The sequence below is a fragment of the Lactuca saligna genome, chromosome 8 (genome assembly GCF_052625555.1).
Source record: "Lactuca saligna cultivar CGN05327 chromosome 8, ASM5262555v1, whole genome shotgun sequence".
NCBI lineage: Eukaryota > Viridiplantae > Streptophyta > Magnoliopsida > Asterales > Asteraceae > Lactuca > Lactuca saligna.
The window spans coordinates 94,153,666-94,225,754 of record NC_136424.1 but is presented as its reverse complement, the minus strand read 5'-3'; the positions used below and the strand labels follow the sequence as shown (position 1 = coordinate 94,225,754).

The window sequence follows — 72,089 nt, the reverse complement described above, 5'->3', positions numbered from 1 at the left end:
GCTAAAGGCTTAAACCGAGCATAAAATATTGACGTCGAATATGTTTATTTATAAAGGAAATACAATCACCGAGGTCAAGAGTTCAAAGAAATAATAGTTAGTAATTCTAACTATTTAGGTGAGTACTTGGCGATTTTTTTCCCGTTTAGGATATATGACAATTGTATTTGAATAAAAATAAAATTTCAAGGTTATCTGAGTATTTGGTATATAATACATGATTTAATAGATTTTTTATTATAATTATTATAAAAATGAAATGCGGAAAAACAATTATAACTTTTATATAAAAATTTATATAAAAGTGCATCATGGCATTTGTGTGTTTGAGAGGTAAAAAGAAAAGTGGTTCCCATCCATATATTTAATGTGAGTGCATAAAAGTTGACTAAAGGTTTGGATAGAAATCTCATAAAATGGATTAAGACTCTACTAGGGTGGTACCTCCCTTCGCGAAGTAGATATATTTTTCTATTATAGGCTGATTTGCTCTTCCTATCTTAGGCAAATACCACGCTAAAATGGTATGTCACGCTAGGGTGACAAAACAGATAAACAAAGTAAATTCTCAATATATTGTTTGTTGTATTCATTTCATGCATAACATTGCATGTATATAAATTAAAGAAAAAAAATTACAAATGAGAACATGGATGTTATTGTGTCAAAACCCCAATTAACTCATTAGACATATCTGTCTTACATTTTTTTTTACATATGTCATGTATCTTAGGTGGAGGAGCTTGAGGGGAAAAATAAATAATATTTAAAGAATAACGTCTGAGGTTTCATGTAAGATATTTTGCTCAACTATAGTTTTGTATTTAGTTTGCAATACCTCTAAAAATTATAAAAACTATAAATACTTATAGACTTTTGTGAAATAAATTTCGTATACATGACTAATTGTTGTATTTTTATAATAAAATAAGTTTGTAAAAGTTTTATAAAGTTGGGGTGCTACAAGTCGGGGCACGATTATATCAAGGGAAAATGTTGCAACACGTAATGTACGCGTGCGTCATATTGTATAATATGATTCTTGAAGACGAAATAATAACGATATGCTCATATAACGAAAACGAAGTTTTGTCAAATGTCGAAGGAGTAGCCGTTGATACACAAGATTATAAGGCAAATAGAAGAGAAGTATATGATCACAACATTCACCACGCCCTTCGTGCATATTTGGTGGAGCACATTTACAGGGCTCCCATTCAGCTTCCGACAGAGTATTGACACAATGATTTATTTGACGAATCAGATGAGGATTCATATATGTTCGTCTAGGGCGAGAATTCGAATGACGATGATGAGAATGATGATGACAAGGATCACGATGACAAAGACGGCGATTCCGAGTGACATATTTTGGTTTTTCAAAATTAAGATATTAAGGGGGTGTTTGGGTGGGATTTTGACTTCAAAAGTCATTTTCATAAAAGTCCTTCTTAGATTATTACTTTTGCCAAAATAAGTTTTAAAAATATATTTGAAATAGCTTTTAGTTGTTTGCCTTCTAAAACCCCAAAAGTCAGCAAAAGATATCATTTAATGACTTTTGAAAAGAAGGTGTTTTCTGACGGTTTTCTAGCAATACATCATTCCTATGGTATACATGCAAACCCTAATAGCTTTGGATATAATTTGTCTAATGAACATGCAATTGATTATCCAAAACCATAAACTAAAATAGGGTTTAGATCTTACCTTTGATTGTTATATAGCAATAACAATCAATCCTTGGCTTCAGAAAGTTTAGTGCCTCAAATGTTGCACCTCTAATGCAAGAATGAAGAGGAAAGAGAGGGGAGGCACCAAAAACGATTGGAAACCCAAATCCAAGTGTTAGCCACGTTTTTGGTGCCTAAGAGTTCCTTATATACTTAGGCTATTAGGGTTATCAAACAAGGAAACCCTAATTTGACTGCTTAAGCCCTAAACAGTCCATGGACCCCTTCTAGAACATGCCTTAGACGATATCTAATGGGCTTCCCCATAGAATTCATCCAACCTATTATTCCAAGGTGATCCATAGCCCAATTGCAGTTATCTTATAATTACAACTCCAGACCCTTAAGTTTAATTAATCTCTTTTAGCCACAAAATTAATTCTTAATTAATTCTTGACTAATATTAATTAAACAATATGATTTCTCCTTTAATATATTATTCTCATAATATATTAATAAATCATAATTAAACCTTTATCTCCTTAATTCATCCTACATATTACTATGGTGAAGGCAACCCAAAAGGACCATGCTCATAATCGGGTCAAGTATATACCAAAATAGTTATGGACTTAGACACTAATCCAACAATCTCCCACTTGGATAAGTCTAATAACTATTTTGTATAACTTCAGAACCTGATCAGCAATCGTAGCTTTCAAAAGCCGATGTCAACTCTGATCTTATCAGTGTGTCCTTTATATAAGGAATCATATATTCCTCCATTCTCAAGATATCGTATAGACACAAGACATGAATTTCGATCATTCTCTCTATACTGTTTCCCGACTTCCGATTTATGACGACTAACAACAGACTACAATTGAATACATCAACTTAGTCCCCGCTTGGCCAAGCGCTTAGGTGTCATCACTAAATCATCTAGGGGCCCATAGATATCGCTTTTATTCTACTTTAGGTAAAAGGAATGGATAAACTTTGACTCAAATGCTCGCTTGTACTCACTCATCGAATCAGACACAACAATAACTTTTATAACACCAAGTTACTGGTGCGTTCACTTATCATCAGTGCAACCGACCAGCAAATAACAACTCATACGTCTCGGTTTCAAGAATATATAATATTATCGACTTACAATCACTCGTGATGAAATCCATGAAGTGATTCTTGTGAGCGTGGGTTTAATCCAATACTCTAATCTTATCAAAGCACTCATGAACGCTGCAGCAAACTTGTGCTATGTCTAAACTCTTCAGACAATCTACATACTCTTCATGACAGTCTTCCTTCATACCTACTTCCAACGTATGACCGACTGTGGAGGTTCGAATAACCCAGTTATTCTGGAAGTCAAAACATGCAAACTGAAACACAACAATAATACTTAATCCTATATGGCCCCAAACTTGTGGGAGTAAATAAAACACTTTTGTTTAAACACCATATTGATTACTCATTATTCATCGTTTACTGTTTCAGAAAATCAACTTATTACTCAAATTACAACAACAGTTGTCCCATGCACAAGGCATGCACACTATGTTTCCTATGGTCCTTACTTTGTGAAATAGATCAATTGAGAAACTTTTCCAATGATGCTATTTTCACAATTCCCAATCCTTATCATTAGTGTTAGAACACAAGGTTCTTGCCACTACTAGAATATGCTATAATCTAACATTTTATGCAACGATCCATTCGCAAAGTCATAGCACAAATGTCACCAAGACTTGGCCAATGAAATTACAAAGTACTCTATCGGAAATTGTTACAAGACAATTCCATAGACATGAAGTCTCACATTCAAAGTACATTCCTTTGAACATTCCTCTTGCATAATATTTTCTAATCTAGACATAGACTTTCAATATCCAACTCCCAATATGGAAACATTTCCATGTTTGCCATATGACAACTCATTCTTAATATAATCTTATCTATTCATAATAATGTCGATATGGTCCATCCAATATCATACTTCCAACTACTCACAAGCGACCAATCCTCAGCGAACTTTGGATCGTCCTTTGATAGTTGTTTAATTATTTTAGTCAAAACCGATTCTAGTCCTTTTCCCCTCTTGTAGGTTCCCATTTTATCGATTGGATCGATGCGGAAAATATTACCAAGAACATAATCGTGTATGAACATGATGAACAAGATATGTGAGTAAAACTGTAGTGAATAGATAGACAGATACAAAATATTACAAGAACACTCATGGTTGGGAGAGATAACTCTCCCATGGTGGGAGAGATCCCACCACACTCTCTCTAATCTACAAAGTCTACATAGTGCACTCTTACTTTTTCAAATGACCATCACCTCCACTTTATATACTAGTGGAGGGAATATGCTTTACATACAAGGGAATATTTTAACCTAATAAACACTCAACATTGTAGAGCATTTTCATGCTCCAACACCTCTTAATGCGCTAGACATTTGGAAAATTTTAGAATGGTCAAATATTATAGCATTTGCAATCGATCCTATACCCGAAGTGTATGGGACACGATGCATAATGTCTTACATAAAGATATGATACTTTATCAATCTTCTGCCATAATATTTTATGTGTCACGTTCTCACAATTCGAACTATGAAGAGGGATGTCGTAATCATAATCGAAATTTAAGAACACACTATATATCCTTTGACTAAATTTATTAAAATTTCTCAATTAAGCTTTAGATTTTGAAGCGAAGTATAGTATTCTCTCCCTTAATTATAGCAAAAACAACTTTTCAACCCATGCAACTTTGCAAAATGAATCTTTGTTTTTCTATAATTAATATTGCTATCTTGAAATACTTGCCATAATAATCATACATACATACCACTTGTTCTCCCATTATCATGATGATTGTTATCATATAAGCATAACACTTATTCTCCTACTAGCTTTGACATGTATTCAGAAAACAGCCGAACTTCCAGAAAACAATGCCTATTGAATTTTCGAAGCTCATATTTCTAATACCATATGCTTCGATAAACCTTTATCTAAGCTTCTTAAACTTATACACATTTGCCTTAGATAGCTCATATGTGTGTCTAAACAATTCAGAACTTATATCAATAAGTCCCAAATGTTAGAATAATTGCCAAATTTCACAATTCGAACTATGGAAAAGGATGTCGTAACCATAATCGAATTTGATAATACAATTTTCACAATTGCTATCTTCTTAAAATCTCTCTTAGTGAAAGCATTTCCTCATAGTCATTTTCATGAAGGAGGGAATCTTACGACACTTAGATTTTATGGTGTATGAGTTCCTATCCATGTGAATTTGTCAAAACCAAGTTTTCAACAAATCCAAACTCATATGGATTGAACTTTCTTGATTTCTAGCCTTATGGTAACACGAGTGCCCACCATGTCTTCCAAGTAGTTTAGCAACTTATCCTTACATATCAATGCACTTTCCATCGATCAAGGCGCTTTGTCTTTATGCATTCAAATGAGAACTCCTAGAACTCACATACATAATTAACTCAATTGGAATGGCACAGAAACAAAATAATGTCAACACGATAGGTTGAAAACCTGAAGTCGTGTGCTAGTGATGATTAATTAGGTTTATTCTCGAATTTGTTCTTGAAACCTTTCAAGACCATTACGGCTCCCACTTACTCCTCGACATATAAGATTCTATTGTCAAAAAGCTTTTCTTGACAAACAAATATTCAAGAGTTGGTGTAGCTTTTATCAAGACAAAACACTTCACAAAATTTGGTCCTAGTTGGTCTTTGTCTTATCCAAGACATCACAACTTACCAATTTCAAATGTGCAAGAATTAGAAAACCTTTTCCAAATTTCACATTTGATGAGTGTTATAAACCTACTTAAGACTTTTCACGCAAGTCACAATCTTGACTCTAAGACTTGAATTGGAACGAAGTATGATTGACTTCTTAATTTAACCATTTCTACAATTCTTGATTCCTCTTCTTAGACATGCAATTGCACTAAGACTCACTTAGAGGATCAATTAAGACATGGTTCTTAATCATTAAGACCTATCATAAAACACAATAAAAGTTACTCTCCCTTCTTCTTAGAATATAGAAACTTTTATCTTTCCGCCTTCTTGATTCTTCTTATTCGTTCTGCCATTCATTGAAACCTTTTCAATTAACTCAGAGTTACACTTAATCTTATAAGTATAATCATATTTACTAAACTTTAATAAATCATGACGAATATCTTCATCACTCTTGTGGTGGACTTGATCGATGCACAACATTGTGAACTCAATCTCCTAGTCCTTCACTTGACTCTTTATCAATGAATTAGTCTTGAATTTCCAATTATAAAATTTCTCATTCATCACACAACCAAGTTGTATGATTCCAAGTTTCTGTCCAATTGAAACTTAGGCGATGAGAAACTCTCCCTATTTGGCAAATTCTCGACATTTCCATAAATAACATAATTAATAATCAAATTCATTATTGTTAATAATAGAAACCTTCAAACATCAATTTTTCATACATGCCATTGCAAGGGTAAATAAATAAGATAAAATCAAAATTTATTTTATTGCGGAATTTTTTTGCTTACAATGCAATTCAATTGAAAAATTATGTTATCACATATTTATTAGCAATCCATTATAACTCCAATTAGTAGCTCAAGAATCCAATCTTCAAGCAATGCGATCGAAATCCATTTCTTCACGATTAGATTCAGCTCGCTTCTTCCCTTAAGCTTCCTCTCTTTTCTTCGATCCTACAAAACATCAAAATGTAATCTTATCACATCATGTATTAAGAATCTAGAATAGGAACTTAAAAGAGTTAGTTAATGGATTTTACCTGAAGTAGAGCCATACGTCTTGACTCTCCCATCTCTTAGATCTCTCAGGTAAACAGGGCAACTTCGTCTCCAATGCCCCTTCTTTTGACAATAAAAGCAAATGGACTCTTTTGGAATGACACAAGGAACTATCTAAAAGTTTACCTTTTCTGGATCTCCAATGTCATCATTTTCAATGTTCATTGAAGTTTGGGAGTATGATTCACCAGACAAATTTGCCTTACCAGCGTGCCAAATTATTGTTGATTCAGCATCTATAAGCAAATAGGTGAGATCAACGAGGGTCACGTCGTGATCCATCATATAGTACTCGCTAACGAACTCACTATATGATTCAAGAAGTGACTGAAGAACCTAGTCAACAGCCAACTCACCTGAAATCTCGACACCCAACATGCTTAACCTATCAATGTGTGACTTCATCTCTAAGACGTGTGCCCACACATGTTTCCCATCTTCGTGTTTACTTGCCAAAAGGGCTTGAGTGAGCTTGAACTTTTCAAGCCTTCGAACTTGTGGGTTAGAGAGAACAATTAGAGGAGGTGGAGGAAGTGAAGCATGATTTCTTGTTCCTCGATCATATCATGGAATATCATCTTCGTTTGAAAAACTTGTTCCAAGAGATTTAGGAAAACCATAGTAAGATTCAAACATCTACAAAACGGGAGAAAATTCAAGTAAGTTGATAAGAATCCTTGATGTAACACCCAAAATGAAACATCTAGGCTAGGATCCAACACAATACTCTACAACCTAGAAGAGGGATGTCGTAATCTAGTTGCAGAATATTTGAAGGTAGGTAAATGACGATTTACCAATTTCCACCATGAAAAATGAAAATGTAATTTAAGTTTTAAATGAATTGAAACTCTTAGATCTTTTGAGATTTATTGAACTTTTCAATGACATGTTTAATCTCGATTATGCCCTTCTATTTGTGACTGGGATGCTGAGGATCACAAATAAGGCATGAATAACCATACGAATCACGTGGTGCACTCAATGCTACTATCACCTAATCAATGTGCCGGTTAGCCACACACGCTCCATTGATCTATGATAAGCATCGAGCCACCCTTAGCTACTGTCACACCCCCAAACCAAGGATGGCGGAAACGTCCGGGGGTGGCGGACTTTATGTATAGTATCACAACAATGAGTATAATAGTGCTCAAAGTAATTACAACCAACCATAAATATAATCAGAACAGAATTACATGGTTTCAAGTATTACATATTTCAAGGTCTATCACGACATGATATAAAAATAGTTGTTCAACGCCGTAGTGTTCCATCCTCAAAAGCTTGTGGTTACTTGGTTTCGTTGATTTCCTAAGAATACAAGTAGTTTTGAAAAAGTGTCAACAATTAAGTTGGTGAGTTCATAAGCTTTTTAGATAAAAGTTTGGAAACCAATCTTTAAAATGAATTGTGTGTTACCAAGAAAATTCCAATATTTTCGTTAATACGTAAAATGTAGTCTTAAATATCTAAACTAGAATGTACACGTATTTTCCATGCTTAAAATAAATCATGCAAGTTCAAATTGACATAAACTCGTTTAGTTGAAAGAAAAACCCGGTACTTTGTAATGTACCCTTTTTGTGAAAACCCGGTACAATATGGTCGTACCTCGCTTAATGTATAATCTGGTATCGTATGGCTGTACCTCGCTTAACATGAAAACCTGGTACTTTGTATTCGTACCCCATTTATATGAATAACCTGGCACTTTATAGTTGTACCCCACTTAATAAATAAACCGGCACTTTATAGTTGTACCCCACTTAATGAATAAACCAACACTTTATAGTTGTACCCCACTTAATGAATAAACCTTTTGTAACGAGTTCGAAACATAAATGGATCATAAACTGTACCTATTATAGTTTATAAAAAAGTTTAAATGTAATAGTTATAACTTTGTTTATTATGGTTAGCTACTATATTTGTGAAGGTAAAAATCCTTTTTGTTTACTGATATATGTATATACCTTTTACTAAGGTGAAATAACATGTAATATAACAATTAATTAATTACCAGACTTATGAAGGTAAAAATCCATTTATTTTCTGATGTATGTTAATACACCAAGACAAAATGACATGTAATGTAAAAACATATATTCACATAATGATACACACCTTGCTCAACAAGTTACAAGGTGCAAATGAAGTTGATAGCATTTTTCTAGTGTTAACATTTCTATTGCTGGTCTTAGAAAATTTATAGAAAAATCATCAAAGGTCCAAATCCGAATCTGTAAATTCTGAGAGTTTGGGAAATGAGTCTAGTTTTTTCATAAATTTTATTATGATTTTTAATGACCTCCAACTTGTGTGAAAAGGTCCATAATCACAGACTGGTCCGAATTTGCTCTTGGAATGATAGGCAGTTTTGTAAAAATCACCTAAAATCGTATAAAAATCGTATGGAGATGTGAAAGTAGTCATATTAAAGTTCAAACCTAAAATATTTTCATGTAAAACAGTTTTGAAAACTAAAATGTTTAAGTTAACCAAAACAGTCTGTGAATGAACATTAACTTTTCTGTTGAAAGCTGTTAGAAGAACTTAGTGGTGTTCTTGGTGTTTTAACTTGTATTGCCCCCCTTAAAACTTAAGAAAACATGAAAAGTTAGGGGTATGAACTCACCTTATATGATTTCATTGGGTGAATGTTGAAGAACTGAAGTGTTCAACTCAAGAACACTTGAATGATCACTTGAAGATTTGAGAATCTAACACAATAATGATGGAGTTTGTGTAAGGAATCAATGATTTGTGTAAAAGGAAATGTAATGAACATAAGGAGGGTGATGATACTTACCAAATGAAGATAGAAAGCTTGAAAAATGACTTGGAAATCTCGAAATTGTATGAGAGAATTTGAGAGAAAAGATGTGTTTGATCTTTGGTGGAAATGAAAGAAATAAGTGAGAATGAGGAGAGATGGTGAGTTTTCAGCCTTTGACTAAGAGTATGGTTGGTCAAATGGTGGGGAAAGTACCCTTGAATTACCAGGTATGGTAGGGGGATAATAGCTGGTCATGGAGTGGGCATGGGAGGGGTTGCTTATGTTACACACTAAGGTAAAGTCAACACTCCACCACAAGATCTTATTTAATAAATTTTATTCTTAAATAAATATTTCCTTAAAAATATGTTGAATTTATGAATATATTGTTGGATAAGGTGTCTAAGTCCATAACTTATTTGGTATATACTTGACCCGACCGGCATGGTCCATTTGGGTTGCATCTCATCCAAACTATTATGGATAATTTTATGAGAGTTATATACATATGTTTATTAATATATTATGAGTTATAATATATTAATATGAAGTTACGTTATTTAATTAGTTTTAGTCTTAAATTAATTATGAATTAATTTAGAGATTAAAAGGAATACTAATTAAATTATGGGCTATTTGTTTTATATAGTGTGGGCTAATACTCATTTGTTAATGGGCTAGGCTTATGTGGAAGTCCATGGATGATCCATGGAGCTTTTAACCCATGGATCCTTGGAAAAGGAAAAGACATGGGTTATTAGGGTTTCACCCTAACCATGCACACTATATAAGCATGCTTATGGAGCATGAAATGGAGCCTAAGAGAAAACTAGTGAACTAGTGTGCGTGTGCATGTGTGTGGCCGATTTTATACAAGGTGTATACTCTCTCAAAGTTTTCCAAGAGTTTGTGGTGTTTGTGATTCCATTTGAGGCATTCACACTATTGGTGCTTGGCCCTCAAACTCCTTAGAACCAAACTCACCAAAAGGTATGTAATCTCTTCTAACTCTTTTATGTTGAAATGTTCCCCATGCCATGTTAGATAGGTTATAAACCTTGGAAAATTATTATTTTGCATGTATTTAGACAAACATAGATCCAAGGTTTATTAGGGTTGCATGCACACTTAGGAAGTGTTAGATTGCTCAAAACCCAACAGTGGTATCAGAGCCTAGGCTTGCTTGTTTGATACTTGATGCAAAATAGTGGAAAAAGTCGAAATCGTTGCTGTCAGCATGGTGGACTCGCCGAGTCCATTGGGGGGACTCGACGAGTCCAAGGCAAACTTCAACCTACTCGGCGAGTAAGTTCATGCACTCGACGAGTAGGATCGAAAGAGTGCAGATTCTCGACTTTTGCTGCTGGAAATGGACTAGAAACATTACCCTAAACTGTTTTGGTGTTATAAAACTTATTTTAGTTGGTGTAATGGTTGTTCTAATCCATTTGCAATAGCATATATCAAAATTCCATGATTTTATGTGTTCATATAATTCTTGAATTTTTGATGATCATGTTCATGTTCTTATGAATTTAGAAAATGATAGGAATTATTTGCTGAATTGTTTATGATTAATTCTTTATCATTTATGTGTTTTAATGGAGTCCATAATTTGTCCTCAAGTTATGGATTACCAAAGGTCACTTTCATTTAACACACACTTAAAACACATAAGTTACATGAAAATGAAGAGTCTTCATTTTTATGAACCTTTAATTCATAAGTTATGAAATGAAGAGTTTTGCAAAGTTACAAAACTTGCCCTCAAGTTTTGGAATTTGTAAAGTTTCACACACTTTAATAAACTTTAATTCCAAACCTTAGAGTTTTAATAGTTAAAATTCAACCCTTATACTATTTATAACATTAATGGTTAATTATTATATATATGTATAAGAATAAGTCGTTTTACCGTTAGTAGGCCTCATTCACGAAGCCGGTCTATAAGGTGGGTATAAGGTTGTTGCCTATAAAATGGCGACTTAATGGGTGTATACTCTCACCCACCGCTTGCTTGATCGGTGGAGGGTCGTTAGCCGAACGGGTAGAACAATGACTTTAAATCCTCATTAAAAGTATAATGAATATTATAAAATAACTAAACTCTTTTAATTCCCAATCTTAGTTATTTTAGGAAAAATGTGAACATGGTGCTAGTCCATGGAATTTACACTTTGTACCTTACCAAGTCGTTGGTGGAGCGTGTGTGGTTAACCGGCACACTAACTAGGACTAGTAAGGATCACGAAGGGTGACTTAATGTTTTTCATAGATCAATGGAGCGTGTGTGGTTAACCGGCACATTGATTAGGTGATAATATTAAGAGTACCAAGTGAATTAGCATGGTTATTCACACCTTGTTTTGTGATCCTCGGCATCCCAATCACAAAACTTGAAGGGCACAATCGAGATTGAAACATGCCATTGAAAAGTTCAATGAATCTCAAAAGAATCTAGGAATTTCAAATCCAATTAAACCTAATAAATCATTTCGTTTTCATGGTGGAAATTGGTGAATCGTCATTCACCTACCTTTCAAATATATTATTACTTAGATTACGGCATCCCTCTTCTAAGTGTAGTATATTGTGATTGGATCCTAGCCTTAATATTACATTTGGGTGTCTTATTAAGGATCCTAAATATCTAATCTAAACTTACTTTCTTCTTTCAGATGTCTTCCAACACTAATGCTTCAGGCTCTAACCCAACTGGTTCTTTCTCTCTCATGAATCTTTGTGGGAGGGTCATCTTTGATGGTTCCAACTTCATGGATTGGATTAGGAACATCAGGATGGTTACTCGTTAAGAGGACAAGGAATATGTCCTCGATGAGGAGTTAAAAGAACTTGATGAGTCTACTGCTACTCCTGAGGAGATCGCTGAATTCAGGACTCGTGAGAGAGATGCTACTAAGGTGGCATGTATCATGATGGCCACGATGACAGCCGAGCTCCAAAACTCATATGAAGATTTCTACCCTTTTGAGATGCACCAAGACCTGATGGAAAGGTACCATCAGAGTGCTCGTCAGGAGCGGTATGAAATAATCTCCTCCATAATAACTACCCGCATGAAGGATGGTGAATCCGTCACGGGCCACATGCAAAAGATGCAAAGGTATGTGGACAGTTTGCTGAAGCTGAATGTTAACATCCCCGAGGAGTTGGCAATTGACATCATTTTGCACTCCTTGCCTTCTTGTTATGATCATTTTCGAATGACATATCATATGAACAAGGAGGAAGTTACCCTCAGCAAGCTTCAAGGACTCTTGAAGACCGCTGAAACCGGTCTTAAGGGTAAAGCGGTTGTTACCTCTACTACTCCTACTCCAACTTCTACCCCTGTTTTAGTTATTGGGCAAGGCAAAGGGAAAAAGAGGAAGCACCCTTCGAAGGGTACCAAGGGAAAGTCTCTTGAAGGCTCCTCATCAAAGACTAAGAATGGTTCTGTCACTCCTTCTGCCATTCCCAAGGATGCTGAATGCTTTTATTGCCATGAAAAGGCACACTGGAAGCGAAACTGCCCTAAGTACTTGCAGGATCTAAAGGATGGGAAAGTGAAACCCACCTATGCAGGTATTTACACTATATTGTCTAATTACTCAACATATTCTAACTCTTGGGTGCTTGATACAGGATGTGGTATTCACATATGTTCTGATTTGCAGGGCCTAAGAAGAAGTGAGGATGTGGAGCACGGGAAGATAAACTTAATCATGGGGAATAGGAAGGCTTCACCTGTTTCCAAGATTGGAGTTTATACTTTGTTGCTTAATAATGGGTTAAAATTAGATTGAATAAATGTGTGTACTCGTCTGAAATGGCGAGGAATATTATTTCTTTTCATGCTTTGTACAAACAAGGTTTTACCTTTTCGTTTGATAATGAATGTGGTGGTATTAATGCTTTCTTTAATAATGTGTTTTATTTTAAAGCATTACCTTGTGATGGTGTGTATGAAACTGTGTCGATTGTAGACAACCTAGGAAATAATGTGTTGTATATTGATTCTTCTATTAGCCTAGATAAAGCATCATTGTGGCATTGTCGTCTTGGACATGTAAACAAGAAACGCATAGGCCAACTCCAAAAGAGTGGAGTCTTGGAATCATTTGACCTCAAATCGGATGATAGTTGTGAATCTTGTCTACTTGGAAAAATGACAAAATCACCCTTCACTGGAACTTGTGAGAGGGGTGAAGGTTTGTTGGACCTAATACATACTGATGTATGTGGGCCATTCAAAACCGCCACAAGGGATGCTAATCGGTATTATGTGACTTTTATTGATGATTTTAGTAGATATGGGTATGTCTACTTAATCAAAAATAAGTCCGAAACCTTTGAAAGGTTTAAGGAATTCAAGCAGGAAGTAGAAAATCAATTGGGCAGGAACATTAAGATGCTTCGATCCGATCGAGGTGGTGAGTATCTTAGTACCGAGTTCCTTGACTATCTTAAGGAGTGTGGGATTGTGTCACAATTGACTCCTCCTAGGACACCACAGCTGAATGGTGTAGCTGAGAGGCGTAATCGAACCTTGTTGGACATGGTTCGCTCTATGATGAGTCGAGTTTCGTTACCAATCTCTTTTTGGGGGTATGCCTTAGAGATTGTCGCCCATATCCTTAATCTAGTCCCTACAAAGAAGGTTACCAAAACACCTCATGAGATGTGGACTGAGAAGGTTCCCAATTTGGACCACATCAAAATTTGGGGTTGCGAAGTCTTCGTGAGGCGCGAAACTCATGATAATCTTGAACCCCGAAGTGAAAGGTGTATTTTCATTGGCTACCCACAGAAATCCTTCGGTTACCTCTTCTACAGACCCAGTGAGAATGTGGTCTTTGTAGCACGAAGAGGGATCTTTCGCGAGAAAGAATTTATAAGCCAAGGAGACAGTGGGAGGCAGATTGATCTTGAAGAAATTCAAGAATCAATTGGTGAAGGAACCTCAGACACTAGCAATCAACCTGAGGAGGAAACTCCTGTTGATCCAGCTGACGAGTCTGTACCTCCGAGGCGTTCCACACGGGTTAGGAACACACCTTCGTTTTATTATGGTTTTCATATTACTACGGAAGGTGATATGTTTATTAGTGATAGTACACTAGTAAATTTGGATGAACCTAGCAGTGTTAAGGAAGCCATGGCAGGCCCGGAGTCTGCTAAATGGAAGGAGGCTATGGACAGCGAGATACAATCCATGTATGACAATCAAGTTTGGAACTTGGTTGACAATGTACCAGGCCGTAAAACAGTCGAGTGCAAATGGATCTTCAAGAAGAAGACAGACATGGAAGGAAAAGTGCATACTTATAAGGCTCGACTGGTTGCGAAGGGTTTTACTCAAACTCAAGGTGTTGATTATGATGAAACCTTTTCGCCGGTAGCAAAGATTAAGTCTATTAGGGTTATGTTAGCCATTGCAGCATTTCATGATTATGAAATATGGCAAATGGATGTCAAAACCGCTTTCCTTAATGGAAAGTTGGCTGAGGATGTGTACATGAATCAGCCAGAGGGTTTTGTCAATGCAGAGTACCCTAATAGAGTATGGAAGCTTGTGAAATCCATTTATGGATTAAAACAAGCATCTCGTAGCTGGAATCTTTGTTTTGATGAAAAGGTAAAAGAGTTTGGCTTCTTGAGAAGCGAAGATGAGTCTTGCGTGTATGTCAGAGCTAGTGGGAGTATAGTTAGCGTCTTGGTACTGTATGTGGATGACATACTACTCATAGGAAATGACATCCCAACCTTGCAGGAGGTTAAGTCCTGGCTTGGGAAGTGCTTTGCTATGAAGGACCTAGGGGAGGCTACCTATATCCTAGGGATAAGGATATTAAGAGAAAGGAGTAGAAGACTAATTGGATTTAGTCAGAGTATCTACTTGGATAAGGTGTTGAAAAGGTTCAACATGGAGAATTCCAAGAAAGGAGATTTACCGATCCAAAGCAATACCAAACTGAGTAAGACTCAGAGTCCGAGTACAGAGGCAGAGATAGCTGAGATGAGCCAATTACCATATGCTTCCGCAGTTGACTCGATCATGTATGCTATGACTTGTACCCGTCCTGATGTGGCATTTGCTTTGAGCATGGTCAGCAGGTATCAGGGGAACCCTGACAAGGCTCATTGGACCGCGGTAAAGAACATTCTCAAGTACCTGCGGAGGACTAAGGATTGGATCCTTACCCTTGGTGGCAGTGATGACTTGAGAATATTAGGGTATAGTGATGCTGGTTTTCAGACTGATAGGGATAATTTCCGCTCTCAGTCGGGCTGGATCTTTACCTTAAATGGAGGGGCAATTTCTTGGAAGAGTTCCAAGCAGGAGACGGTGGCCAATTCGACTTGTGAATCAGAGTATATAGCAGCAAGTGAAGCATCGAAGGAGGCGATATGGCTAAAGAACTTCATCGGAGACCTTGGAGTTGTACCAGCTATTATGGAACCTATAGAGATTTTCTGTGACAACAATAGTGCGGTTACCTTAGCCAAGGAACCAAGAGATCATGGCAGATCCCGACACATTGATAGAAAATATCACTTCATAAGACACAAGATTGAAGAAGGACTCCTTGTGACAAGGAGGGTATCGTCGGATGAGAATCCTGCAGATCCCCTTACGAAGGGACTGACGAGGGTTAACATTTTCAGCATGCGAGACGCATCGAGCTGAGGGACGATATTAGTTTTACAGATTAGATAGTTTTCCTGAAACTTGTAAAATGTAATCGACGTTTGATGATGAATAAAATTTGTGATTTATTTATGAGTAAAGTGTTACTATCATTGTCAATTATTTACTATTATTTCAGTTTTGCATGTTTTGACTTCCAGAAAAATTAATTTATTCAAACCTCCACAATCGATCATACGTCGGAAGTAGGTATGAATCAAGATTGTCATGAATTGGGTTTGTAGATGCCTTAAAGGTGTTTAGACATGGCAATGGTTGCTGCAACATTCATGAGTACTCATAAGTTATGAGTATTGGTATAAACCCATGCTCACTTGTATCACTTCATGGAATTTATCTCGAGTGATTGTGAGACGATAACATCATATAAATCTTTAAACCTAGAGATATGAGTTGTTACCTATGAGTTGGTTGTGCATTGATTGCACGTAAACGCATCAGTAACTTGATGTTATAAAACGTGCCTTTGTGTACAATTCAATAAGTAGTAGAACAAGCATATCAGTCGAAGTTTATCTGTTCCTTCTAGAAATAGAAGCGATATCTGGGCCCCTCGATGATTTTGTGTTGACCCATGTACCAGGCCTGGTCAGAACTAAACCGATGTGTTCAGTGAAGTTCTTCGTCAAACAAATCGGAAAATCGAGAAACAACTGCTAGACAATAAGCAAGACATAGTTCCATGTGTTTGTTCGGCTGATATCATGAGAACAGAAGATTATGTGATCACTTATCTAAAATGGCGCTTCATAGTTCGACAGAGTCTTCATTGTTCGAGGGAGTTTTCGAGAGCTACGATTGTTGGTTGGTTCCTGAAGTTATAGGCAAATATAGTTATTAGACTTATCCAAGTGGGAGTCTGTTGGATAAGGTGTCTAAGTCCATAACTTATTTGGTATATACTTGACCCGACCGGCATGGTCCATTTGGGTTGCATCCCATCCAAACTATTATGGATAATTTTATGAGAGTTATACACATATGTTTATTAATATATTATGAGTTATAATATATTAATATGAAGTTACGTTATTTAATTAGTTTTAGTCTTAAATTAATTATGAATTAATTTAGAGATTAAAAGGAATACTAATTAAATTATGGGCTATTTGTTTTATATAGTGTGGGCTAATACTCATTTGTTAATGGGCTAGGCTTATGTGGAAGTCCATGGATGATCCATGGAGCTTTTAACCCATGGATCCTTGGAAAAGGAAAAGACATGGGTTATTAGGGTTTCACCCTAACCATGCACACTATATAAGCATGCTTATGGAGCATGAAATGGAGCCTAAGAGAAAACTAGTGAACTAGTGTGTGTGTGCATGTGTGTGGCCGATTTTATACAAGGTGTATACTCTCTCAAAGTTTTCCAAGAGTTTGTGGTGTTTGTGATTCCATTTGAGGCATTCACACTATTGGTGCTTGGCCCTCAAACTCCTTAGAACCAAACTCACCAAAAGGTATGTAATCTCTTCTAACTCTTTTATGTTGAAATGTTCCCCATGCCATGTTAGATAGGTTATAAACCTTGGAAAATTATTATTTTGCATGTATTTAGACAAACATAGATCCAAGGTTTATTAGGGTTGCATGCACACTTAGGAAGTGTTAGATTGCTCAAAACCCAACATATATGGGTCCTTATATGCCAAAATATGAATTTGGGTGAAAATCCCGCTTTAAAATGATGAAAAACGGGCTTAAAACGGAGTCATGGTTGAAAACCGGGTGAAAAATGAGAAAATCTGTAGTTCTGGGCGAGGGTGCGGTCATCAGCAACCTTGGAACCAGAGTGGCTTGACTGCTGATGTGGATCTGAGGAGAAGAGACTGCGGTCCGAAGGCTCGATGCGGTCAGAAGGCGAGGCTCGTTGCGGCTTGGCGGTTGGGGTCTCATTGGTTGCGGCTTCGGATGGCTGCGGTCTCCTTGGCTGCAGTCTCCTTGGTTGCGGCTTCGGATAGCTGTGGTCTCCTTGGATGCGGCTTCAGATGGATACTTCGGCCTGACCCTTTGACCTCGGTTCAAGAAGGACTTGGCCCCTATAGAGAGGCTTCGGCCCTAAGGGGCTATTTTCCTTTGTATCACTCCTCCTTGAGTGATTTTTCACCAAGATAAGTGTCGGGATGCCCCACATGATTATAAAACTCGAAAGAGGTTTTTGAGAGAGATTTAGGAGAGATTTGACATAATTGGAGAGATTTCTCATATGGAGAGAGATTTGGGAGAGATTCCACATTCTTGGAGAGATTTGGGAGAGGCTTCTTTTGTGACCTTTTTGAGTGCTTGTCTCTGCAACGCAAAGTCCGTAAGCCTCGTTAAGCCATGTTTAAGGATCTTACACAGTCCCGATGAGCATGCAATATTGTTTTATCGGTTTGGTTCGTTACTTACCATAGTTTTAGGTTAATGAAATCTAGACGTACAGACTTTTCAATTTATGATTTCTCATTAGAATAGCGAGTCGTATAGTAATTACCTAACGTAAGCCCTAGTACCCAAGGGTTAATTGAGTCGATCGGTTTGACTTGTTGACTTTATTTGATTTTGACTTAACCGAAAATTGACGGTTGTCATAGCTACTAATGTCATCCCCAAATTAATGTGTCGGTTAACCACACACGCTCCACTAACGTTTGACAAGAGTACGAAGTGTAATTCCATAGATTAGCATACAATTTCACATTTTTCCTAAAGTAACTATGATTTGGGAATTTGTAAAAGCATATAGTTACTTTGTACTTCATTATACTTATAATGGAAGGTTTCTATCCTATCCTACTGGTTCGGCTAACAACCCTCCACTAGTCAAGAGTGCGGTGGGTAAGAATGGAACCTATTCAATCGTCATTTTATAGGTAATTTCCTTAAACGCTCCTTATAGACCAGCTTCGTGAATGAGGCCTACTAACAGTAAGACTGACTGTTTACTCATACATATATATAATATTAGACTTTTAATGTTATATATAGTATAGGGTGTATTTTACACTTTTAAAATACTAGGTGGTTTAATTTAGCAAATTATACTTTTAATTTATTTAAATGCAAACCAAAACTTCATGGGTTTATTAAATCTCTTTTAATTATACACTTTAATTAGCTAATAAAACCATAAGGGTGTAAATTGAACTTTTCAAATTACTTGAGTTTTATAATTTAAAATTTCAAATTAAGACTTTTAATTAATTTTAAAATCCAAAACTTGAGGGAAAGTTTTGAAACTTTTCAAAACATTAGGGTTTAACTTATTTAAATTTCAAAAACAAAACTTTTAAGTTCAAATTTTAACTATAAAACCTAAAGGGAGTAATTTGAAACTTTATCACAAGATAATTCAAATATAAATTACAAATAATCAATATTTATCTAATAAAACAAAAGATTATCTAAAGTTGACAATTATCTTCAATTTTGGTAATGATATTCACCCAAAATCAATAAAAATCAGATTTTATGAATTAAAAAGGTTTATGGTAAGTATCCCAAGCCAAAACAGCAAGAAAATCGCCAAAAAACGCTGCCAGACTCGCTGACTCGTCGAGTCAGCACTGGACTCGTCGAATACCCAGTGGACTCGGCGAGTTCAGTTATGAACTCGGCGAGTCCAGCCTCAAAAATAAAAAAATTTCGTTTTTCAGCCAATTTTCGATCAAGAAAGCATCAAATTCACTAACAACCATCCCTAGGCTCTAATACCACTGACAGTTTTCTAGCAATACATCATTCCTATGGTGTACATGCAAACCTTAATAGCTTTGGATCTAGTTTGTCTAATGAACATGCAATTGATTATCCAAAGCCATAAACCCTAGATCTAGTATACAATTAATCATATTAACATAAAATAGGGTTTAGATCTTACCTTTGATTGTTATATAGCAATAACAATCAATCCTTGGCTTCAGAAAACTTAGTGCCTTAAATGTTGCACCTCTAATGGAGTCACAAACACCACTAAACAACAAGAATGAAGAGGAAAAAGAAGGGAGGCACCAAAAACAGCTGGAAACCCTAATCCAAGTGTTAGCCACGTTTTTGGTGCCCAAGGGTTCCTTATATACTTAGGCTATTAGGGTTATCAAACAAGGAAACCCTAATTTGACTGCTTAAGCCCTAAGCAGTCCATGGACCCCTTCTGGAACATGTCTTCGATGATTTCTAATGGGCTTTCCCATCGAATTCATCCAACCTATTATTTCAAGGTGATCCATAGCCCAATTGCAATTATCTTATAATTACAACTCCAGTCCCTTAAATTTAATTAATCTCTTTTAGCCACAAAATTAATTCTTGACTAATATTAATTAAACAATATGATTTCTCCTTTAATATATTATTCTCATAATATATTAATAAATCATAATTAAACTTTTCTCTTCTTAATTCATCCTACATATTGCTATGGTGAAGGCAACAAAAAATGACCATGATTATAATCGGATCAAGTACATACCAAAATAGTTATGGACTTAGATACTAATCCAACATTTTCTTCTTAACCAAAAGCTATTCTAAAAAAACTTTAAGAGTTCCCAAACATCTTATTAAACTTTTTGACTTTTAAAAAGAAAAAGATACAAAGTCATTTTAAAAATTAAACCCAAACACTCTCTAAATATTCTTACTTATGTTTTCTAGATTGTGTTTTTTTTTAATATTTGTTGTTTTCTATTTCTTTTTTAATATTGCTTGTTTTTATGTAATTTTTATTTGAGTTAATGAAGTATTTTTAATTTTAATTAACTTTTATGTTTATTAATTAGTTTTAAAAAATTATATTAATTTTTTAAATATAAATCTTAAAAATTAGTTATTAAAAAAAATAAAAATAAAAATGAAAGATAGTAAAAGATGACAATTTCCTACGTTGAGGAAAATTGAAAAAATGCTTATTATACACTATCTCGGATCTTCGAATTAGGATTTTATAAACCATTTTAAAAAATCATTCATAAGAAGATGTTTCAAATATACATTCGATTGCCTCGTCTTATATCATCGTCTAGTCTTTCAACACACCTAAAAATTCAAATCACATTAAATGGTCCGATGATACAAAAGCATTAACACTCACATCAACTTTTGAGGAATATTTATCCAAAATCTCACTTCTACTAAAGAAAAACTATAAAAATGTTTTATCTAAATCATATATATAATATCTCCATAAAGTATTATTCACACCCACTTTTACTTCCTTAAGATATTTCGAAATAAAATTTCAAATATTAAGGTGGCCGGTTGATTCGTTAGAATCCATTAGAATTAGATGAAATTGGAATCTAATTCTATCACTTTCCTTTATTTAGTTCAAACTTTTAAAAGAAATTAGATTCCTAAATGAGTCAAATTTTCCTTCCAATATGGGAAAATAAAATTCATCTCAAAACTTAAGGAATTAAAATTCCTTTTAAATGAAAATGTTGAATGTTACTATATTATCCCTTTTACTTTCAACAGTACATATGAAACCTCTATATCGCCGCCACCACCGCCACCTCCACCTCCTCCACCACCCACCACCTACCACCACCACCACCCACCATCACCACCATCGGTACCTCCGTTACCACCACCCTCCACCCACTATCACCATCACCTCCACTACCGTCGACCACTGCCACCGCTACCCACAACCTTATCACCACCTTCGCCACGACCAACACCTCCTACACCACTACACATCACCACCGTTACCACTCGCTACACACCACCTCTACCACCACTGCCACAACTACCCAACACCACCACTATCACAATCACTCTCCACCTCCACCACCATCACCACCTCTATCACCACACTACCTTCCACCTCCACCACCACTCACCACCATGAACATTCCATCACTGCCACCACTACTGTCATCACTTCCGTCACCAACACCAACACCTTCGCCATTACCTTCATCACCACCACAATTACTACCACCCTTGCCACCTCCATCACCACACCACCCACCACCTCCGCCACTACTCATGACTGCCACCATCACCATCACAATTACTACCACCACCACCATCATAACCTCCGTCACTACCCACAATTACCTCTGTCGCCATCATTACCACTATTTCCACCATCAACATTATTAACACCATCACCATAATTTACTAATTTTATAATTTATTTTACATATAAGTTATAAAACAAAGTAAAAAAAAAAAAAGCAAAAAGGAAATCTTGTTATTTTATATTATTTAAGTTTTATTTTTTTCCAACCAAACATAATATGAAATTGAATTCAAATTTCATTTCTACCTACCAAACAAAATATAGAATTGGATTGCAATTTTTGATAGACTCCAATTCCTTAACAAATTTCAATTCAATTAAAAACATTTTGCGAACCAAACGCCACCTAAACAAGATCTAAAGAAATCTTATATGTAATTTAAATAGTGTTAATTGTCACCTGATAAGACAAAAAATATTCTCTTTGAAAGGCCAAGAGTTTAGAAGGTAAAAATGAGTCGTGTTTAAATAAGGGTTTTTGATTTTGAACGGTTTAAAAATGTAATTTTTTTAGTTTATTGTTTATGTAGATTTGGACTTTTATCGATGATTTCTATATATGTTTTTTTTTTAAATATATATTTTTAAATTAATAACAATTAAAACTCGTTTTATTAAATTATAGTGACAATCAGATTTTATGTATTTTCCAAACAAAATTATTTGTATAATGTCTAGTCCAACCACACGAGAACAAAAATCCCAATTTAAAAAAAGTAGATATATATCTAAGTTCATTTAATTCAGCTCTTGTTTAAAGCAAGATTATAAAAAACCATACATAAAGGGTTATATAAAATAGTCCACATAAATAAATTCATAAGCATCACTACAAAATGGCATGGTATGTGACCCGAAAATTCAAGATTTAATAAATAATTCATTGATATTTTTTTGTTAGTTTCCTGATGTTTATGTGGCTTATATTTTGACAAGTGACATGTTAGCGACTTAAATAGATGTAATGCAGGATTTTACAGCTGCTTTAACTTGGTAAAAAAATAATAGTTGACTGATAAACCAGGAAGAAAAAAAACCACAACATATTAAGTTAAGAGCTCCAATAATGAATAAATAAAAACATGTTTTTATGATTGCATGAGTGATAGAATATCATGTAACAATTATGGTATTATATATGGGAGTGAAGTTTTTATGTTAAAATTGTCTCAATAGAGTCCAATTATGTAAAAATTTTAGGAAAGATAAATTAATACGATGGTGCAGATGCTTTAGAATATCTTTCTTAATAATAATAATAATAATAATAATAATAATAATAATAATAATAATAATAAGTGTTCCAACAATTACCCATTGAAGATCTTTTTATATATAGAGTAGAGTTGCAAACGAGTCGAGCTGACCAAGCTTGGGCTCAGCACATTTAATTTTTTTAGGGTTCGAGTTCAAGCTTGGTTCGTTTCGAGCTTTATGGTAAGAAGCTCGAGATTGGCTCATTAAGGATTATACAACTCAGACTTGGTTTGACTCGACTTGTATACGGTATACTCTAATTCCCTAAGTTGGTACTTATTATATATTAATTTGTTTTAATATATAAAATTATATATGTAGTCTCGTTTAGGTTCATGAGCCTAACCGAGTTATGTAACACATGTTCGAGTTTGAACTCATTTAATAAACAAACCTAATATTAAGCTCATGTTAGGATTTGTTTAAAATTGATCTCGAATCGAACTTTTAACGAGTCGATCTCGAGTAGCTCACGAGTAATGTGACTCGTTTGCACCTCTAGTATAGAGGAGAGCAAGTAACCCTAGTTCAATAATTTACATAAAGTGTTAATTTTGTAACCACTGACATTTGTCTACTTTTGGTTCTGAGTTGCTTCATTTAGAACCACAAAAATTATGCTCCATATAGTAATTTCAGTTCAGAATCTCAAATAGCTTAGAAATATTTATCAGAATTATGTTTAGGAAATTGAATCCATCAACTCGAATCACTTCGAAGAGATTTGATCCTTTTGCAACATTGTGATATAAGAAAATTAGAATTGAACAAAACAGAAACAATGTATTAATGAAAGTATATATCTATACGCTTACAAAACAACTACCTTTGTATATATCTCCATCTACTAGAGTGACAAAATAAAGGTGGGAGTGTTTCATTTTAATGAGATATGTCATATATATATATATATATATATATATATATATATATATATATATATATATATATATATATATATATATATATATATATATATATATATATCCTAAAAATGGTTTATCCCAATAACTAAGGAATCCTTATTCGAATACAAATATTATTTGAAGTCTTTATACTAATCCAAAAGATATAAAAACAAATAGGAAGACATCAGAAAATACCGTAAAGTCGTAAACTACTCTTCTCGCAGGTTCTGATCTACGAAAAAACTGAAACTGAAAATCTAATTTGGTTTTCATTTTTTGTAAAAAATTGAAGCATGATCACCCGTTCACCCTTAGTATGCTTATCAAATTATTAGATTACATTATATTACGAAGGAAACCAAACTCTTAGAAATGATGTTTAAAAAAATATATGTATGTTTTTTCGTAATTTTTTTTTAAATGAGTAGTTTTCTAAAAATATATAGTTGTAGCTTTTTTACATAAAAACATAAAAATACAATGATTTATGAACTATTTGTTTAGAACACTTACTCACAACCATTATTCTACTTTTAAATGTATGCATTTCAATAATTATCATAAAATAGACTTGAAATTGGTTTGCATGTTTATCTTCGGTTTGCATCGTGCCAAGAAGATGAGCCCTTTTGGTATTTAACGAGTTTTAGAATGTAAATATTTAAATGTGGAAGGTCTTCATTGCACGTTTTCTTAAACCTAAAGGCCCTTCTTGCATTTTAAAACAATACCTTTTGGTGTTCTATAAATAAACTCCATTGCATTGGATCTCAAAAAGTCAAAACAGTCGTACACAAACACAAACAGAAGGAAATATGTTTCCAAACATGTTATGTGGAGCATGCAAATCTCATCATAATCACAGGTGTAATTTCATATATTTCTCGTATAAACATTTATTTATTTAAATAATTATTTAGTCATTAATGTAAGAATAATTTTTTGTATCAGAAATTTGAAGATGAATAACTTAAAATCATTGGAACCAATTTCAAAACTCCGGTTTCAGCACTCCATTCCATTAGACATGGATCTGGATAACATCTTCATCAGCACTATTTCCTCAAAATCGAACAAAAGATCGAACAAGTAAGAACCTAACATGTTTCTCAATATTCCCTCTATTCCAAATAATAAGTGATTTGTAGATAATTTCAAACAAGATTTTACTAATATATAAAATTCATAAGCGCTCAATGCATGTAAATTGTAATGTAACCATAAATTATCATTATAAGTTTTAATTCCAAGCTTTGAAATACTAATATGATTTTCATATAATAACTTTTTATCTAGAAACTTAACGATCATGCAAAACATGTGCTAATTTGATATAAAAGTAAATTTTATAACAAAATTTAACATTACAAGCTTTCTAAATCTACATCTTTTTGTCTCAGATCCGATTTTAGCTTTCAATCTTCGGTTTAGATTTATGTGCATTTTTTCATTTAGTAAAAAAACTTACATTTCCTTTTTAAATTACACAAGTAGAATGTATGTATTGAATTTAGCATTATTTTATCATTGGTTTAAATTGATAACATCATCCATAATAAACAGTGTAATATCACTGAATATTAAATTTAATACATATTGAGTTCAATGAATATTAAATTTAATACATATTGAACTATTGAATAGAAAAATGACCTCTTTTAACTATTATAAATATATTTCATCGTTCTATATAAATATAGAATAACCCATAAATATATTTTGTTGAATTTTATAAAATTTAAAACATTATAAGAAAATTTAGATAGAATTAGATGGTGACTAGAAGTATGACGTAGGTGCCATGACATATTGACAGACGGTGTGTGTTTGTACTGCACCGCTAATAATAAAAATCAATAAAAGTTCACATCGTATTTCAGAGATGGCGATACTTGAATTGATAATCTTTTTACTCCATTGATTGATGTTACTGTGAGTGAATTAATTGTTTGATTGGTTGTTTTTGACAGAAACGGTGGAGGGTTTAGGAAGATGGCCAACAAGGTTTCTAATTTCTCCGACATGATCCACCGTGTCACCGCCTCCTGTTTGCTCCACCAACTCTGTTCCGGCAGCAACAACACCAATGACATTTCGGAACACGATACCGGAGAAGACGGTTCTGAAGAAGAAGGCACGGACAAGACTGAAGAGGGAAATGAAGAAGATGCGGAAGAGTACTTGGGGGCAGCGGTGGCGATGGTGGAGGAGCAAAGTGGCTACAGAACCAAGAAGGAGATTGAAATGGTGTTGTTGATGGGTGAGGTGTTTGAAGCGGTGTCATCTATGAAGACTGCGTATGTTAGTCTACAGGAGGCGCACTGTCCGTGGGATGCAGATAAGATGAGGTTATCCGACGTGGCGGTTGTGTCTGAGCTGAGGAAATTGGGGGTTTTTAGGGAGAGGTTCCGGCGGAGTTTCGGGATGAACATTGACAGGTCTAATAAGATGGTGTCGGGGCTGACGCTGAGGGACGTGGTGGCGCCGTATGAGGCGGCGATGGAGAAATTGAAGATGGAGGTGAGAAGCAAGGAGGCGGAGGTTGATAACTTGAGAGAGAAATTAAAGACGGCCACCACCATCAACGGCAGCGCCGGGAGGAAGTGTAGGTCGCATTCTTATCAATCAAAGAGAAGAGTCAGCTGCAGTAGCCAATTCCAATGTCCATCCACCGTTCCAGTCTCTCCGGCGCCGATGGTGGTGCCGGAGCTGTTCGAAACATGCGTGAATTCCGTTAAAGAAGGATCGAGATCCTTTGCGTCACTACTCCTCTCGCTCATGAAGGCGGCACATTGGGACATCACAGCCACCGTCAAATCCATCACCGGCACCAACTCCGCCATAACAGAGTCCAGTGTCGGACCAAAACAAGCCAAATACTCACTCGAATCATATGTAAACCGAAAAATCTTCCAAGGATTCGACCACGAGACATTCTACATAGATGGGAGCATATCTTCTATCCTAAACCCTAACCAATTCCGATCAGAATGCTTCACGCAGTACTCCGACATGAAATCATTGGATCCGATGGAGCTACTTGGGATCCTACCAACATCCCAATTCGGAAAATTCTGCTCGAAGAAGTACCTTTCAATTGTACATCCAAAAATGGAGGAATCGCTATTTGGAGATTTAGAACAGCGACGGCAGTTGTTAGCCGGGAACCATCCAAGGAGCCGATTTTACGGCGAGTTCTTGGCGCTGGCGAAGGCGGTGTGGCTGCTTCATTTGGTTGCGTTTTCGTTGGATCCGCTGCCGAGCCATTTTGAAGGGAGTAGAGGGGCGGAGTTCCACCCGGAATATATGGAGAGTGCGGTGAGGTTTCCCGGAGGGAGGGTGAGTAGCGGACTTATTGTTGGGTTTCCGGTGAGTCCAGGGTTTAAGCTCGGAAATGGACACGTCGTAAAAGCGAGGGTATATCTTGTACCTAAGTCTGAACTTTAGGCGAAGATTGAAATATTCAACCAAACAATTAAAAAAAAAAAAAAAAACCCCATGTATTTTCGTATTTAGTATATTTTAATTTCGGTATTAATTGTATTTTAATTAGCTATTTTGTGTAATGTTTTTTTTTTTTTTTTTTTTTTTTTTTTTTTTTTTTTTTTTTTGTGTGCGCGCGCGGTATTGTATATTGTTGAATATAACAAGTATATTTTTTTTAAGGTTAATACTATAAAAATCTTTAAGTTTACAGTTTTTTATTGGTTTTATCCAAAAAATTTTAGGTTCGTTTATATCACAAATTTGCATTGATTTTGTCATTTTAGTCTTTTTATCAGGTTTTTTGGTTGCTAGCTAGTTGCCTGCACATGTGTTGCGCCAAATAAGCGCTGGCTAAACCAAAGAAACGCCATATAATGATGAGTTGGTTGCTTTTGAAAAACAGCAAAGAAGGAAATGAGGATGGCAGGTTTCAATCTACCGACCTCCTACGCAACAATACAAGGCCTTACCTAGGGATGAGCAAAAGGACCGAACCGAACCCGACTTCGGCCAAAATCAAGAACCGAACCGGCCCGGTGGTTTTATCGGTTCCGGTTTTTGCTGGTTTTTCGATTTCGGAACCGATCTTCGAGAAATAGCAACGTATTTTGGGGTTACGGTTTCGGTTTATACCCGGTTATTGAATGTGATTATAAGCTCGAAGATCAATATCATGAATGCAAAACTATTATGTTTTTTATATACATATACATAAATTTGTTTAATATTTAAAACAAAATTAATGTTGAATTCTTTAAATTTTTATTTGTTGAAAACTTGAAATCGATCGACTACATCGTTATCAGAAAGAAATACGTCATTCTCATTGAAAATGACCGAACAGTGACTCAAATGAACAAGTTAAATTACTTTGATTCATATAATATTTTCATTTAAAGTTTTATTTATATTATATGTGACGAAAATTTGAAAATGAAAAGTCATTGCACTTTTTAATTTACATGCATAGAATTAAAATTATGAACCAAAATTTAATACTTAGCTATAGATATCTGAAACATGTTTGGTTTGAATGAAAAATATAATAAAAAATATCTTAGCTTAGATGTAAATTGGGTTTTTGTTTTACGATCGTGTTTTTTTTTTTTTTTTTTTTTTTTTTGTTATGTCCTAAGTTCTAGTTGAAGTTCAAGCGACAATGGCATGAGGCTTTTTGTATCCGGTCCGGTTCTCGGTTTTGGGGCGGTTCCAACGGCCGGTTTACCGGGTCCCAGTTCCAAATATTCACGGAATTATAGTATTGGTCCCGGCCCGACCGGTTCAATCGGGTTCCGGTTCCGGCCGGTTTCCCGATCCCTTTGTTCATCCCTAACCTTACCACCAAGTTTAAACGTTTTTGTGTTATAACTCCATATTTCTTAAATATAATATGTACCACTAATATCATTATATTAAATTTGTATTTGTTTTTGCTTATTATTATTATTAACATTAACATTAATAATAAAAGAAGAACACCAGTTCCACCGACCATCTGCAACACCACCATCACCATCAGTCCTCTCCCCTACAACCCAATCAAAAAATCACCAGAAATCCACTTGCAATCCTATCGTTGCTTGAGTCTCCGGAGACCTCAACCACCACCCACTTCTGTTAACACTATCTACAGCAGATCCGAAAATAAAAATAATGAACATTGAAGACGGTAGTCGTGGCTAGCGTTTATGAAGAACACATCGGATGATAAAGAAGACAAGCACTGGAGACGATGCATAGTGAATAAGATGAACAATAATCGTGACGTTAGATCTTGTAGGGACTGAAGACGACGAGAAGGGATTACGGTGACTGTCAGAAATATGAGGGGAAGACGATGAACAATGAAGATGGTGTTGGAGATGGTGACGAACATGGCGTCGGAGATGGTGACAGACGAAGGTGGCGATAGGAGGATGGGCGGTGGTTGGAATGTGTTGAAGAAGTTAATGAGTTTTTAGGGTTGTGGTTGTTGTATATTAAAAAGGAAATTATATGGTAATGGGTATTGAAAGTATATAATAAAGTTCAAAAAGTTATTTACACAAAAAGTTTCTAGCTTACTGGGAAGAGACTTTATTGTTGTGGTGGAGCCTCGAGGTCATAAGTTCGAAGCTTATTCCCCTCGTTTCTTTCTTTAAAAGCCTTTGTTTTTTAATTATAGTAAAACCCGATAAAATGGGATGTGATTGTCATCAGAAACCCGATAAATTGTCAAAATAACAAAATCAATGCAAGTTGTGACCATAAAACCAGATAAAAGAGTCAAAATGACAAAAACCCGATAAAATCGTCAAAATAACAAAATCAATGCAAGTTATGACCATAAAACCAGATAAAAGAGTCAAAATGACAAAATCAATGCAAATTTACTCTAAACAAAAAGTGTTCTTAATAAGACACCAATTAGACACTCTATTTATAAAATTTCAACCTATAATCAACTACTTGTAATCAGTTTTTTCGGAAAACAATGCAATTTCAACCAATAAAAATATTTCAAAAATTAATTAGAGTTGTATAAATGGTAAAATGAGGTGTCTTTTCAGATTATAGGGTTGGCTAAAAAGAATTATAAAACCAATAAAAAGATAGCACTAGCCCTACTTTTTATAGCACGATCTCAATCGATTCATATGAATGTATATTATGTATGATAAGGGTGCATATTTAATATATAGCCCAAAAGCCCAATATTCCATGACCCTCCCCCCGCCAACGATGAAAAAATTGTGGCGGGAATGCATTTTACTATAAAACCCAAAACCCTTGCTACCCATCTTGATATTTTGGTTTCCCCGCGTTTTTCGAGCCCTAACCCTAGCTTCTCCACCGGAAAGCTCATCTGTCGCCGGAAAAATGTTGGAGCTAAGGCTAGTTCAGGGGAGTCTCCTGAAGAAGGTGATGGAGTCGATCAAGGACCTGGTCAACGATGCCAACTTTGACTGCTCGGCCACCGGGTTTTCGCTTCAGGCGATGGACTCGAGTCACGTAGCGCTGGTGTCACTCCTTCTTAGATCCGAAGGATTTGAACACTATCGATGTGATCGTAACCTATCTATGGGTATGAACCTCAGCAACATGTCCAAGATGCTCAAGTGCGCCGGTAATGATGATATCATCACCCTCAAGGCTGACGACGGTAGCGACACCGTTACTTTCATGTTTGAAAGCCCTAGTAAGTTCCTGTTTCAATTCCTAATTGTGTTAACCATCAATTTGATGGTTTTGTTTGCATACCTTTCAATCAGAGTTATATAGCTTATATGAAGTTTTTGTCAATTCTCTGAAGTTATATCATGTCAATTACGAAGATCTGGATTTATAGATGCTAGATCTTGATTATATCTTATTTTAGAAGCTAAAATTCGAGGGTATATTCTGCAGCTCAAGATAAAATTGCCGATTTTGAGATGAAACTGATGGACATTGACAGCGAGCACCTTGGAATTCCTGAAGCAGAGTACCATGCCATTGTTCGAATGCCTTCAGCCGAGTTTGCAAGGATCTGTAAAGATCTCAGTAGTATTGGTGATACAGGTAGTTCTTTAGTCTTTATTTGAATGTGATTCGTTTTCTTTACCCCTGATTCTTTGATTCAATCAAAGATTACACAATTATAAACATTAGGGGATGATTTTTCGTGCAGTTGTGATATCTGTGACCAAGGAAGGTGTGAAGTTCTCAACAAGAGGTGATATTGGAACTGCAAATGTTGTTTGTAGGCAGAACACTACAGTAGATAAGGTGTGTATGCTACTGTTTTGGTATCATAAATTGTTTCTTAGCATGAAAATGTGTTAAAAAGATGAGAAATTGCAGCCAGAAGAGGCGACAGTGATTGAGATGAATGAGCCTGTGTCTTTGACATTTGCATTAAGATACATGAACTCGTTTACAAAGGCAACTCCATTGTCGAGTACTGTGACACTCAGTTTGTCTTCAGAGCTTCCTGTCGTGGTGGAGTACAAGATTGCAGAGATGGGGTACATTAGGTTTTATTTGGCTCCTAAGATTGAAGAAGATGATGAAGAGAACAAATCTTGAATCCACAAGATACAAGTGAGCTGTGAGAACTAAAATACTAAATGCTTTGTTACTTGTTTGCTAGTTGAAGGTATATTGTGTGTTATGTACTCACGAGAACATAGCCAAGTTTTTCTTGATGCTACCTTTTTTTTTTTTTTTTTTCATTTTGTTAGGATTTTTCAGTTTTTATTTGAGGTGTTTGTTTTGTTTTCTATATAATTGCTACTTGGTACTTTTTTTTTCCTAGCAAATTTAAATCTGTTTTTGTAATTGAATTATTGAAGCTGATTTCTGTATTCATTGTTTGAGATTAAAGCGTTTTAAATGAATTTGTTCCAAGTTTGACTCTTACTTCAAACTTGTAAAAATCACATGAATCTAAAGATCTCATTGACGGAGCCTGTCGCTTAGGGGTGTGCAAATAAATCATCGCACCAAAAGATTGAACCATTTTAATAAACAAAACTTATTGGCTTTTAGAAAAATAAGAAAACAAGTTTTAGGTATGATTTGTTATATAACCCTAAAAAAACCCAGTCAAACCAAAAGACCCAAATGATGTCGTTTTATATAAAAGTTCAATTGGTTAAGTATGCTACAAATAGCTGTCGAATGTATTCATCGTTTTCATTAAAAAATGAAATAAGCATTGTAAAAATTGTTTTTGTTATTTTTTTAGTATATTACTTTTTTCTTTTTTTATTTATCAACATTTTAATGAAGAAACCCAAAAATAAAAATAAAAGAACAAAAAACCTAAAAACGAAAAATAAACAGAAAATGGGCTTAGATTGTATATCCAAAGGAACATTTCCTTCTAGCTTATACACAATAACAATTGTTGTAGACTGATCTCAAAGCTGGTGTTTTTAAAACGCTTTTGAAAAGGTCCTATATTTTTTCAAGCTATACTTTTCTTTGGTCCAGCCTTTTTGGGACTGGTCTCTTTCTTTTTCAGTCCGGTTTCACGGTCATGGCATGGTTTAGTTTTGGGGACAGTTTTGAGTTATTTAGAAGTCAGATAATCTGTTAATAAAACATGTGTAATTAACAACAAAAATTATATGTAAATAAACTTTAGCTTCCGTTTGCATTGGTCTGGTCTTTTTATTGGAACTGGTCTATTCTTTTTTCAGATTGGTTGGTCCCAAATGGCCTTGTGCCGGTCCGGTTTTTTCTTTTTTGAACCCATCTTTTTTGGGTCCAGTGGCAGTTTTTTTGGGACCACCTGTCTTTTTGTTTATGTCTATGTTTCTTCTGTCATTTAAACCACATAAATTAATTTTTATAATATTTTTGTATTAGCTGCAAAAATAATTTACTTTTAAAAAATGAAGTCAAATTTGTTCATTTAATTAGCACCTGATTTGACATACCCCATATGTAAACTCAAATGTGGTATATACATGGCCCAAGAACCTTAATAATAGTCAAGTCAAAGATCCAAAAACTATAAACAAAGAATATCCTAGTTTCTGGTTTAATCAATCGTATTATATCATTTATATGCTTGTACAGGAAAGGGAATAATGACTCATGTAATAACAACTTGAAGGTAACAACGTGTGTAATTTATAAATGACTAAGATTGGTTTTAGTTTTACATGAAAATTTTGTTTAAACATGATAACACAACACAAAACACTCCTCCATACAAATCAGATCTAGAAAAGAAAGATTATGATACAACAAACCGGTATCGGTATTACCTTTGCATATTGAAAGTTGAAAGTGTTCAGGAATGCCTCCAGTCATCACCAACATATCTTGCTTGATCCCCAATCTCTTCTTCAATTCTAATTAACTGCACAAAACTTGAGATTATTATTAAACCCCACATATCCACCTAATATTCTTTTTTTTTTTTTTAAACGAACCTGATTATACTTGGCTAAGCGCTCTCCTCTAGAAGGTGCACCTGCTTTTATCTGACCCGTGCCAAGACCCACTGATAAATCAGCTAAAAAAGAATCATCCGTTTCTCCACTTCTTTGTGATATCACCACACCCCAATTACCATCTTTTGCCATCTTCACTACTTCAATTGCTTCTGTCACACTCCCAACTTGGTTCACCTGCATGTGTGTCTTTGTTTCTTTACAAATTATTCTCAACACTTAACATTCATTTTTCTCATGTTGTCCTTGTTGAGACGTGTTTTTACTTTTTAAATATTTAACTAATACTCATTTGGGATTTTTTTTTATTTAACCTTGAGAAGAAGTGCATTGCAAGCATGTTCTTGGATGGCTCTTTCAACACGTTTAGGATTTGACATCAACAAGTCATCTCCAACAACCTGCATATAACATAAAAGTCACTTGGAACAGCAACCAAAAACATTATGAAAACTCAAATAAGGACCAAATTTGTAAAACTCAAAATTATATTAAAAGTGAAAAGTTTAGAAAGTTAATCAACTTTTATTGTTAAATTCAGTTCAGTTTCCTTCCAACCCAATGTGTGACAAATTACAATTTCTTCATAATCCAATTCTTTCCAAAAACATACTCCAAATCAGCCAACATAATAAGGATTCATAAACAAACCTGGCAGATTCCAAGCCCTGAAAAATACTTCACTTGTTCCCAATCCTCCTTGTCAAATGGATCCTCAATAGACACAATAGGATAGTCTAAAAAACCAAAATAAGTCAAAAATAATGAATCGTTGTCTCATAATACATGACAACATGTTCATATACCTCTACATAGTTCCTTATAAATCTCAATCATATCTTCTCCTGATTTAAAGTTTTGTCCTGACCTTCTTGGAGATTTGAAATCTAAGTCATACTTTGAACCTAAAATCAATAGTAAATATAGATGTCAAGTTTTTTTGTTTTGTTTTTTTCAAAAACTATAGTTAAAAGAGTTATAGATTTGTAGTATGTATTACCTATGCAAAAATCAGTAGCAGCAATGTCAACTGCAATCTTTAGTTTATCAATATACCCTGTTCTACCGATTGCCTCCATTACAAGATCTAGTCCTTCTCTAAAGCTGCAAAAATGGAATATCATAATCATCAATTGAGGTAAAAGGAAAAGATCACACCATATTAATCAGAAGACATTAAACATGCCTGGTGATATCAGGAGCAAGGCCACCATCTTCACCAACATTACATCCATGTGCACCATATTTCTCTGCAATAACAGCCTGCATTTCAAACAGATAACAATTTTTTAAAAAGAAGATAGAATGAGAATGACACAATGGATTGGTATGATGTGCAACTCACCTTCAAATGATGATATGTTTCAGACCCCATTTGCATTGCCTCCTCAAATCTTTGTGCCCCAACTGGAAGAATCATAATCTCCTGATTTTATTAAAACAAAATTCTCAGAAGATTTAACATTGGGAAATGAGAATTGGTCACATATATTAATATATAAAGCATCAGCTTACTCGTATAGCCAAATTGTTCCCAGCATGTTTTCCTCCACTTATGAGCGTGAAAGCAGGAACAGGAAGAACACTGCTTCCTCTTCCAGAAAGTTCAGCAATATGTTTGTAAAGTGGAACATCCTTTTCAGCAGCTCCAGCTCTGCAAGCAGCAATTGACACTGCTAATATTGCATTTGCTCCAAGTTCACCCTGGATACATCATAAATGATTAAAACATATAAGATGATACCAGAAAAAATGTTACAATTGCAGTTTGGATAGCTACCTTTTTCTCAGTTTTGTCCAAATCTATCATTGCCTGATCAATTTGGTTCTGAAGGATTGGATCCATGCCAACTATAGCTTCAGATATCTTCTCATTGATATTCTTAACAGCTTTGCTCACACCATTTCCAAGATATGTGGATTTATCTCCATCACGTAACTCAATAGCTTCATACCTGTATTATGTAACAATTAAGGATCATATATATGTTTTACCATCTTGTATTTAAAATTCTGAGACTAATAATGAAGAATTTACATTCCAGAAGGAGCACCACTTGGAACAGACGCTCTGAACATTCCTTTATTGGTATACAAATCAACTTCAACAGTTGGAATTCCTCTACTATCAAGAATTTGCCTCGCTTTAACCTTGGTTATCACCGAAGGAACAGCTTTCCGCATATGATTAGACTATACATAAACAAGTAAATTAACTGTTTAGGATGATAATCGACGTAGTTTTAAGGTTAGTATAATCTTCTTATGACAATAATCGAGCTGATTGCAAATTCAAAACTTAAGAAGAGATTAGAAAGATTAGAAAAAGCTCACAATGAATAGAACGGGATCGGGAGTTTTTGCCCTAACAGCAGCATTGACAGCGTCTTCAATCTTCCGAGAGAGCGTGTGCTTATCTAGATAGTCCTGAACTGACATTTCAGCTTATGGTGTAACTACTATGGCTACTGCTACTACGTACACCTCGCTCAATGGGCCTGTCTATTCGATTACTCTTGGACTAAATCGGATATGGTAAAATTTGCAGAGATCGGAGAGAATAACGTCTGGGAATGAAGGAATTTTCCGGCAGGTTAAAACCTAAACACCATGCTGAAATTCGAATTGTTTCCGGAGAGTTGTGCTTGTTGGATTTGACTCACAGGTCACAGGTGCAAAGAGTATTCCTGTCTTTCACGTTCTAAAGTTATTTTTAAGTTTTCCTAAAAACTTAAAAGGGGAAACAAACATATATTTACCTTTATCATAATTTTTTTTTTTTTTTGTCGTTGTACTTTCAATTTTTTTATCAGAATATTGTACATTATTATTATTTTTTTTAAAATTCATTTATAATAATGAGATTTGAATTATAATGAAATAATACAAGTTAAGATATTTAGGCAATGTTTGCAAAAAGAAGCTATATTTTGGGAGCAAATATATTCATTTTATTTGAAACTCAAAAACTTCAAATATGGACAAAAATACAAGAGAGTCTTGAGACACCAAAATTACAAAACCCACCTATACTTATAGAAATAACATGTAATTTACTTTATTTTTTTATTATAAAACTAGTTTATAATCCGTAAAATCACGGCTACAAAATTAATTAAATTTTAATTGTTAGAACACAAAATTATTAATCAATTATAATCGTTAATTTAAATAAATATGTGAAATTATATTACGTTATAATTTGTATTAATTTTATTTTAATTTCTATTTCATTGTTATTAAATTTTTTGTAATTAAAGTGAAAATGTTAAAATTTGAAATAGAGAATTAATAGGTTGATAAGTGGCATGCATTAATCAAGAGTTTTATAGGGTGATACATGGCAAATATATATATATATATATATATATATATATATATATATATATATATATTTAATTACGAAGTCTAATATGATAACACATGTTAAAAGAAAATTAAAACTATTCTTTTATTAGAATAAGGATGTCCATATCATATGAGATTTACACCATTATTTAATAAAATCATGAAACAGAAGAGTTAAGATGTAAAATTCCACATAGAAGAAGATCTATGGTTCATTACCTTCCATTTGATGGGTTTTGAAAAAGATTCAGATCATTCATATAATACAATTTTATTATTATTATTTTTTTCAGGATATGACCAAGTTGATATCTTTTATACAGTGTCATGTAACTTTAGAGCGGAGTGTGAAAATTGTAAGCTCTTTCATATACTTTTCACTCTCTTTAACACTTTCATACTCCATCTAATGAACATAATAACCATCTTTTTTTTTTCGAAAGAATCCAAAATAAATTACTTATTTGTGAGTAAACATCAAGATTGCAATTAGTGATTATCCAATTTGTCCATTTTTTTTAAGTGATGGAAGTTACAATTAGTGATGAATGCAAAATCATCTGACTTGTGCTTCCTTTTTCTCATTTTGGCTGCAATTACTTTTTAAATATCCAATATGGACAGTTTTTATAATAATAAAAAATACACTTTCTATCACCTAGCAATGACATTACATATAATCATCCTAATTTGTGTCATGGCAGGATAATTCAAATCTCAATGCTATAATGGGTAATATTTTGAAAGTATGACGTTGTAATAAGGAAATTTTTGAAGGTACAATGCTATAATTAGAAACTATAAGAAGCTATATTGTTGTTTCTTGCATTTTGCCCAACATTATGCCCTATTTTTTCATCAAGTATTTATTGCCAAGTAATTTACGTTCCGCCGAATAACAATAAATGACCATTATAACATTTGTTTAGAATGAATCTTAAACACAAACAAGTGTAGAATATTTCCCCTTTCTTTATGAATGTTTAAATTTTTGTAAGATGATTTAATAAGAAGTGGAGATCTTTATGATATATTTAACTTAGTTGTCATATGAACACATAAATTACATGATACATGAGCTCGTGTACAATGAATTTATGGAATAACAAGTTTTTAATCTCAAACAGTTAAAATTTTCCAAAAATTACTTAACCACAAAAGCACTCGACGAGCCACTAAAATGGCTAATCGAACCGAATAAACTTTTAGATGCACCAAAATGGCTCACCCTATAAACCCCAGGAACAGTTGATTGTGGGATCCGCCATTCTATAGTAGCATGACTTTGAGCACTAAGCTTCGAAGGCCTTGACCACTTAAACCGAAGGCAAATATCATCATCATCATAAACCGGGACCCACGTATCCTGCCCTTGAAGCAACTCCACTAAAGCAAATGTCCCTTCAGTCATGAGATCGTTTCTAGGGCACGCTGACCAAAACACAACGGTCAGCGTGTCACCTTTTTTAAAGGTGGAATTTCGAGGGACATCAGTACTGACATCCCCGAATTTGACTCCCAATGGGGTGGAGTCCACCACCACGGGTGGTAGCAAGCCTATCTGCTTGCTTAGTAGATCCGGTGGTGGTGGGCCCGCTTCTACAGTTTTTCCGGTGACAATGGCGGTTGCGAGCTTTGTGAACTCCTGAATGTAGGCGCTTAAAGTATTTGGACCGTATAGCGTCGAAGCTCCCTGGTAAGATAAAAAATTCATGGTCATTTATGCACATACAATTTTGTACTGTGTTTGACTTACATTAGACTAGAACCGATGTCAATAAGACAAAAATTGTCTGAAACAGTGAGACAAAAAATTGAAACTTCTTGTCCTACCCAAAAAGGCTAGACTTTTTGTTCTACCAAAAAAGGTGGGATAGGTGTGCAAAAGACCCGGATACCCTCCTCATTCTGATCATGGAAAATAGCCCTAGAAAGCTTGTGGAGTCCCCTTGTAACAAATGTAAATTTATTGAACAAATCATCAATTAAGTTACCTCATATCTTTGCATCTCATATTCCTCAAAAGTGGTAATATATTGAGAGTAGGTATTAGTTAAACCAGCTATGACAACATGGACTTTTCCTTTAAAAACAGCACTAACAGCATCACGCAAGCGCCTCCCAGCCATAGTTGTAAATTCTGTTATTTTTCAACAATGTTATAATTTACCAATTTAGATTTAAAAGTTGCAAAAAATTTAAAAGAGTTTGGTTATTGTTTAAATATCTAAATTGTCCATCTATCAGATACCTCCAGGTACACTGAGAATCACCATCTGCCCGATCTTTAGTATTTGAACTGGGAGAATTGATGGCTGTTAAAGATAAAGAAAAAATAAAAATGTTATGTAAAGTCAAAATTTATCATTTTTGTAATTTTATGGGAATTTTGAGAAAAAATATATATATGATACTCACCGCCCAATCATATGGCACCTTCATTTCTCCTGTATCAAGCAAAATAGGCTTTGGCTGTTGACAGTCTTTTTGCTCCTGACTTGGTGTTTTTAGCAAGTTCCTCACCAATTTCCAAAATGGATTCCCCTAAAAGAATAATTAAAAATTTTCAAATATTTAACGAAATCGAAAAAACTCATAAAACCATGATTTGTTTTAACTTACAGTGTTGTCCCCTTGCTTAAAATCAAAAGCCCCAGGCCCATCAGTTGTTCCAGCTGCAAATGCAAATCCCATGGCAGCAGGACATGTTTTAACACTCTCATTCCCTCCTTTTTTCACCTCAAGCTGTGAAAAATCCAAATAACTGTGACGAAAATCAATCTTTCCAGTTAACTTTTCAGCAGCACTGTTAAAAAGATCAGCAGCTTTCTTGAATTGTCTCTCCCCAATTATACGCGTGCTTTCAAATTCATCTGGGTATCTGCCATTAATTGAAAAAAATTCAAGATTGATAAAGAAAATGTTAAAAACACATGAATAGAAAATTTCATAAAAGAAAATGAAAAAGGAAAAAGCACAAACCCTGGTCCTCTTCCATAACACAACTCATTCTTCCCACCACAAGTACTATGATTAAAATCACAGGGCAACCCAGTATCTGTGCAAAAAGCCCCAAGCACATTTGGACTCACATCCCCACAATTCGATTGACAAAAAGCAGATACAAATATCGGCCTATCTGCAGATCTAAGAGCACTTCTAACACGTCTTGATATGCTCAAATACTTGGTTGTTGGTTGACCAGAAGTTGACTGAAATGAAGACGCGAGTTCCAGCAACTCATGGTCTGTATAAAAACACCATAAGATTAAAAATAAACAATTTTAACTGGTAATTATTTTAATAAACTTACGGTTTGTTTGTGAAACTTGAACAATATTGGAGACTCTTCGTGGGTTTTCATTTTCACTAACACGTTTCTGATTATTGAACCAATCTTCCATGAGGCGTGCAGCTGTTCCTTTATTGTCCCCACTGATTAACTCATTTGTACGACTCATTGAAGTCCCATGAGTAGCAAACCAGTTAAAGGCACCCACTGGACCCCACTGATCATCTACAAACTTCAAAAGTGTCATTTCTTTATCCACATCATACTTGTACTTTGCCCTTTCTGTTGCAGGATTGTTAAGGTAAGCACTAGGGCTACGATTCACACCTGCATCCAAGATCTCTCCTGCAAGTTTTATACCAAAATTATCATAAATAAATGTCCCATAGTTTATAATGGTAACAAAATTAAGATATCTTTACCTTTGTTTACAAATACTGATCCAGGATGAAGGTTTTCATGAGCACGGATGATGCTTTGTTCAATGCCATCAACTATTACATCAAATGATTGGCGTACGAATCCTAAAGATGTAACAATATACACAACATATTGTAGATAGCCTCCAGGGCCTGCATGGGTGTGTATACCACTAATGGCAACGTTCTTTTCTGTGTATAAATCTCCATACCTATACAGCAAAAAGATGTTTTATTTGCACCTATAAAGACTATAACTTGATCACCAGTTATAAGTTTTAAGAAGTAAAGATAGAACATTAGAACTACAGTAAATGAGTAAAGTATTAAAGTACCTTGCTTTCAACCTCTCTAGGACTTTGATGGTTATAAGTTGTGAGGCCATGCAAGCATCAAGATTTACAAATACCACACGGTTTCCCTGTGGCTCTGCAACAATGAATGCACGAGCTCGAAGCCGAAAATGGATGCCAGATGCAGTTTGATCTGAGTTGGCATAGCCCATCATGTTGACATCAGCAGCAGGCCCTGTGATGTCATAGCTTCCAAGTCCTACTAAGTAATTGGAAGCTGAGATTGTTGTTTTCCCATTCAGTACACAAACTAGTAATAACACCCAAAACCATGCAATTGAATGTTGTTTCTGGATGAGAGACTGAAAGAACTCCATAACAACTCCACCAACGTGTAGAATTTAGCTCTCTCTAGGTCTTTCTTCACTGATGATAACAAAATAGGAGTGGAAGTTATTCACAAAATTAAATAGGTGAAACCAATCTTAACTTGATATTCATGCCCTAGATGGCTAGATATAATATCATAAGTTCATAACACATTTTTATATATGTATTCTCAAAAATCAATCTATCTCGAATAGGTAACATCATGAAGATAACCGGAGGAAACAATTAAGTTTCGTACCAAATTTGCATGTTTTCTCGACAAATAACATCAAATAGCAGGAACACTGAACGGAATCTGTTAACAACAATATTTAATCATCCAGATTTCCAAAGAACAACACCAGTCAACCAAGGCAATTGCACCAGGAAACCGTTATAATTTTTGAATCACCATCGATAATCTCCGAATAACAAAAAAAAGAAATACGTCTCAAATCACTATAATACTATATCATCTACAACCGACAGATTATTATAACCAAAAACATTAAAATGAGAAATCAAAACCTGTGTATTCAAATGGCAAACCGGATATGTCAAAATTGGAGGTTTAAACTAGAATAACTGAGATTTATACCTAAAATTCGACAGATTCAGCAGTGTATAGTGTCTACTCCATTAAATTGAGTATGATTGTATCATGTGAGTGTGATTGAGGTTTGAGTGGGAGAGAGGGTTGGAGTAATGGAGGAATGCGGGTATGAATGGAATTTATACATAGAGTGGCGTTGAAGTGAAGAGTGGGGAACATCGTTGGCGTTATTATAGTAGTAGGTGGAAGTCTGCGATGAATTAAATTAGGAGTCCACACATGATGCGTATGATTTTCAACGCTTTAGGGTCTAGATTTGTGATTATGATTTGATTGCAACAATATTGGGTTCAAACGTGATGTATATGTATCATATACTATATTTTTTTTTAAAATTTTTTTTAACTGGCAAATATTATTAAAAAAAAGTGTCACCGCCTAGGAAGTTACTAGATAGATAGGTCAGGAGAACAATTAGAATATCTTTATGTTAAGTTATATTACTATACGGTAACGTTTATGGAAAGCTTTTAATGTTTTTACTTGTTTGCTTTTGGTTAATAAAATGTAAGCATTACCAATAATTATTAATTTTGACTTTGGTTAACTTTCTTTCGCTTAACAGTATGATGTCTGATCTATTAAATAATATTTTTATTAAATCATGTGCCAAGCGTTGTATGGTTTATTAATTGCAATATTATTCTTAAGTTCATTACTGATTTCAAACTAGTTGTTTGTATGCAAGTCGTTTTGAATATGGTTTTCACAACTTCACATCGACTTAATATGTTGCTATGATATTTTTCTTAAAATCAAACATAAACTCCAAAAATTATATAAGCTGATACGAAAACTAATCGGTTTTTCAGTTTTTCATAACGGAAACATAACTTAAAATTTTGTTGTGTAAATATGAGATCTAACAAGATGCAAAAAAATTTGAAAACTCATACTTTAAAGAGTCGGGAGTTTCAAATAAAAAATATAATAAATAAAAATTCCGTACTCCAACTTTATCTTAATCTAAAACAGGTTATGAGATAAATATTATAGGGTTTCGACACATATTTCTTGTTTTTACTGAAAAAAGAACATATGACAATGAAAGTTAGCCTAGAAATAAATAAGTATACACGAAATAAACACATATCACATAGTATCTCATTTTATCATTTTATAAATCATGTAATTTGTAAGCTCTAGATCTAGTATTTTCTTCTTAATCTTATTTATAAAAAATAAAAATAAAATAAAATAAAATAATAAAAAAAAACTATAAGTATAACAGAGATTTTTTTCCCCGCAAAACACTATCGATCAAAATTGAAATACACAAATAACTATCTATCTACCTCTTCTAAGATTGGAGGGACCGAGGGACTAGTGTCACCGAAACCGCACTCCCTTCACCGCCACATAAGTGCCACGTCATTTTTTACTACACCAGAGTGGTTTCTTGCCACACCAAGGGAGTGGTGTCACATTTTTTTTTTAACTATTTTAATTTAATAAAACTTATTTTTTAATAAAAAAACATAATTTTAAAAATATAATATTTCATTAATTAAAAATACAAATACCATACATTGCTTAACTTAAAAAAAAAAAAAAACCTAAAAATTTAGAAAATCCGATTAGAAACATAAAACCTACAACTTATTTTAAAAAAAATACACCAAACGATAAAAAAAAAACCTAGAAATTAGCCACGATTTGAGTAACGTTTTTTACTTCCTCCTTCATCGCCAAAATAACTTGAAGCTCGTCCCCGGTTATATGCGACGTGTCCAACGATAGTATTCGCATGTCACTGTCCCTTTGTTTCCGCAACTCTTTTTCAGAAGCAATTTGCAAAATCTTGTTCATTCAATCTTTTATACCCTTCATGTCGACCCCCATTTCTTTCAACTCATCTGTATCTGACCCTTTGCATTTGCCTTTGCTTTTTGCTTTGTCTCTTCCCATTGGTTGGAAGGTGGTGAAACTGGAACATGTTTATTTTCGTTTAGATCAAATTGAACACAAGCATTTGATGTAATGTGGTCGGACTCAGATGTTCTGCTGCGTTTTGAACCACTGTCGATATGCTCATCTGATGTTTTGCTACTTTTTCTATTTCTTGTTATCTTTCACAAAATTCCAAACTTCAAGAAACTTTTCTTTTTGATACACTTTTAGCGCTTTCCTCAAAATCACATCATCGCTTTCTCCACTTTTTCATTGACGTTTCATGTTGTTATACAAATCATTAAATAACATGATTTCCTTGTTCCCCGATTTCGAGTAAACTTGATGTTGTAAACGGTATTCTTCACGGTTCATTCCTTTATGAACCTATGTAAAACGTGAATCCAAAAGTGGTCATGCTTTTGGTCTTTTCCAACTGTTGCATCTTCTGAAATATCGATCCAAGATTGTGCCAACACTAACACTTCCAAGGGTTCCCAACATTTTGCCTCCGCCTTCTCTTTTCTTTTAGTTGCTGCTCGAGTGGGCTGAGTTTCTGTAACGAATTCTGGTTCGGAATCAGAAACAACCGTTTGTGGTTGTGTTTGTGTTTGTTGAACAAACTCGGGTTGAGACAAAAAATCAAATGGATTAAAATTTGTGTCAGGTTGTGGTAGTGGTTGTGTTTGTGGTAGTGGTTGTGTTGGTCGTTGTGGAAAATACAGAAACATACCGCCATAATGGTAATACGAAGGTGAAAAAATCGGTTGATCAAATGAATGTATGGGGGTTGTGGTGTTTCTGATAGATGTTTTTTCTTTGTTGGGTCTTTTGGAAGAAGACATTTTCAAAAAAAATTGGAGGAAAAGAGAGTAAAATTGTAAGGATTTTGGTTGAAAGTTATGTAAAAAAGGAAAAGTATATATATCGCGTAAAGTAAAAAAAATAATAAATTAAATGAATTCAGTCGCAAGGACCGTTTAATGGTCAACATAGCACCAACCAATCATAGCATGCAGTCATTTCTAGCCGCAGTGCGGCCAAAACCGCAGGAAAGCGCACCCAGGGGCGGTGTTTGTAATCCATGTGGCAAGAGTGCGGTTCCAAACCACAACCCACTCCCATCAGTCTAATAAACAAAACCCAATTATTACACATCCTTATTTTACAATGCTACATTGCAACATGTCATACTTCTAAATAATTTTTATAATTCCCAAAAATTATATAAAAAATCCCGGAAATATTAATTGTAATTAATTAATTGCCAAAATTATATCAAAAAACAGGAATTATTATTTGGAAAGCACATTCAAATTCCATTTATTTTGGTAACAATATCAAATTTCAATTCAATTTTTGAAACACAAATTTTATCCTATTTTGATAATTGTATTTTGGTTTACAACTTAATAAATTATATCAAAATAAATCAAAACGTCAAAGCATACAAATTGAAAATGTTTTTTTAGGCCTAGGAACATGTTTATTCAATTAGGCGTACGAACAGATGCCAAAATAATATTATAGTATGTATTTATTTTAATTATAAAACCAATATAATGTCATTAATTGTACATTTTTCAAATTCCTAAATTTTGAAATTTAAAAATTTATCACCTTAACAATTGAGAATCTGATGCATTTTTTTTACAATTATTAATTATTTTTGTCTATATAAATTTTTTAATTATACCAACCATGGTTTCCATGGGTTATAACCTACTAGTTTAATCAACAAATCCGATCCTTTAAGTTTTTTCACGGAAAATATTTCCTTTCAACAACCAATAAGACAATTCCAACTACACATTTATTCCATTTAATCAAAAGGATCATTAATACTCGTATCTTAGTTGACTAATCTTACGATGTGAGTAAGTGATTCGTCTAATATAAAACCATAGATAATTTATTCATAATGAACTAGTGGATTTTTAGAAATCATCTATTTTGTTAACATATGAGAAAAATAATAGAATATCATTTGATCAACCTAAAATCCAATTTGATTGCTTTGTAATCACTACTCATCTAAGGTCATCCGTTATACCCGCCACATATGTGGTGAGTGCCACATCAACATCATATTCCCCTACCACTAACATGAGATACATATCACTAACACACCATTCCACATCATTATTTTTATTTTTTTTAATTCAAAATTACAATAAAACTATATTTTTTATAATTAAAAAACAATAATTTTATAAACTAGTTTTTCATTAATTATAAAAATAAAATTACAACTTCAAACTACACTACTTAGTTAATCTAGAAAAAAAAACATTTCATTAATTAAAAAAAACAAACATACATACATATAAAAAAACTAATCGTCGTTCATGTTACGTTGGTATAAATGTTCCGCGACATCTTCTCGAATATTGAAACACGTTTCACTATTATGAATTTCAACAATTTGCTATAAAAACGCATTCGTTCTGGGTACGAACTCCTCAATTGGAATGACAACGTCGTTCAGATCATACGTGTAAATCGCTCGAACTTCATCTTCAATAATCATATTATGCATTATAATACATGCTAGGACCATTCATTTAATTCTTTCTTTATCCCAGAGTCGTGTAGCATATTTCACTACATGTCATGTCTGCTTAAGGACTCCAAATGCTTTCTCGATATCCTTTCTCGCCGATTCCTGTTTTTTTGTAAACAACTTTGCCTTTTCACTTCGAGGAATCGAGTATGCCTTCATCAATGTAGAATAATCCGGGTATATCCCATCACCAAGGTAGTAACCGTAGTTGTACGTGTGCTCGTTCACCGTGAACGTCATATCAGGTGCTTTCCCGGTCCAAATATTGTTGAAAAGTGGAGATTGGCCAAGAACATTAATGTCGTTAGACCCCGCTACTCCAAAAAGGCATGCCATATCCACAAATCTTGAGATGCAACAACTTCTAGGATGATAGTTGGTTCACCTATATCTCCTTGAGCGAACTGACCACGCCATGCATTTAGACATTTTTCCCAAGCCACATGCGTACAATCTAGACTGCCAAGCATACCCGGAAATCCATGCCTCTCTTCATGAGTCGAATATAATCTCTCAATATCACGTTGAGTAGGTTTGCGCAAATATTGTTCGTGAAAAACCTCATACACACATGCAGAAAACCAATCTACACATTCAACTGCGGTCATTTCAGATACTTTCAAGTATTCATCAGATACGTCAAATGTTATACCGTATCCTAAATACCTAAGAGCAGCCGTACATTTTTGTATACTACTAAAACCCATTCTTCATCTAGCATCGGGTTTTTGTTTGAAAAAATCATAATGAGATTCTAAAACATTACTAATACGTAAAAAAATGGTCTTATTCAGACTGAAACGACGTTCAAACGAGTCGTTATTATAAAGACAATTATCGGCAAAGTAATCACGTACCAATAAGTCGTGTGCATCTTGGCGATCACGATTGTCGACCGCCCTTGTACGAGAAACATTCAAACTTTCTTCTTCGTGAATGTGTTGCGCAACGTTGAAGAATGTCTCGACGAATTCTATGTCGTCATCCGAGTCAAAAGTTTTTAAGAATTCCATGTGTTTTGTGGAATCCATGTGTTTGTGTTTTGTGATTTTAGAGAATGAATGGTAGAATGAAGGTGTAAGTTTTGGTGAAAATAGAAGGTTTATTTATGTGTATTGAATTGAGTTTGAAAAAAATAGGTCAAATAATTGTTCAACGGTCGAAGAAAGCAAGCACCAATCATCTTCTCCGTTTGAATTCGTCGTCGGGAACACAAAGGATGACGACCACGCCCGACCACGATTAATCGGGGTGGTGTGCACGAGTTTTTCTCATGGCCACATGGACCACGGATACTCTCTTTGAGAGTATACCTGAAGGTCTAATAGAAATTTGCACGTGATTTTCAGTTTTGACACGATTTTTTTTTCATTATTACCGGTTGCTTTGTGGGTGATTCTTATCACTCAATATTCATAGACACATGTCTTAGTTGTTAGAATATTTGTTAGTTTCGGTTATTTAGTTATTCTTTACAAGTCTGTTTAAGTTCTTGTATATATGTATTGAGTTTTTCATTCAATTCAATCAATGAAAGAAATGTTCTCTCTCAAACATATTTCTCTCTCTAAATTTCAAATCTAATATGGTATCAGATTAAAATCGATCCATTTTGTTCTTCATTCTTGCTTCTTCTTCATTCAATCATGTCTGATACGACTTCATCTGATTCTTCTGCCATCAATGTTTCCAGTCCATATTACATTGGATCTTCTGATAATCCCAATTCCATTCTTGTTTCCACTGTGTTCAATGGAATTGGATTTCAATAATGGAAACGGTCGATGATTCTCTCTTTATCTGCCAAAAACAAACTAGGATTTGTTGATGGATCCATTACGCCTCCTGCATATTCGAATTGGCACAGGGCTAATTCAATGGTTATGAGCTGGATACTAAATTCCTTGACCAAAACAATTGCTGACAGTGTTCTTTTTTTACCTATTGCTTTTGAAATCTGGAATGATCTTCATCAACGATTTGAACAACCAGATGGAACTCTTCTTTACAAAACTCAGCAACAATTGTTTTCTCCTTCACAAGTTACCGATGATTTTTCTACCTATTTCACCAAATTAACAAAAAAGTGGGATGAATTACGGATCGTACAAGTTATTCCTCTTTGCACCTGTACTGTTGCTGCATCGATTCAGAAATTTTTTGAAGATCAACGAATTATTCAAATGCTAATGGAGCTAAATGATTCATATAAAATTGATCGTGGTCAAATCCTTATGATGAAGCCGTTACCTTCACTTTCGCTGCCTACTTGTTGATTATTCAAGAAGAATGTTAAAGAAAATTTTCAATTCCTTCGATCATAAACAATGATGCAACTGCAATGCATGTTAATTCGGAATCATCTGTCAAACCCTAATAAATCGCTTCTCTGTACTCATTGCAAGAAGACAGGTCATACGAAAACCAATTGCTATCATTTAATTGGTTTTCCTTCATCATTCAAATTCACCAAATCAAAGAAGGATGATCAAAAATCAAGTGTTCAAAATGTTGTATCGATATCCAATTCTCCCTCAATCACCATGGAACAGTATGAACATCTTGTTCAACTCATTAACAATCAGAATCTGACATCTTCTTCTTCGATCAATCAAAACAACTCTTCAGTGGTTCATGGTGCTATGAAGGACGAAGGTACAACTTTCTCTTATCATCATTTTGTTGCAAACGTTTATACGTCCTCATCATTATTGCTTACTAGTTTTTCTTGGATCATAGACTCAAGGGCCACAGATCATATTTGCTCTAATTGTGATCTATTTTTTTCATTTAAATCACTTACTCAGCCACATTACGTTGGGCTTCATGATGGTCATCATGCCACTGTTTCTTTCATTGGTGATATACAATTGCATGATTCTATAATTCTTTGTCAAGTCTTGTATGTTCCTTCATTCAAATACAATCTCATTTCTATTCGCAAATTCACAAAACATCTGAATACATTTGTCATCATTACTGATGAAGCATGTCTTCTGGAGGACCCTTCATCAAAGAATGAGATTGCTCTAGGTGTTTTTGGGAAGAATATCAATTACCTATATGTCCTTGATCATCGAACCGTTAAGGATTCTCTTTCGTTTTCTTGTCCATTTCCTTCTAAAACATATTTCAATGTAATCAATAAGCCTTCAAACACTTTGTTATGGCATAAACAATTAGGTCATCTTCCTTTTCGTAAACTCAAACAGTTGTCTCTTATTTCTTCACATTGTAATGAATTTGCATATGATTCTTGTTTGACATGTTCTTAAGCTAAACAACCACATTTATCTTTTCCTAAAAGTCTATATAATACTCATAATCTTTTTGATTTAGTACATACTGATTTATGGGAACCTTATAAACATGCAACTCATGATGGTTTTAAATTTTTTCTAACCATTGTTGATGATTACTCTCGACATACATGGATACATTTGATGAGTAATAAAGGTGTAGCATGGAATCTTACTAAAGGTTTTGTTAATCACATACAAACCCAATTTCATAAGACCATAAAGATTATCAGATCTGATAATGCATATGAATTGGGTTCTAGCAATGAGGGAGTTGATTTTTTTCAAACAAAAGGAATCATTCATCAAATATCAACACCATATTGTCCTCAACAAAATGGTTTAGTTGAACAAAAGCAACGGCATATTTTAGAAAGGGTGGTGTGCACGAGTTTTTCTCGTGGCCACATGGACCGTGGATACTCTCGTTGAGAGTATACCTGAAGGTCTAATAGAAATTTGCACGTGACTTTCATTTTTGATACGACTTTTTTTTTTTTTTCATTATTACCGGTTCCTTTGAGGGTGATACGGTTATTTTCTTGTCTAACACTAAAGTGTCGGTAGCATTAACTTGTCAAAAAAGAAATAAAAGTTGTTCGAGTTGACTCCAATCAACGACTTATATCTTGCCCAAGCATATAGAAAACATATATAGCAGACATGGCAATGACCACGACCATGCACATTTTAAACCAAGTATCCCTCAACTTTATTTATTACAACTTATCTACTCGAACATGCAATCTTATTTTTAATGTTCAGATTGATAACCAACTAGTGTAATTGTTGTGATCTATAATAGGTTTTACAGTTACAACTCCTATGGTAGCAACATGTCATCGAGGTGGCACTCATGTGACATTTAAGTCACCAATTTTTTATATACTTTATTTTAAATTAAATTACAAAAATGAAAACTTTAAAAAAATATTATTATTCACCTAAACTAAGTTTCCATGAGGATAACATGCACAAATCAAGAAAATAGTCCAAAAGAAACTAAAATAAAACCACACCATGTTGTAACACTCACCACTATTATTTTATTTGGGATTGAAACGTTGGTGATGGCATAGGGGATTGGGTTCGAAGTCGATGGAGGATGACTTTTTCATGAAAGGGAGGAAGGGGATGGGATTGAAATTGGATCAAACTATTCTAATTATTGGAGGCAAAAACCAAGTTTGGAGGAGCTTCAGTCTTATATGTCTAGAAGAAAGACAACGTAATGCAAATGCATAACGACTACACGGACCGCATAAAGTGTTTGGGAAGAAAATAGACACATATTACTCATGATAAATATCTTATACCTTTTCGTTGTATCTGACATATTATATTTCTAAGATTGATATGAAATTGAGATATCACCGAATGCGAATGTGGGAATACGACACTTCATATAAGATATTGTCGTTTTGAGTTTTTTGTTGTGTTATTCAGGCTAAATAATGTTCCAATAATATTTATATTTGTAACATCTTGTTTCCTACAATTTATGGGTTGTGGGTCAGAAGTTGATTGTGTAAGGCTTTAGGCCTTAAAGAGGCAAAGTTTAGTCCTTATTAAAGGAAGTAATGATAGTTAAGAGATTTAAGCTTTAAATTGTGTTTTGGGCCGAAGGGTAAAAAGGAAAAGTCATAGGCCGGATTCTTGCATGAAATATGGATTTTTGTTCTAGAAGTTTTTAGTCCGATATATTTAGATAATATCATGGGGCTCCTCAACACCTTTCCATGGATATAAATATCGTCGAAATCGGATCTGATATGAAGAAGTTATGAATGTTTGAAGTTAGGACGGTTTTGGGTTAAGCCGCATACGTTGGGCGTACTAGGGCATCCATGAGCACGTTGGACGTACCAGGAGTATGTTAGGCATACGCGACGTGGTTTGAGACCTATATAAGCTCCTTAACTCCCTTAAACCCTTTTCCATTCTCATCCTCCACCCCTTCAACATCATCCCTTGAAATCCTAACCCTAGTTTGAGCCTTATGAGCAAAAGAAGGTGTTTTTTAAGTGCTCTGGAGTGTTCTTGGTGCATCTTGGAGAAGAAGGAACTCATTGGAGAAGTGTTAGTTGCATTGGAGCTTGTAGATCTAGACCTTGCTCACCTTGATCTTTCTTCTAGAGTTATACAGTTTGAATCTTGATGATGCATTTGTTAGATCTAGTTAGTTTTGGGTGTTATGAGCTTTTGATCACTTTAAGTGCATATGTAATGACCCAATTTTCACGTCCAAAAATTTCGTTTTTAAAACATTACTTTAGAAAACGTTAATAAATAAAAACATTGTTTGATCAAACTACATCACAACATAAACCATGTTCAAAAGTCAAGTCATAAAACCAATCGAAACATCAGAGTATAAATCCCAGAGAAATCTAATAGATGCGGAAACCAGTGTGTGTGCATGATGTGTCGTTACCGTGCCAGCTCCTTCCCCTTCGATGAAGAAGTACCTGAAACCAAAACTGTAAACTGTAAGCACAAAGCTTAGTGAGTTCCCCCATCGTACCACATACCATACAATACATAACATACATACTGCCAGGCTATTCTGGGGTGCCTGACTACCCGGTACGGCTATTCTGGGGTGCCGACTACCCGTGCGGCCATTCTGGGGTGCCGTCCTACCCGTGTCAAGCCATTCTGGGGTGCTGACCTACCCATGTCGAGCTATTTTGGGGTGCTGACTACCCTTCGTCCTAACAACCGAACCTCGGGGACTATTTCACCCCCTACTACTACCATCACATATATCATAACACAAACATAATATCAAATGTATCTGGGGTGTCTGACTACCCTTCGGTCCTAACAACCGAAATTTACTACTATCACATACAACATATCATGGCAACATATAACATATCAGTAGTAGCAACCTAGATGATATCACAAAGACAATCATCTAACATACAACTCCTACTGGTGGGCCGGCATTGTGGCCTTAGACCCACCGCTACTGAAAGGTAACTCACCTCGGAGTAGCTGCTGATCTGTGTGGGAATAGTCTGACTGTTGCTGCTGCTGCTCCGGAAATCCTCCTGCTGTAATTCCCACCAAACACTTAGTCAAAAACTGCTAACTGTCCTTTGGGTAAAATGACCATTTTACCCCTGATCATGCCCTAAATCAAAGTCAGAGTCAACTTCCAGTTGACCCGACTCGCCGAGTTGGCTCGCCAACTCGCCGAGTCGATGTCCAAACGACTGACCTGAATTCTGTTTCTACTCGTCGAGTTAGGCGTTGACTCGATAAGTTCTCCTTCTAAACTGATGTTCAAGTCCTTCATCCTACTCGCCGAGTTGTATGAACAACTCGTCGAGTTCATCTTCATCCGATGAATAAGTTATATTGTGACTCGCCGAGTTGTATGAACAACTCGCCGAGTTTGATCTTGATCTAAGGAGATTGCCTTGCACTCGCCGAGTCTGGGCATCGACTCGTCGAGTTCCATTATGGGTGAGTTTTGTCTTCCAAATCACCGAGTCCACCCTGGACTCACTACGCAACTCGTCACAGCAAAAAGGGGACAATCTCGGAGACTCGCGACTAGACTCGCCGAGTCTGCTCCACGCAAGAGCCATATACGCGATTTTGCTCGAATCTAGTCCATTCCATTCGTAGATCTGGGTTCCTAGAGCATGAATAACACGTAAAGTTTCCAACTTTACGCGTAGATATTCCTCCATGAGGGTTTTAGGGTTCAAAATGCACCAAGAGAGTAGATCTAAGGTCTTTATGCAATATGGGTCCATAAAGGTAGTAGATCTGAGCTCCTGGAGCTCAACCAAGTCTGGATCTAGAGGCCAATCAACTTATTATGAAATATGATACACATACAAGCTTGGGGAAGGGCTCAAGGAAGACTTTAATGGAGTTATAAGCATATCGACAGGGGGAAAACGAGTTTTACCTCAAGGAAATCACTGAGAGGACACTAAGATGCTTGGCTTCCTTCCCTTCCTCTTGATCTACTCCCCCTCCTTCACAAAATCTTCAAGAATACACCCTAAGATGCCTCAAACTCACAAAAACAAGAGCTAGGACGTATGGAGAGGTTCTGGGGGTGAATGGGGGCGGAGTTGGGGCGCAAATGGATGTTTAAATAGGGTGCAAACCCTTGGAAATTAGGGTTTCATCAAACAGCGCAGACTCGCCGAGTCCCTAATATGGACTCGTCGAGTCGCCATCTTATCCGCACCCCAGAGTCTCGTCTCTACTTGGCGAGTCGGGCCTCCAACTTGCCGAGTCCACGGCCAAAAACACAAATACTTAAGGTAAAACTCACGTACCAGGAACCAGGTGCTACAACATAAATTTTAGGTCTTGAAACTTTGTGACATTGTTACGGATAAAGTTGGAAACTTTATCCATCTAAATATCATTTTGATTCAGATTTGAAAGATGCACTTTTGGTCCCTTTGAAACTTAAAAGACTAGATCTTGGTTGCTTAGACCATTCTAATGGATAAAGTGGGAACCTTTATCCACTATGGAATTATTAGGAACCATAAAAATGTGATATTGGTCCTTCTATCCCTTCCATGCAAGAGTTAAGATGTCTTAATGGATAAATAAGTAAAGGTTTTAGCTTTTGGACCTTTTTAGCCACGAAAATTCATAAAGGTGGAAACTTTATGACTTAAGTCGATATTTTGAGTCTAGATCTAGGCTCTGGACAAAAGGCCTTAAAGGATTAAGCACTAAAGAAAGGAATTGTCTTGGATATATGTATGTTGGGTGTACCTGAGAGTACGTTGTGCATAGTGGCCCTGGATCACATATGTTGGGTGTACTCACCTGCCATGGACTTTGACTTCTGTTGACCGTTGACTTTTTGACCAAGTTTGACCTTGGGTCAACTTGAGGATTTTGACTATTGGTTAAGCTTTTATTTGGTTCTAGTGTTAGTGGATTCGTGGGTGCAGGTAGTGCTGAAAAGGGATCATATCGTATTTTCTCAAAGTTCTTCGATTCAGGTGAGTTTTCATCATTGTACTTGTGGGTCGAAGGCACCAATGTCGGCTCACTAGGTTATGTATCCTGGTATAGAGGATGTTGCTATGTTGTAGTGATCTATTATATTTGTGTCTCGACATGTAGGATGTTGTTATACGGTATTGATCTATAGATTTACCTGTTTGTCTTATTGATTGTATGACTATCTGTTAGTTCGATATATGTTATATGTTATGTATATGTTGACATAATATGGTTAGGTTAAGGCAATCCAGCTCTGTGCGAAATCCAACAAACCTGGGAACAAGCCAGACATAAGTTATGGGCCAGTAAGGCAAGCCAGACTTATGATGTGGGCTCGGGGGCAAGCCAAACATAAGTTGTGGGCTAATGAGGCAAGCCAAACTTATGTTGTGGGATCTGGAGCAAGCCAATCATGATCTGTGGGCTGGAAAGCAAGTCAGACTCATGCTGTGGGCTCAGGGGTAATCCAGTATGTTAGCTGCAGACCAATATGTATGATGTTGTATGTTTGTGTGGTGGTATTTTGGGGGAATTCACCAAGCTTCGTGCTATCAGTTTGATTGTTATGGTTTCGGGTACTTCAGATGATTGGGGAAAGCAAAAGCATGATCATACACATCCTTCGATGGCATGTTTCGGGAGGATTTTGTGATACAATGATCTTGAGATATTTGTACTTGATACTTGGTTTTGATATGAATTTTTTTAAAACAATGATTTCTCTTAAATTAAAAATGAAAATTTTTATCGTGAATTTTGGATGTTACAGGGTGGTGTTAGAGCCCTGGTTTTGAGTGAATTGGATGAGCATTTGTGTGAATCCATTCTCAAGCTAAGGATCTGTAAAAGTTTCCAACATTGTTTTCAAAAATTATTTCAAAATTGTTTTCGAAGGTAACCAAAAAAGGATGAGATGTGTACAATTAGCATGAGCAAGAAAGTGAACCCCAAAACACCGACATTGTTATTTGCTTTTGATGATTATGATAGAATTGCATGCTAGTGGTAGGTTATGGATGTTCAGGAATTACATGGTAGAATTGTCTGATGTATGATGCCTGATAGCCTTGAAGGGATTTTTTGTATGTTAGATGTAACTGACATCATTAATATAGTTGCTTGGTGTGTGCATCATAGTTGTAGATAATTAAGATTCTATAGCTTGAGAATGTTTGATTTAGCCTTATTTCATGTTCTTGCGTGATGAAGGGCTTCGTGTAGGGTCAAATATTTGATTCTATATAATATCCAACATTATGTATGATTAGCACACTCGAGTGGCTACAGGGTTGGTGGAAGTTTCATGAGTGAGTAGAGTTCATAGCAGACCAGCATGAGGAATGATGAGTCTCTCTTGAAAGAGTAGATAAAGGATGCATGTGTATCCCAGGTGATTGATCCTAGTGGTTAGAAATTTCATATGAGGATTTGCCTGACTGTATTGTGTCTTAGTGTCAATCAACTCCACTGCTTGAATGTTGCTTGCTTTGTGCTTTGTAGGACTCATATTGATGCGAGTTAACTATCAAATGGATACGTTAAATTACATGCTACGAAGGTTAAATAAACTTAGAGTGAAGGATTTGGTCCTATTGTGCATCTCTCGTTTAAATCTAACTGTTGTGGGGTTGAGTCTTTTAGTTTGTTACATGTAATTGTATTCATGAAGTGGTTAGCTAACATTAATAGGGGTTTTGCAGCAGCTGATAGCAAAGGAGGTGGGAATACAAGGAGAGCATAGGAAGTGCTTCAGTGTGGTTGCTATGTTATTTAACTGGTGTTGGAAGTACTATTATGAGTAGCTGACTTAGAGGACCCGGGATGATTCTTGAGGAAAGTATGGATACGTGTGGAAGGTAGTATTGGGCCTGTACTACTAGAAACACAGGATCCATACTCGAATCAAGTGAAATTTCAGGAACTCTAAGGACCTGGTTGTGAGTAGACGGCATGGTTTGATACCATCATTCGTGGCAATATTTAAGTATCTATGTAACACCCATAAAAGCATGCCAAATTAAAACTTTTTCAACACACTTAAAAACCATTTAATCATTACATAATTTGTTTTCAAGATAATCATCAGAGTATCCCAATGTCCTCACATAAAAAACGTAGCAGCAGGAGGAGCGGTATGATCATGCCTTCGCATTCCCTCGATCACCAGAAGTACCTGAAACAACAAACTGAAACTGTAAGCCCGAAAGCTTAGTGAGCTACCCCCAAAATATCATCCTTACATATCCATAATCATATCATATCAACAAATACATAACAATATGCATAATGAGCCTTCAGCCTGACTGGACCGCCTCGCAAGGCCTACAACCTATCTGGACTGCTCTCGAGCCTTCGGTGTAACGCCCATAGATCCGGGCTAGTCAATTTAGAGACAATAAGTGTCGAAAATGACATTTCGACAAAATATTATCTAGAATAAATAATCTTAACCAAGTTTTAGTATATGTTACAAGGTTTCCGTAGATATAAAGATCACCAAAATCCGAGTTATAACGAAGAAGTTATGACCCGTCGAAGTTTCGCGATGGAACCGACACAATACCAGGAAGCGTAAATAGTGAATGTACGATAGAGCGAGATTTAGCCTTAGTGATCTAAACGAAAGTCGTGGAATACATTAAACCGAGAGCCTCCATAAAAAAAGAACGCCCAAATCTGACTTCATATGAGGAAGTTATGATTTTTCGAAGTTTCGAATTAGCAGTGTACAATCCAAAATTTGAATATTAGATCGAGGGGTTTTTAGCCGACACGACCTAAACGAGAATTGAAGATCTCGTTAAGAATAGCGTAACGAGAAACAGATGGGCAAAAACGGACGTTGGATGAAGAAGTTATGAATTTTTAACGAACCAATCATGTCCCGGCCTGTTAATAATATAACTTTTAAAATAAAGTCAAAATTAGCCGACAGAGTCTAAATGTAAGTTGTAGAGTACGTTCCCACCTTTGCGTGGATATAAAGAACGTCAAAAACGGAGCTCGTACACGAAAGTTACGAATTTTTAAAGTTGAAGCATAAATTTGTGAAGTCTGTTGCAAATCCGATGACGTGGCACGATCTTGTCCGTCCATTGCTGTTCTAGCCTCGGATTTAATGATCGCCACGTTGACCTCGCATACGCCCCGTGTCCAAAGTCAGTACGCCCCGCGTACCTTCGTCCTTATCCATCTGACGTACGAAGACAGCTGGATCCGAGCTGGTGGCCTTATCTGAGGCGTACACCCAGCGTACCCTCGGTACGTCCAGCGTAAATCCAAGATCAGGCGCCTATAAAAGGCATGCGAAGGGTTCCGAGTTTTTCACACCAATTCCCTTTATCTCTTTAGCCTATTTTTAGCCCCCTAAACCCTAGGTAAACCCCCTAGCACCCGGGGGAACCCCCGAGGCTCCCGGAATCCCGAGAAAAAGGGTCTTTCGGTTTCGGAAACGTTGCTCCGAGCAAAGCCCGATTTTCTTTAAAATCCGCTGTAAGTGAGCTACGTTTACGCAATTTTTAATATAGCTTTCAAATAATTATAGTAATGTTATTAGGTCCTTAAAATAATTAATTGAACTATTATTATGAGTTATAGAGTGTTATTTAACGCTTATATAATAATAATAATAGCTAGACTATTAAATTAGTCTCGGTGAATATTAAACTAAATCCTAGTGGTTTTGATACTAGGTTATGTCGAGGAAAGTTTTTTTAAGAGTAACGAAGTGCTATCCGAGTGCCGACTCACCACCTTACCAGGTGAGTGCATAATTACTTTCATCTTACACATAGATATGAAATATTTTATATAAATTACGTGCTATATGTGCATATTATCTGAGTACTTTCTGTCTATGCTAGATGAACGATTTTATACATGTTTTAAATGATTTAAACTGCATATGTATTTTATATCTACGATAATGTTGGGGTGAAACATGGGTAGATGTAATAGATGGAATATGAGTTGGATGATGAGTTGAGAGGTGTTATAGACCACGAGGTGAGGGTGAGAGGTGGACGATGTGAGAAGCCTTTCCCAAATGATGGCCCTGTCATTCAGCAGAGTATGGATGACAACCATGGACTATTCTAGATAGTCCAGTGGAACACTAGCAGGCTCACAACCTGTAGGTGTTGTGAACGATGTGGTCACCCAGTGTACTCTAAACCCTGGTGATCATGCGGACTTGATGCCTAAACCCTGGTGATCATGCAGACTTGATGCCTAAACCCTGGTGATCATGTAGACTTGATGCCTAAACCCTGGTGATCATGCAGACTTGATGCCTAAACCCTGGCGACTACGCAGGCTTAGTGCCCGTTGTGTAAACCGTGGCAGCAATGGACTTTGTGCCAATTCCTTAGGATGATCCTTAGGAATGAGTGAACGAGGAATAGCTGATTCTTAGGGTAGATCCTTAAGACTAAGGAAGATAATGGGGATGGGTAATTGGGTTGATTGTTTTAATGTTTAAACATAATAATTATATTATTGTGGGTTGAAAACCCTATGTACTCACCAGGTTTCCCAACCTGACCCACTCAGTTTGTTTATATCACAGGTGTTGATATGAAGTCACATTACACTGAGAGATTAAAGAGATGTAGATCACTAGTGTAAATAAATGTAAGTTATGTTTATGCTTATGTTTCTGTATTGACGATGACATCCCAAACGTTTTAAAATGAATAAAATACGTTTCTTCAAAAATATTTTGATAACTTATTTATCGTGTTTTTCTGGGAACAAATTCCGCAACATTTTTATGAAAAGAAGTACTCTGATTTTTATAAAGCATAAACACGATCGGTCTTTTCTAGCCGTGAAAATGGGGATGTCACATTCGACATGACTGGACCAACTCGCAGGGCCTACAGCCTATCCGGACCGCTCACCGGTTGTGTTGGTCTACAACACAAAGCAGTCAAATCGATCTAACAGATCACTAATCATAGCAACATCCCAATAACCGGGATACAGACCTAACTAGCCACTAACATAACAACATCCTCTAACCAGGACACTGACCTAACCAAGTCATTAAGCATAAGCATATCACTATCCTAAATACCAGGATGTACTAAATAAACATATCATGCCATAATCGAATACAAATCCATAAAGGGCCGACATTGGTGCCTTAGACCCTGTTGATATAGTGAGGATAACTCACCTCGCAACTGTCGACTTGTAAGATAAGCTAAAACTCTGGGATCACCGTCACAAACTCCACCACCTATATTCATTGTAAAACCATACTTGTAAATTTCCCAAAACACCCTAGAAGTCAATTAGTCAACCCTTGGTCAAAGTCCAAGTCAACGGTCAAGGTCAACAGTCCATGTTGACCTCAACACATCGAGTACCACCAACCACTCGCCGAGTGCCTTGCATAACTCGCTAACTCGCCGAGTCACTTGAGTGACTCGTCAAGTTCCTAACGTTCACGACCGTAAACTCCTTGGCCAACTCATCAAGGTTCCATGTAACCCGCCGAGTTCATGCGTGACCAAAGGTTGGGAAAACCCTAATTGACTCGCCGAGTCACCCTATTGACTCGCCGAGCCCACGACAATCTTCATCGGACTGGCCGAGTTAACCATGCAACTCACCGAGTCTCTTTAGTCCTTAATCCATGAAGATGCTTTTTGAGCCGTTTTAAGGTTCCATAATGTAGATCCAGCCTCCCAAGGTATGTTTATCACGTAAAGTTGCAAACTGAACATGTAAGCAAGGCCCTAAAGGCTTATAATGAAAAATCCAAGCTTGGAATGGAGTTTTACACGTAAGGGGAGTTTTATTCTTGCAAAAAGATGGAAGCTTTTGGATCTAGGGACTCCAGAGAGTTCAGATCTGAAGTTGCAACCTCAAATCTTAGCTCATGCACAAGGAAAGCTTCCTAATAAATTAGAAAAAACCTTAACTTCACCTAATGAGATCTAGAAGGAGAAAGAGGTCAAGATAACAACTTGATACCTTCACTTGATGCCAACTAAGGTAGATTTCTGATCCCCACTTGTTCTTTGCTTCTAGCCTCTTGATCTCCAAGCTCTTTTCACCAAGAATCCTCTTCCAAAGCTCAATACACACAAATGGAGCACATACACACAAACAAGGGTTAACTGAGAAATCAATGGACTGCAAGGAGACCAAAAGAAGGCTTATGATCCCTTAAATAAGGTGCAAAACCCCAAAAATTAGGATTTCATCCACCAGCTCCTACTCGTCGAGTCCCTTCTTGGACTCGACGAGTAGGTCACATAAATACGTGGACCAACCTGTTGCTGATCGACGAGTTAGAGCAATCAACTCTTCGAGTAGACCTCGAAATCATGAAAATTATAACCATAATTCAATACCTGAGAATCGGGGCGTTACAAATCTCCCTCACTTGAACTAGACTTTATCCTCGAAGTCTTTCGTGGTGAATGTAACGCCCGTGTTTCTAGGCTAGGCATTAATATTGATGTAATAGTCTAGGTTAACCTTTGTAACTCATTTTGAAGTAATAGAAATGTATTATTTGTGTATTATGTGTTTATTGCTTAGTTGTGTGGCTTAAATGAACTAAGAATAAAAATAAGCATAAAAATAAAGTGTTAGATAAAACCGATATCGATACATGAAGACGTAGTGGTCGTGACAAGGATTTCGAATATATAAAGAATGCCAGAATCCGAGCTATAACGAAGAAGTTATGACATGTCGAAGTTTCGCGATAGAACCGGTACGACACTACGTGACGTAAATAGTAAATTTACGATAGAGCGATATTTAGCCTTAGTGATCTAAACGAAAGTCGTATAATACGTTAAACCAAGAGCGAGCATAAAAAGAACGTCTAAATCTGACTTCATATTGGGAAGTTATGATTTTTCGAAGTTTCGACTTAGCGGTATGTAGCCCGAAGTTCGAATTTGAGATCGAGTGATTTCTAGCCGAAATAATCTAAATGAGAATCGAAGATCTCGTTGATAGTAGTCCAACGGTAAAAAGACAGATGAAAACGGATGTCAGATGAAGAATATATGAATTACTAACCGAGTTTTCCTATCCCGGCCTACTAAAAATAATATAATAAAAATATAGTCAAAATTAGCCGACGGAGTCTAAATGAAAGTTGTAGAGCATAATCTTACCTACGCGTGGATATAAAAAACATCGAAAACGGAGCTGTATTCAGAAAAATAGCCCTATAAATAGAAGTTGAAGGTCAGCCGAGCTTGGTTGCTCTATTCCTTTCCTCTCACCCATATTACCTCGTTTCACATGCAAGTTATACCCCCGAAGCCTCGGTATCATTCCGAGACCCGAAGTGAGTCCCGAAGCACCGAAGATCCCGAGAAGAAAAGAGTTTCGAGCTGAAGCTCTACCCGCGAGAAGCTCGACGTGTGAAGAGATCACAGTTTCACCGAAGAATACTATTTTAAAGAGTCGTAGTGATGTCCAAGTATCATCTTATCAAGTGAGTGTATAGTCTCTTTCATAAACACGATTGTTAAAACAAGTATTGTTGTATGTATTAAGTATATTTTTGAGTGAGGGTATCTTCCCTTTTCTTGTAACACATAACTATGAAGTATCTCATATCGAGTACGTGCTATGTGTGTGTGTGTGTGTCTATATATATATATATATATATATATATATATATATATATATATATATATATATATATGATATGTTTGTTAGGAATGTGTATTGAATGAATATCTCATCAAGTTTTAAGTTATATATGCATGTATGTTTATACATTGTTATCTACAGAATGTGTTAGGTTAGAACATGGGTAGATAGTTGACATGTGATAAATTGATGAGAGGCCTTGATGTTGTTGTTGACTTAGTCATCTAGCAGAGTATGGATGACGACCACATATTCTTTCTAGACAGTTCAGTGGAACGCTGGCAAACTCATAACCTGTATGTGTTGTGAACGATGTGTTCACCGGTGTACTCTATCCCCCTCATGGTTGCCTTTAGGACATCTATTGTTGAGGAAACCCCTTTACAATAATGTCCATCACGATGAAAAATCCTAGACTACGTCCCTCGTGATAGTTGTTGTATTAGGGACGTAAAGTTTGTTGGATGGTGAAAAGTAAATATAATTATTTATTGTGGGTTGAAAACCCTATATGCTCACCAGGCTCCCAAGCCTGACCCACTCAATTTCTTTGTATTACAGGTAGTGGTGCGAGAACATAAGTTGGAGAACTTGTGAAGATATTTTTGTTTATAGACCAGTAGTTGTATGTAACTGTGTAAGGTCTATGTTTTATTGTTTATGCTTTTGTGTCTGTATCGGAACATGACATCCCGGGTTTTGGTATATAATGAAAATAGATTTCTTAAATAAATGCTTGATAAACTTTATTTTATCATATTGTGTTTTGGGGACAAATTCCGCAACTCTTTTAAATCAATGGATTTACTCTGAAATTATTTTAAAAAACATAAATGAAACCGGTCTTTTCTGGCCGTGATTTTGAGGATGTCACAGCGAACAGCTCCGGATAGTGCTCCCGCATCTTTTCCTCCGGCTCCCACATCCACTCGAACCCTCTTCGGTGCTCCCATTGCACCTTTACCAAAGATATCTCTTTGTTCCATAGAACCTTCACCTTTTTCTCCAGAATGGCCACGGGCCTCTCAACATAGTTCAGGCACTCATTGACCTGAATATCATCCAGTGATACCTCCGCCTCCTGATCCATAACACATTTTCGCAGTTACGAAACGTGAAAGGTGTTATGGATCCGACTGAGCTCATCTGGTAACTCTAACTTATATGCCACCTTTCCAACCCTGACAATAATCCTGAACGGCCCAATGAATTGGGACCCAATTTCCCCCTCTTCCTGAAGCGGATCACACCCTTTCAGGGCGAGACCTTCAGAAGTACCATGTCGCCGACCTGGAACTCTAACTCAAATCGGCGTCTGTCGGTATAACTCTTCTGTCGACTCTGAGCTGTCTGCAGTCGCTGCCTGATCTGTTGAATCTTCTTGGTAGTCTACAAGACCTCCTCCGTCCGTCCCATGACCCTGTGTCCGACCTCAACCCAACAAACCGGGGTGCGACATCTCCGCCCATACAACAGCTCGAAAAGCAAGGCGCCAATGTTGGAATGGTAGTTGTTGTTGTAGGCGAACTCTGCAAGGGGTAGGTGGGAATCCCAGATCCCACAAAAATCAATGATACACACCCTCAACATATCCTTGAGGGTCTGAATGGTCTGCTCACTCTGACCGTCAGTCTGCGGATAAAATGTTGTGCTAAAGTGCAAACGCGTGCCCAATTCCCCGTGGAACTTCTGCTAGTAACAAGAAGTAAATCTAACATCCCGATCGGAAACAATGGAGACCAGAACCCCATGGCGAGCGACGATCTCGCGAACATATACATCAGCCAACTTCTCGGCCGAATAACTTTCCCGAATAACCAAGAAATGGGTACTCTTGGTCAATCGATCTACGATGACCCATATAAGATAACAATTGAGACTACACACCTGGAATCCAAATTAATGTGAGGGGATCATAATAGCTTTTAAATCACTTTTGGTGTTCTATTATGAACTTAATGGTTAAACCTTAAGTTTATCAATTTTTATATGATTGTTGGTTACGTATTAGGCTATTAATATGTGAAATTCAATTTAATCGAAGGGCCTTAATGGTTGGCTTAATGAGGTTTCAAAGTTAAGGATTTTCACATAAAATGCTACTTTTTCATTGAGGCATTTCATCGAACACTTGGTATTCATAAAAAAATCTATACAAATATCAACTTTACTAGCTATTGTGATTGTGTGTGAGTAATTATAGAGATAAGAGTGACCACCTGCAACGTTGATAAACTCTACAAATATCAACTTTACTAGCCGAAAAGTTCACAAATCCATTCTGATGTATTATGTGTAGATAATATATTGAGTTATTGATGGGTACCAAGGTCTAAAGTGGAATAAAAGGAAAATGAGAAGACAGAGATTGCATATTCAGATAGTCAAAGCAATGTTCACTAACACAAATAGAGGACACGGACTCAACTCAAGATGAAGGGTAAAAGATATAATTCTGATCGTTTAGAAAAGTTGGTAAAATTAGTGACAATTTAGAGATTAATTATAAGTTTGAAGAATAAACAATAAAAGAAGAACCTACCAGATTGAGTAAGTGGTGGAGATTTGATATGATGAAGAAAGATCAAGAACATGAAGCTCCATAGATTCTGCCATTTCTGCTCGAATATCCAGTTTTATTCCGCTCTCTGTTTGCTTAGATTGCTAAATATAAGTCTTTTCCACCTCTATAGTGTATATACAATTGGCATTTTATTTTGGTTTTACCTCGATTATTGAGATACACAACCAGTGAAATCCAAAACATTCTTGTAAAATACCTAAATCGGATTGTCATTCAGATAGAATGTCTCCTATAATGTGAGATTAAGTATCAGACACTCATTTTGTCATTCATCATAAGCTTAATTTCATGAATTTCATGATAAAATCGATTCTATTTAGGTTGAAAAACATAGGTGTATAGACTTGAAAGAACCCTACCTGGAAGCTCCCATCGATCGTGTTTGTAGAGATCAACTCCGGTGTCGATTGGGGGTTGCGCAACATATAGTTAATTATGAGCTCGACGCCGATGGGTGAAATCAGAAATTGACTGGTTTGGCAGAGGTCCGGTGACCTCAATGGTTGTCTGGTGGCCTTAATGGTGGTCCGGTGAGAAACGATACATCTAGATAGAATGGTGGAGTGGGGGTGGGTGAGATATGTTTATTTAATTATAAAATTGTTCTCAAATGTTCTCATTTGAACATATCTCTCTCTCTCTCTCTCTCTCTCTCTCTATATATATATATATATATATATATATATATATATATATAATCAATGTATATTAGTCATACTAATAAAGTCATTATTCATGATTATGAGATCCTTAAATTATCAAATTTAACAAGATTGTTAAATCTCCGTAATTAAATAATTCTCTTTCAATACATGTAGAATATATCCAACTTGTGCATTTTCTATGTATATTTAACTTGTGTATTAAATTCACCATGTATATTCAAATTGTATATTAAATTCTCCACTTATATTCAACTTTTGTATTAAATTATCTATGTATATTCAATTTGTACATCAAATTATTCATTATAATCAACTTGTGTATTCTTAATGTATATTCAACTCTTAAAAATATTCAAATTTTGTTTAAAAAAATAGTCAAATCCGAATAATTAAATCATTTTCAAAATTATACATTTATTGAAGACGACAATTTCCATAAATCGTGATTAGCAATATTACAAACACACCCTTCTGCAATGATTATGGATAGTTACTTGATTATTTTAATTAAATCTGAAAATACAAAAATATAAATGATTGGCTATAATTCATTCTTATTTTTCTCACAATTAATTAATTAATTACAAAAAAATATAAATGATTGGCTATAAAACATTGTTTAAATATAAGGATAAATACAATGGGCATTGTTGTTTACTTAGAGAGGAGAACTTCATTATGAACAAACCATTTTAAATTTGGTGATTGTTTAAATATAAGGATAAATACAATGGTCATTGTTGTTTACTTAGAACGTAGAACGTTATTATGAACAAACCATTTTAAATTTGGTGATTGGTTAATCACACATAATTTACTTATTGAAAAATTTATGAACATTATTTTATGATTTTTATCACGATAAATGTATCAATATTTATGCATCGTCATCCAGCCACTACTACCAACATCACATCTAGACGCTTTAAATGTATGTTTTGTAGAGTGATAAATGCAAATGTTGCTAAAGCAATAAGATGCAAACATCATCGTCCCACCACCACTCATACTACAATCCTTACACAAACATCATCCACCAACCACAACAAACTTACCCAATTCAAGACAAACAGGAACATAAAATCTAGAAATATGGAAATCATTATTTTCGAAACCTAAAATCTTTGACAAATCTCAAACCTCTGGCATCAAAACCCAATTAAAGTTTTGTTTTAGAATGGTTTTAGTATGTGTTGCTAATAAGACCTTTATACATCCTATCATCACTTTTATAAAAAAAAATCAACCTATAATGAACTATTTATAATATATTTTTTCGGAAAACAATGCAATTTCAACCAATAAAAATATTTCAAAAATTAATTAAGGTGCATATATGGCAAAATGAGGTGCTTTTTTAGCCAACCCCTTTAGTACATGACAAAGAATTATGGTTAATTACACAAAATATTTTATATATTTGTTTTTCCTGGATTATTTTTTTTTTATAGTCCTTACATTTTTTTCATTAATTTTATTTGGTCATATAGTAAATTTACGGTAATTTTTCCCTTTTACATTTTTTTTTTGAAAAAAACATCAATTTTACTTTTTGGAAAAACTTACATTTTATAATTTTACTTTTTTTTTTTTTTTTTTTTATAATTTCACTTTTTTCCATGTAATTGTGATAGTTTTCCATTAAATTTTGATAGAAAATTGATTTTCCAAAACAGAATAAAAGGAATTTTTCTTTAAATAAGTTTATGCCTCCTTGTGATTTAAAGCCCACCTGCACAACATACACAATTACAAAAGTCACGAACTCAAACATAATTTGTTAGTAAATACAAAAAAGAATAAAATTGACATTTTAAAAACTAACAGATAATATTATAATAATAAACCATATTGAGAAATTAACTAATTAACAAAAATCTCTGAATTGTAAAGTATCATGGGATTTTAACACAAGTAACCATGAATAAGAATATTGCTAATTTGGTCACTTAGTCTTAGTGTAGGAATATCTTGTGTGTTCAGTTCTTGTTTTTCTGAATTCACAATTACTATCAAGTTCGAGCATCACCTTTCTAATTATTAGGACATTGTGAATTGTGATTTATCTTTCTTTTATTGGTGGTCGGTTTATCTTTATTCAAAAACATCTCATTTATATTATTATTGTTAATCGCAAAAAGAGAATGATACATGTGTTACATGATAAACTAGTTTACTTATGTTCCGAAAATTACAATATTATTGTTTTAGATTTATTTACCTCTCAATTCTTGATATTGAAAGTAAAATGGTTCTGTCGATTTAGATTTGTATTACTTTACCTTTTCTTTTAAATTAAATCTCATTTTATAAAATTTTGGTGTGATGCTTGTCTTATTATCTAATAGTTTAATGATTTTCTTTTTCCTTTTTTGGATATGAACTATTACAAATGTAAAGGAATAAATGGTTTTAGGACAAGGGAAAAGAAAATTATTGAATTATTAGACAGCTTAATATATAGAAAACTAGTTGTGAGACTCATATATTACATGAGTTATTTAGAAAAATAAACAAAGATGAAGAACTAACAATTTAGAAATTTTAAATTTATAAGAAAAAAAAGTAAAATATTAATATTTAAAATTGTAATGTTTCTTTATCTTTTAAATATAAACTAACAATTTAAATAAATAAATAAATAAAATTATTGGGTTCAATTTAGAAATATAAAAATTATAAGGAAGATTGCATTAAGAATTTGATATATATTTATTATTACATTTAATTTTATATGAAATTTAATAAAATAGAAAAAAAAACACAAAATGACATACGAATATAATTTAATCTAAATTTACTATAAAATAACATGTGTCATAATACATAAGAGGACGACAAGTGACAAAATTATTTTCATTTATTAGAAAAAATTATTATAATATGTTTAATCGGGAGATATTGTTTAAACGGGAAAATCAATTAGTTAAGGAGGTGCATCGTAAGCAAATTATTTTAAAAAAACGGAAAAAAAATTATATAACTTAAAATGTGGATGAATAATTTTATATTCTATAGATGGACGCCATATATATATATATATATATATATATATATATATATATATATATATATATATATATATATATATATATATATATATATATATATAAACATTTTTTCAACCATTAGGGATGTCCAATCATCCTTGTAACTAGCACTTTAACAAGTGCACAATTAGGGGCTATTTGATAAGCTTTTAACAGTTAAGAGGCAATCGAGTAATCTTTAGACGGTTAAGATTCGAAGTGTTTTGTAAGAAAAAAATGGTTTGATTCCGTTAGTGTAGGGTGGTGGAAACACTGAACCATTCAGCAAGTAAAGAGACTATGAACTAATCATTTCATAAGCATTTCAAGTATGCCCTTTAACCTACACGTTCTTCCTTTCTTTGATAGGAGACGACACCTTATTCATTCCTAGCAAATCAGTTGGCGCCATTCTTTTACAATAAACGACACCTTCTACCTTCCCACTAAATCAATCGGTACCATAGTAGACAAAGAGTATTTTTCTTAGTCTCTCGTTAACTCATCTCTATCTATCTATCTTTCTTACTCCCTCTATCGTTCAAAAGGCTCCCTTCAACTGGCAACACTAAATCAACGACAAGAAAAAAAGGTGATTCAGTCGGTGTATATTATTATTATTATTATTATTATTATTATGTAAATATCTCCTAAAGTTGAACATTTAATTGTGTGTTTAAATTAAAGCCAATATTACGAAAAGAGCTAGGAAGATAAAAACAAAGTCCCAAGGGAAAAAACCATAAAGATAACAGTCTCCATATAGATTATGTTTGTCAGGTGTTTGATGTAATACTTGTTTGAGTTTTCTTTTCATTTACATTATGTTTCGATTTTATTATTATTGTTTTGATGTTATCTTTTTTAGGCCATTCTTGCAATATGTGTTAGGTATTTAAAGTTGATTCGATGTTGTTGTATAGTTCTAAGAATGGTAAAATGGTTATTTTATCATTCCATACATCTATTTATCAACATTATGAAACGATACATTTCCATTTGGAGGCATATTCATTCAAAACATCTAAAATCATTCATGCCTTCAAATTATTCAGAACTCTAAGTATGAATCATCGGGACTAACTCATTTAGAGTAAACCAAACAATCACTTACTGTATCAATCTAACCATCACAATACTCCTAAAAAATAAAATTTGTTTGCTAAAATGGATAATTGGGAGATTTACTTGTATTAGTTGATCCCCAATAGCACCAACATACCATGCAAACAATATGTGGATCATGAACGTCCACGTAAGTAGCAAAAAAATGGCAAATATTATTTATCACTATAAACCAGGGTTTGATCTTTTATTGTATTCATGAGTTTTAATTTTTCATTATCTTGGTTGTTGGGTCACTCAATTGTATATATTTGATGATAAAAAAAATATACATTATAGTTATAATTATAGTTATAGTTTATGATATGTTGATGGAAGTTCATATGCCGAAGAAAGAACATGCCCTGGTGACTAAAAGACCTTGAAGACTCTATCAGCAAAAAACGCATGAAGACACCATCCATTGAAGATTAATCAGTGTGTCCAGACGATGATGCTTATACACTGATGACACACTGATCAGGTGATACGCTGATGACACTCACTGATAGTCATATATTAAATGTTGAAGCTGAAGCAAATCTCGATGACGCTGATGCTGAAGCTGGAGCTGATCAGCGTGCCACCCTGGCGTTGACGTTGATGCTCTAATCAATGTAACTCTATGAAGTTGATGCTCTGAACAACATTTGATGTGTTGGTGCTGATATTAATCTAGAGAAGATATGATCTGTGACATCCCCAAAATCACGGCCAGAAAAGACCGGTTTTGTTTATACTTTATTTCAAAATCAGAGTTATCTTTTAATAAAAGAATTGCGGAATTTGTCCCAAAACAATAATATGATAAAGATTTATCAAAAGCATTTCCATAGAAATGTATTTCATTAAAAGACTCGGGATGTCATGTTCGTACAGATCAAAAGTATAAACAGTACAATATAAGCCTTACTACATTATTTCATATCTACAGGCCTATATCCGTAATCCCTCGTCCAAAACATCACACCTATGCTCATGCGCCACTTCCTGTAATACATAAAACTGAGTGGGTCAGGCTTGGGAGCCTGGTGAGCACATAGGGTTTTCAACCCACAATAAATAAGTTTATTAATTTCATCAATCAACAATAACCCGATTACCCATTCCCGTTATCCTCACTTTACGTCCCTAAACACCTATCATAAGGGACCTAGCCTAAGGATCATCATCGGGATGGACACTACTGCTAAGGGGATTCCTCAGCAATAAATGTCCTAATAGGCAACCATGTGGGGGATGGAGTACACCGGTGAACACATCGTTCACAACACCTACAGGTTGCGAGCCTGCTAGTGTTCCACTGGACTGTCTAGAAGAGTCCGTGGTCGTCATCTATACTCCGCTAGATGACTGGATCAACAACAACAACATCGAGGCCTCTCATCATTTTATCACACATCACCTATTACATCTACCCATGTTTTACCCCAACATTTTCGTAGATATAAAATACATATACAGTTTAAATCATTGAAAACATGTATAACAACGTTCATCTAGCATAGATAGCAAGTATTCAGATAATATGCACAAATAGCACGTAATTTATATAAAATACTTCATATCTATGTGTAAGTTGAAGGTAACTATGCACTCACTTGATTAGGTGGTGACTCAGCACTCGGACAGCGCTTCGATACTCTCAAAACGATATTCCTTCGATAAAACCTAGTACCAGTACCACTAGGGTTTAGTCTAACGATAACCGTGACTAATTAATGGTCTGACTATTATTATTATTATATAAGCATTAAATAACACTCAATATAACTCATAATAATAGCCCAAATACTCATTATAACTTCCTAATAATGTTACTATATTAAAACATAAGCTATACTAAAGATAACGTAGGCATAGCTCACTTACAGCGGGTTTTTCGCAAAACCGGGCTTCGCTGGAGCAGCGTTCCCGAGCCGAAAGGCTCTTTTCTCGGGACTCCGGGAGCCTCGGGGCTTCCTTCGGGTGCTAGGGGGTTTACCTAGGCTTTTAGGGGGGTTAGGGGGCTAGAGAGAGAAAGAATAGTTTAGGAAGGTGTGAAGAATGAAGGAACCCGGCACCTCTATTTATAGGGGAGAAATTGGGTGGACTCGTCGAGTCTGAGTCATGACTCGTCGAGTCAGTCCATGTGGTGGCCTTCTGGTGGTGCCACGTGTCCAATTCTGGTGGTGCCACGTCACCCCCTATCGCGTATCAGCCTTCAAACTTAGAAAAATCATAACTTTCGCATACGAGCTCCGTTTTCGACGTTCTTTATATCCACGCGTAGGTAAAATCAAGATCTACAACTTTCGTTTAGACTCCGTCGGCTAATTCTCGACCGATCTCAAATTTAACAGTAGGAGGCGTTTAGACTGTTAAA

At 35.2% G+C, this 72,089-nt stretch overlaps 5 protein-coding genes across 5 annotated transcripts; 3 read left to right on the top strand and 2 right to left on the bottom strand.

Annotated features, from left to right (window-relative positions):
- Positions 1-24,956: 24,956 nt before the first annotated feature.
- On the top strand, positions 24,957-27,765 carry LOC145012216 (protein GRAVITROPIC IN THE LIGHT 1-like). Its single transcript, XM_078971013.1, has 3 exons — positions 24,957-25,078; positions 25,165-25,302; positions 26,184-27,765. The coding sequence occupies exons 1-3, from the start codon at positions 25,029-25,031 to the stop codon at positions 27,658-27,660; spliced, it is 1,665 nt and encodes a 554-aa protein (XP_078827139.1). The 5' UTR covers positions 24,957-25,028; the 3' UTR covers positions 27,661-27,765.
- A 2,712-nt stretch (positions 27,766-30,477) lies between these two features.
- LOC145013178 (DNA sliding clamp PCNA) lies at positions 30,478-31,998 on the top strand. The gene is made up of 4 exons (XM_078971983.1): positions 30,478-30,877; positions 31,087-31,239; positions 31,349-31,446; positions 31,522-31,998. The coding sequence occupies exons 1-4, from the start codon at positions 30,559-30,561 to the stop codon at positions 31,744-31,746; spliced, it is 795 nt and encodes a 264-aa protein (XP_078828109.1). The 5' UTR covers positions 30,478-30,558; the 3' UTR covers positions 31,747-31,998.
- Positions 31,999-33,277: 1,279 nt separating this feature from the next.
- Positions 33,278-36,341, bottom strand: LOC145011062 (cytosolic enolase 3-like). Its single transcript, XM_078969686.1, has 12 exons — positions 35,961-36,341; positions 35,665-35,819; positions 35,407-35,581; positions 35,142-35,330; positions 34,972-35,052; positions 34,813-34,889; positions 34,627-34,730; positions 34,433-34,531; positions 34,278-34,363; positions 33,941-34,027; positions 33,606-33,803; positions 33,278-33,532 (listed from the first exon to the last, which is right to left on the bottom strand). Exons 1-12 carry the CDS (start codon positions 36,063-36,065, stop codon positions 33,464-33,466), a joined length of 1,425 nt encoding a protein of 474 aa, XP_078825812.1. The 5' UTR covers positions 36,066-36,341; the 3' UTR covers positions 33,278-33,463.
- Positions 36,342-37,976: 1,635 nt separating this feature from the next.
- LOC145010813 (neutral ceramidase 2-like) lies at positions 37,977-42,150 on the bottom strand. The gene is made up of 10 exons (XM_078969361.1): positions 41,946-42,150; positions 41,021-41,404; positions 40,689-40,897; positions 40,288-40,611; positions 39,957-40,221; positions 39,597-39,855; positions 39,393-39,518; positions 39,226-39,289; positions 38,969-39,114; positions 37,977-38,667 (listed from the first exon to the last, which is right to left on the bottom strand). The coding sequence occupies exons 2-10, from the start codon at positions 41,353-41,355 to the stop codon at positions 38,119-38,121; spliced, it is 2,277 nt and encodes a 758-aa protein (XP_078825487.1). The 5' UTR covers positions 41,356-41,404; positions 41,946-42,150; the 3' UTR covers positions 37,977-38,118.
- Positions 42,151-48,197: 6,047 nt separating this feature from the next.
- On the top strand, positions 48,198-48,689 carry LOC145009916 (uncharacterized). Its single transcript, XM_078968534.1, has one exon. It carries the CDS (start codon positions 48,198-48,200, stop codon positions 48,687-48,689), a length of 492 nt encoding a protein of 163 aa, XP_078824660.1.
- The last annotated feature ends 23,400 nt before the right edge of the window (positions 48,690-72,089 follow it).

What these genes read in the sequence shown, in the direction of transcription:
- LOC145012216 (XM_078971013.1), top strand. Translation starts at nt 25,029, where the DNA reads ATGTTTCCAAACATGTTATGTGGAGCATGCAAATCTCATCATAATCAC. An exon ending in AAATCTCATCATAATCACAG is followed by an intron (nt 25,079 to 25,164) that starts GTGTAATTTCAT and finishes TTTTTGTATCAG; the next exon opens with AAATTTGAAGATGAATAACT. An exon ending in TCGAACAAAAGATCGAACAA is followed by an intron (nt 25,303 to 26,183) that starts GTAAGAACCTAA and finishes TGTTTTTGACAG; the next exon opens with AAACGGTGGAGGGTTTAGGA.
- LOC145013178 (XM_078971983.1), top strand. Translation starts at nt 30,559, where the DNA reads ATGTTGGAGCTAAGGCTAGTTCAGGGGAGTCTCCTGAAGAAGGTGATG. An exon ending in TTTCATGTTTGAAAGCCCTA is followed by an intron (nt 30,878 to 31,086) that starts GTAAGTTCCTGT and finishes TATATTCTGCAG; the next exon opens with CTCAAGATAAAATTGCCGAT. An exon ending in CAGTAGTATTGGTGATACAG is followed by an intron (nt 31,240 to 31,348) that starts GTAGTTCTTTAG and finishes TTTTTCGTGCAG; the next exon opens with TTGTGATATCTGTGACCAAG.
- LOC145011062 (XM_078969686.1), bottom strand. Translation starts at nt 36,065, where the DNA reads ATGTCAGTTCAGGACTATCTAGATAAGCACACGCTCTCTCGGAAGATT. An exon ending in AAACATATCATCATTTGAAG is followed by an intron (nt 34,890 to 34,971) that starts GTGAGTTGCACA and finishes TTTGAAATGCAG; the next exon opens with GCTGTTATTGCAGAGAAATA. An exon ending in TTATAAGGAACTATGTAGAG is followed by an intron (nt 34,364 to 34,432) that starts GTATATGAACAT and finishes TTGGTTTTTTAG; the next exon opens with ACTATCCTATTGTGTCTATT.
- LOC145010813 (XM_078969361.1), bottom strand. Translation starts at nt 41,355, where the DNA reads ATGGAGTTCTTTCAGTCTCTCATCCAGAAACAACATTCAATTGCATGG. An exon ending in TGTTATGGAAGAGGACCAGG is followed by an intron (nt 39,856 to 39,956) that starts GTTTGTGCTTTT and finishes AATTAATGGCAG; the next exon opens with ATACCCAGATGAATTTGAAA. An exon ending in GATTCTCAGTGTACCTGGAG is followed by an intron (nt 39,115 to 39,225) that starts GTATCTGATAGA and finishes GAAAAATAACAG; the next exon opens with AATTTACAACTATGGCTGGG.
- LOC145009916 (XM_078968534.1), top strand. Translation starts at nt 48,198, where the DNA reads ATGATTCTCTCTTTATCTGCCAAAAACAAACTAGGATTTGTTGATGGA.